This window comes from Salvelinus namaycush, chromosome 31, assembly GCF_016432855.1.
Source record: "Salvelinus namaycush isolate Seneca chromosome 31, SaNama_1.0, whole genome shotgun sequence".
In the NCBI taxonomy this organism is placed as follows: Eukaryota; Metazoa; Chordata; class Actinopteri; order Salmoniformes; family Salmonidae; genus Salvelinus; species Salvelinus namaycush.
Window position 1 is genome coordinate 28,123,432 of NC_052337.1, and position 72,089 is coordinate 28,195,520.

General features: G+C 42.4%; 2 protein-coding genes across 2 annotated transcripts in view; both read right to left on the bottom strand.

The window, feature by feature from the left end:
- Positions 1-2,634: 2,634 nt before the first annotated feature.
- On the bottom strand, positions 2,635-60,059 carry LOC120026282 (endoglin-like). The gene is made up of 14 exons (XM_038971109.1): positions 59,956-60,059; positions 57,799-58,028; positions 30,336-30,484; positions 19,796-19,915; positions 13,673-13,841; positions 13,349-13,532; positions 13,113-13,218; positions 12,672-12,873; positions 9,886-10,034; positions 9,207-9,437; positions 8,644-8,710; positions 4,011-4,118; positions 3,831-3,878; positions 2,635-3,553 (listed from the first exon to the last, which is right to left on the bottom strand). Exons 2-14 carry the CDS (start codon positions 57,860-57,862, stop codon positions 3,429-3,431), a joined length of 1,722 nt encoding a protein of 573 aa, XP_038827037.1. The 5' UTR covers positions 57,863-58,028; positions 59,956-60,059; the 3' UTR covers positions 2,635-3,428.
- A 6,782-nt stretch (positions 60,060-66,841) lies between these two features.
- Positions 66,842-72,089, bottom strand: part of LOC120026281 (adenylate kinase isoenzyme 1-like) — a 13,859-nt gene continuing 8,611 nt past the window's right edge. The window contains exons 6-7 of the mRNA XM_038971108.1: positions 67,588-67,779; positions 66,842-67,321 (exon numbers count right to left, since the gene is read on the bottom strand). Coding sequence (XP_038827036.1) covers positions 67,253-67,321; positions 67,588-67,779 — 261 coding nt within the window. The 3' untranslated portion in view covers positions 66,842-67,252. The remainder of the gene's footprint in view (positions 67,322-67,587; positions 67,780-72,089) is intronic.

Below are 72,089 nucleotides of genomic sequence, written 5' to 3' on the forward strand. Positions count from 1 at the left end.
GCTGTCTTAAACACACATACACCATCTGTCTATCATTGTGAGAACAGGGAAACGGGCAGAGTGTGGAAGATTGCTTGGTGCGTGTGCATCTCTGAGCAGAGGAAGTCAGAGCCAGAGGTCGTGCAGGAATCTGCTGGGTTAATGACTGGATTAACTGACGGCCCATCTGATTTACCCTGTGTTCTGTCAGTATTCACAAAGAGCCTAGCTGTCACTGACTGTCTGATACTACAACTCTCCCTCAATCCACTGTTGCTTGCCTGTTTGGAGGTTCAGCTCAAGGGGATGCCACTCATACACTGACTGTCATGAGTTAAAGGTGTTGGCACACAATGGCTGCTGTGCATCAGGTGGGTGCTGCATATTGGTGGTGGATGAGGTTAGTTTCTGTACACCCCAAAATATTAAGTGCTGCTGGGACCTAGTCCACAGTATTACAAATGGAATGCATCAGCCTATCACACCAGTACAGAGTATCTCGAATCAGAGAAGATTAGCTTTGTTATTGTATGGTAGGGGGCTTAGGGTGAGGGTAAAGTTGAACGGAATAAGTTAGAGCAACAATAACTGTTTACATAACACCAGTAATGTGGGCTCTGGAGTTTGGCTTTAGCGACTTGATGGTAGTTTTAATGATGTTTATAGAAATTAATAACAAAACAAATCATACAATTTAAACTGGAATATAGAAAGTATAAATCAATGGCCATCTGGTTACAAATGAATACAAGTTTAAAAAACTGCATTTAGTAATAGGGAATAGTCCTAGTTCTTTGGAACATATGGAGAATAACACAGAAGCTATGGAATTTATAAAATAAGAATATAAGAAACAACTCTCCTACAAAATAAACTGCATTGACATTACATATAGAATTAACTCCTCATATTACACAAATACTCAAGTGGCAATTTCTAATGTTTTCCTCTGAGTGTACACATCTTAGAGTACATTCACACACACACACATGCTTGTATGCACAAACACACACACACATATGCACACTTGCATGCATGCACTCACTCGTGCATATGCACAGAAACACACACACAACGCATTACTAGCTACATAATTTTAAAAATAAAATGTAAAAAAGACGTTGGGGCATTAAAAACACAGTGTTGGGTTGAGGAAGCTCACTTGGTTTTAAGATCGCTGCTTTTGGTGATGGTATCAAAACAAATTAATTACGAATGAATTATTAACTGCTTAACAAATATAGATTAGACTCTGTGTTGCTGTACATTGGCATACTGAACTATAAAATAACTAGTACAATCATTACAATAACATTTTAAATGATATACTGTATACTTATGGTACAGTATTGCTGTCTCTTTAGGAGATACGGCTGAATGGAATGTTTGAAGGGAATGTCTTTATACCCAGCAGGTCATAACCACAAGGCTTTACTTTGTATTGTGAGAGCAATTTCAAAGAGGTAAAAACAAGGCAATACAATCAAAATACATTTACATTTGTACACTTACACATAGAACGGGTTTGCACTTACGATTCAATCTATCTGATTTCCATTTTCCTTGGCACTTGACATAAATAATTTCACCCTAAATTACAATAATGCCTCAGTTTTTCCTGAGTTCAATCATTTTGATTTTCAAACTTCATCTTTAAAAATGTAGCGCAATTTCTTTGGTAACAACTTTTGCTTTAGTGTTGACTTTGGTTTGCATTGCGAAAAGTGAAATGTGTATCTAGACATAATACAATTTGAGATAAATATTATATATTTTTTTAATTACTATAAAACCAGCTCATTTGCTAAGGCTCAAGTACACTACATGACCAAAAGTATGTGGACACCTGCTCGTTTAACATCTCCTTCCAAATTTATGGGCATTAATATGGAGTTGGTCCCCCCTTTGCTGCTATAACATAATCCACTCTTCTGTGAAGGCTTTCCACTAGATGCTGGAACATTGCTGCAGGGACTTACTTCCATTCAGCCACAAAAGCATTCGTGAGGTCGGACACTGATGTTGGGCGATTTAGGCCTGGCTCGCAATCGGTGTGACAATTGATCGTTTCCACTGAGCATATCCACTGCTCCGGAGTCCAATGGCGGCGATCTTTACAACACTCCATCCGACGCTTGACATGGCGCATGGTGAGTTTAGGATTGTGTGCAGCTGCTCGGCCATTTCATGAAGCTCCCAACAAACTATTCATGAAGCTCCAGACAAACAGTTATTGTGCTGACGTTACTTCCAGAGGAGGTTTGGAATTCTGTGTGAGTGTTGCAACCTAGGACAGACGATTTTAACGTGCTACGCGCTTCAGCACTCGGCGATCCCGTTCTGTGAGCTTGTGTGGTCTACTACTTCGCGGCTGAGCCGTTGTTGATCCTAGACGTTTTCACTTCACAATAACAGCACTTATTCTACTGCCAATTTTTGTCTATGGAGATTGCATGGCTGTGTGCTCAAATGTATACACCTGTCAGCAACGGTGTGGCTGAAATGGCCGAATCCACTAATTTGAAAGGGTGTCCACATACTTTTGTATACATAGTGAAACATTTGACTTGCAAGAAATGTTTTGTTATAAATTCTGCTTGTATGTAAGAGATGGCTCTGAGCAAAACAATATGATGTAACTCAAGTGAAATGGAATGAAAGAGAAAATTGTTTTTATTTATCTCACTAGCTCACCAGAAGAAGCCATTGTCAAGCTTATGCTTAACAATCCGATATCTACATAAATTAAGAGGTAGCCTTTTCCCAATCTTTCCTAAATCCCATGAATACAGATTCCCCTTGGTGTTGGAAGAGAACATGGGATATTCTAGCTTTTTACTGTCTGAAATCTTTAAATCTGACATGGTGTCTTCCAGCCACCCATATACAGTAATACAAATTTTAATGCAAACTACAGTCAACGTCAAAGAACGGATGTCAGTCCAGAATATATCTCTAAATTGCCTGGAAAAAGGGGCCTTGACATTTCCTATCACAACAATTGTGGATGTTGAGAGCCAAAAAAGTTTATCTAATAATGTTTTTAAAGTAAATCTTTTGTCTTTTTTCCCCCCCTGACTCACTCTTATTGTGCCGCCATCAGAGAGGCACAATTCATTGAAAAGAATGCAGTGAATTTCCTGTTAGTTCTTGGGGATATGCTTTGTTTTTCCTGTTGCTGGGAGCCAGGGCATTTTTTCCCCCACCCTCTCTGACTTCCGGTCTGGAACGTTTGCTGGGAGGCCGGAGAGGAGGGTGTTAGGAGCCTGGACTAGACTACAGCTGTCCCTCCCCGACCTAACCCCCCCTCAGGTTGGTGAGGAAGGGTGCGTGATGTGGTGTGACTAAAGAGAGGGGGGTAATGCTTTCTTAAGCATTGTGAAAGAGCAACCAAATAGCATGGAGCCCCCTCAGTGTGACGGAGAGGGGAGACGGTGTTGGTGATGGTGTCATGCCATGCTGCTTGTTGGCGTGCTCTGAGTGCTGCCAATGCTGGCATTGGCACTACTGTTCTCAGAGGGGGAGGGGTTGTTGGAGACAGGTTGCCGTTTGCTGGTCAGAGAGCAAGGACATCCTGGAGAGAAAGGACAATTTTTTGATTTATGTTAACCAATTTGTCAAACTCAATTTCAGCTTGCAAACCAACTGCTTCTGGGATAATAAAGACTGATTGACTGGTTGGTTGGTTGTTTGAGGGATAGTGATCATGAGAAAGATCAGAAAAGGAGGAGGAGACAGGTTTACCTCATCCACATGGTTTGCCTACTTTACTATTCCCCCTTCAAGGAAAATAGAACTCTATACATTTAACTGGGACTGGCATCAACCAGAAACAGTGACTAGCATCTTACTCGAGAGGTTTGCAGTAGTCGACCCTACATCCAGTCCGGTGGGGTATCCTAGATCCCATAAAACAAAATAATACTGTTTTAAAATTAAGTTTGAATGAAAAGGGAAATAGACCTCGAAAAACCCTTTTGTATGGTATGTAAATGTAACACCACAAAAGAGATAGTGGGACTCCGACTCACCTGTGCGGATCTTGATGAACCACAGAGCTCCGATGAGCAGAACTCCGATCAGGAAGCCTCCAAAGGCGATGCCCAGCACGGCTGACAGACCAAAGTCAATACACGCCACTAGAACACACAGGAGAAACACATGAATGCATGTCTCATATTGAGGTGTTTAGTAGAATTGTTGGATATCCATGGATATCAGTGGAATCACTGAGAGATTATTCCTCCTATGATATCCTCATTTCCAGCACACAACCAGTTAACATTACAAGTTCATGAATTTTTCTTTGTCTCAAGCACATTGCACAATTGAGGCCAAATCTGTTTGTGGAAACAAATGGTTATCACTGTTGTGATGAAGTTCTGGCTCTCTCATCATGTGAATTTAAGTTTGTGGTCACACTGCTTGGCCCTGGCAGTGCCCCCTGGGCAGCCTGTGTGTGGCATTGTCCCACACAAGCTGTTCCAGCATTTACAGACGTAGGAGCAAACAAAACAACTCTTAAGCCAACGGCTGAGGCAAAATTGCTCTCCATCGACGGAACTCTCAAATCAGCTTTGCTGAAAACAGGCTCTGGCCATGTGCTGCTAGCTCTGGCACTGACACAGGCCTCTGACACACACACACACACACACACACACACACACACACACACACACACACACACACACACACACACACACACACACACACACACACACACACACACACACACACACACACACACACACACACACACACACACACACAAAAACACGTGTGCATCCAAGCACGCGAGCATACGTGCACAAATGTATGCACACGAAGACACACACACACAAGTTCCCCAGCTTCTGCTACTTCCCTAATGGAAATCTCCAACATGGATCCTGAGAATTTGGGAGGAAGCTAATCATCAGTCCTCTGGGCAGGAGCCATCCTGTGTCTTAACAATGACTGAATATATGAATGGACAAAGCCATCAATCACGTGACACCATACATTCCTATGTAAAGACTCAATAGCTAATTGAAGCCAAATTAAGTCAAATTAAATGTTCACATAACATGTACAGTTTGAGCTACTCCAATCCAGTATCCTTGGGATGTCCTTAACCCATTGAAGTTTTAAAATGGTTAAGGGTTAAGGTTAAGTTATAGTTAAGGTTAGTGTAAGAGTTAGAAGGGTAGGGATGTCACAAGGATCCCCAATAGCACTGACCCTCCAGGAAGTGACTTTGCAGGCTGGCTCAGTGCTGGCCCCTCTCATTGAGTAACTCAAGTTGAATGCCGACCGGGGGTACTGCAGGCTGCCATTAGCAACTCAATTATCCTTACGTTCTTCTGCGTGCGGACATACATTTGGTGTATTTGCGGATATATATTTGGTGTATTTGAGCAATTATTGGTTGTCTCCAATTTCTATTTTATTTACAAGAAGATTGACCAGATTGCCATTTTTCCATTCACTATAGTGGGGGATCCTGTTTTCTAACAATGCCTGCAGTACCGCGGTCAGCCTTGAACTTCCATGGCTTCAATGACAGTCATTCTCCCCTGTGCTTTACACTAGGCCCAGCACTACACTAGGCTCTCTCTTTTCTTGAAGGACAGGAAAGACAGGATGCAGGAAGGATGAGGGCCTGCATTCTGTTTGTTTGGCTGCACCGCTTGCCTGTTAATATTGCTATTGATGGTTTCCATGGATTAAGCCAACGGCTGAGGCAAAATTGCTCTCCATCGACGGAACTCTCAAATCAGCTTTGCTGAAAACAGGCTCTGGCCATGTGCTGCTAGCTCTGGCACTGACACAGGCCTCTGACACACACACACACACACACACACACACACACACACACACACACACACACACACACACACACACACACACACACACACACACACAAAAACACGTGTGCATCCAAGCACGCGAGCATACGTGCACAAATGTATGCACACGAAGACACACACACACAAGTTCCCCAGCTTCTGCTACTTCCCTAATGGAAATCTCCAACATGGATCCTGAGAATTTGGGAGGAAGCTAATCATCAGTCCTCTGGGCAGGAGCCATCCTGTGTCTTAACAATGACTGAATATATGAATGGACAAAGCCATCAATCACGTGACACCATACATTCCTATGTAAAGACTCAATAGCTAATTGAAGCCAAATTAAGTCAAATTAAATGTTCACATAACATGTACAGTTTGAGCTACTCCAATCCAGTATCCTTGGGATGTCCTTAACCCATTGAAGTTTTAAAATGGTTAAGGGTTAAGGTTAAGTTATAGTTAAGGTTAGTGTAAGAGTTAGAAGGGTAGGGATGTCACAAGGATCCCCAATAGCACTGACCCTCCAGGAAGTGACTTTGCAGGCTGGCTCAGTGCTGGCCCCTCTCATTGAGTAACTCAAGTTGAATGCCGACCGGGGGTACTGCAGGCTGCCATTAGCAACTCAATTATCCTTACGTTCTTCTGCGTGCGGACATACATTTGGTGTATTTGCGGATATATATTTGGTGTATTTGAGCAATTATTGGTTGTCTCCAATTTCTATTTTATTTACAAGAAGATTGACCAGATTGCCATTTTTCCATTCACTATAGTGGGGGATCCTGTTTTCTAACAATGCCTGCAGTACCGCGGTCAGCCTTGAACTTCCATGGCTTCAATGACAGTCATTCTCCCCTGTGCTTTACACTAGGCCCAGCACTACACTAGGCTCTCTCTTTTCTTGAAGGACAGGAAAGACAGGATGCAGGAAGGATGAGGGCCTGCATTCTGTTTGTTTGGCTGCACCGCTTGCCTGTTAATATTGCTATTGATGGTTTCCATGGATTAATCTATAAGAATAATAAAGATAATTCATCCCCTCACCCTATTAAAATACATCACTGCTCTGCTGTCACAACATAATGAAATGCTCGTGTACCATCATAATGAATCTAATGTGGGCTACATCCTTCGATTAAATCTCATGAATTAGATTGTAAGTGATTAAAGTAATCTTTATAGGAGGGGAATTATCTACTACCAGCATTACCGACTCAACGGCCCTGTCCCAGTCCATGTCTAAACAGAAGCCTGTTTTAAAGTATTTTTTACATTTGTTTTCCAGAATGGGCCGAAAAGCAAACAGGGACAGGAAGTAGAAGCTGCGTCGCAGGTGGGGTGGAGGGGACGGACAGCAGCAGGCCTGCACTACGACACTACGACTCCCAAGAGTCCTCTGGGGGACAGCTACCAAACAGGAAGGACAGCCGAGGGGAAGCCATATCCTGGCCAATCAAAACAGGCGAGGCCCCTAGCAGCAGCTAGCAGCAGTCAGCCGGCCTCAACTGAGCTCCAATTCTCTGGCCAGAATTCTGAAGAAGAAGTGAGTGGAACTGACTACATGACCAATTCAGAGAGCCCATAGAGTTGGTTGGTTCCAGTTGTTTGGTGTGTGCACTGTGTGGGCAGGCATGGATGAAAGTAGCGCTGAGGTCAATGAGGAGTTGCCTGAAGTTTAATGGGAGAAAACGTTGATCCCTTGCCACGGATTCCCTTTCATCTGCCATCACAGCAAGTCCCTGAGTCCCTCCACGCACTCACATGACCTTTCCTTGACATGGGGACCATAATGGGTTGGCTGACAAAACAGGGACACAATAACAAAAATGAGCAGTGAGGGCCTGGCAGCATCAGCCTAAAACACCAACATCAGCTGATGATCCAACCTGTATCCTCTTCTACTGTGTGAGGAAATTGCACGAAAAAATAAGTTGTTGGCCAAATTTGGGGAGCTGTGTGGTAATCCAAAACATGAACCTGAAGTTTGTCGTCTTTTCTTTTCCTTTTTGCAAAAAAATTATGGGCTTCCCTTCTGGGCTTACAGCGGTTGAGGAATGCGATATTTGTTCCTGACTCATCTGCCCGGAGATTGTCCTCCCCTTTGAAGAGTAACACCTTCCCCCTTTTGTGTTCAGGGCCTCTGTCTCTGACAATAGCGCCAGCCCCGGGGCCCGTGTTTGGACAGACGGCCCAGCAGCCAGACCTCGGACACAATGGATCCCCCCCGAGGGTCATTACTGGCTGATTGTGGCCACAAGGTCAGGCTGCAGGCCTTCCTAAGGAGGAGGCCCCACCTCACATCCCCTCCACGACCTGTCTCTCTCTGTATATCCTGACCTCATCATCGGCATGATGATGGGCCCAACGTTGGAGTGGAGCTCGATGGTAGGCAGTACAACCGAGATGGACAGACAAGCCAGCCAGCCTCTGCTGTGGCCAGAATGAAATGGATGATGGAATGTTCCGATAGAGGAATTCTTGAGGGTTGAGGAGGACAATGCGGTGTCTCTCCTACTGTTGCATTTGACAGCAGTGTTATTGGTGATTTCATTTGACAATCTTTATTTTTTTAAGGAAAAACGATTGCGCAGCATAGGGGAAGTTAGGGATATCTCAACGACAGAGAAGAGTCGTGTTTTAAAATACACCCAAATATGAATTTATGAATCTTGTTTAGGGCTAACAATGGGATTATCATGTGTACTGTAAATGTTACCTGATGCCAAAACTGATAAGAGAAAAATGAAGGACGGGGTTGCCAGAAGGACAAACTACAGTACAACAACAGAGCTGGAAGGCTTTAAAACTTTGCAGTTAAAACTGAACTCACTTGGTGGTGGGATGTATGTCTGGGTGACCTCCAAGTTCCTCTTCACTCTTCCTCCATCTCCACATTTCTACAAGACATTACCAAAAGAGAGAGTGATACAAACCGATCATTAAGTGTACTTTGTTGGCAAAGATACAAATAATTACTAAAGTAAACTCGAAACACCAAAAATGCCTTGATGATGAAGTGAAAGTTCACTGGAGATTTGGTTTGTTGACTAATCTACAGCTTAGAATTAACATAGTTTAGTTAAACATGCTGGCACACACTATTACTTTAAGAATCTACTCTGCTTATGATATTTCACATTCAGTCTAACTCTAAAAGTACACGTACTAGAAGCATAGCTACTGTTATGATGTTGAAACAAATGTGTCAGAGAAAAACTTAAGATTTAATGAATAAATGCTCAATGGAAACATCTATTTGGATGTTTCGGCCCACCATTGTTATTATTAAAGAAAAGATACAAAAATAAATGACAGCAAAATATTGTGTCCTATAAGTCAATAAAGCAATACCCCTCTTTCCCCCCGCCACCCATATCTCCTCCACCTACATACCTCGCTGAAGCAGAGTTTGACGGAGCACTCCAGGTCCCAGCTAGTGGAGGCCAGGTCTTGGAGCAGCTCTAAGGAGAAGCTAACCCTGGTACTGTTGGGGCACACGGTGGAAGAGCATTCCTCTGGCCTGAAGGGCATGTCCCTCACCACCGGGCAAGAGCCCTTGGAGCGCACCGAGCAGTTGATCACCTTGATGGTCAGGACAATCTCCCCCAGTGTCCGCCCTGAGATCTGGAGAGGAGAGGGATGTAAGTGAGGATAGGAATGATTGGAGTCCTGGAAATGTTTGCATACACTACAGTATGGGTGTTGTTTTGTAGCGTAGAGCAGGCCTGGTGGAAGATGTTGGTGGATGTATTTGCTGGTGGATGTATTTGTTGGTGGTTGTATTTGCTCCCATATCTGTATATGGTCACGCTCTATCATGCATGTTGTTATATACTGTACATAAATGGTACGATACTATCAAAATTATTCTCTAACAGGTTCTGTCTCAAACATGAATACCTGTCTAGCTTGCCATACTATGGAAGAGATGTTTGCTCTCTGTGTTAGGAGTCGTGCAGTTGTGAAGATGTGCAGGGCTTAGGGGGTGAGAATGTGGGCACGGCGGAGGAACTGGGAGTGGATTACTGAGAGCGGGAGGGTGCTAGAGTGAAATAAATAAAAGGGCTCTCACCTCTGCGTAGATCCTCTTGTCGCTCTGCACCTTGGTGTTGGGGTCCAGAGGGGAGCGATAGTCTGGAGAGGTGTACAGTTGCATGAGCAGAGGCATCTGAGGGGGGCTAGGGGGCGATGGGGTTGTCTCGGTTGGTGCAGCCTCTTTGACTGAGACAGAAAGACACAAAAATCACCCGACAGTAAGAATCCATTTGTACAGGATACTACAGGATTGGTGCACCATATAGATTATTTGAACTGATTAGTTAATAAACACCCTAACCCTAAATAATAATAATGTTGGCTAAGCAAGCCAGTCTAGTACAGGGCTAGTCTAGTACAGGAGCCAGTCTAGTACAGGAGCTAGTCTAGTACAGGGCTAGTCTAGTAGAGAGCTAGTCTAGTACAGGTCTAGTCTAGTACAGAGCTAGTCTAATACAGGAGCTAGTCTAGTACAGAGCTAGTCTAGTACAGGAGCTAGTCTACTACAGGAGCCAGTCTAGTACAGGAGCTAGTCTAGTACAGGAGCCAGTCTAGTACAGGAGCTAGTCTAGTACAGGAGCCAGTCTAGTACAGAGCTAGTCTAGTACAGGAGCCAGTCTACTACAGGAGCTAGTCTAGTACAGAGCTAGTCTAGTACAGAGCTAGTCTACTACAGGAGCTAGTCTAGTACAGAAGCTAGTCTACTGCAGGAGCTAGTCTAGTACAGGAGCCAGTCTAGTAGAGAGCTAGTCTAGTACAGGAGCCAGTCTACTACAGGAGCTAGTCTAGTACAGAGCTAGTCTAGTACAGAGCTAGTCTACTACAGGAGCTAGTCTAGTACAGGAGCCAGTCTACTACAGAAGCTAGTCTAGTACAGAGCTAGTCTAGTACAGAGCTAGTCTACTACAGGAGCTAGTCTAGTACAGCAGCTAGTCTACTACAGGAGCTAGTCTACTACAGGAGCTAGTCTAGTACAGGAGCTAATCTAGTATAGGCGCTAGTCTACTACAGGAGCTAGTCTAGAACAGGAGCTAGTCTACTACAGGAGATAGTCTAGTACAGGAGCTAGTCTAGTACAGGAGCCAGTCTAGTACAGGAGCTAGTCTAGTACAGGAGCTAGTCTAGTACAGCAGCTAGTCTACTACAGGAGCTAGTCTACTACAGGAGCTAGTCTAGTACAGGAGCTAATCTAGTATAGGCGCTAGTCTACTACAGGAGCTAGTCTAGAACAGGAGCTAGTCTACTACAGGAGATAGTCTAGTACAGGAGCTAGTCTAGTACAGGAGCCAGTCTAGTACAGGAGCTAGTCTAGTACAGGAGCTAGTCTAGTACAGGAGCTAGTCTAGTACAGGAGCCAGTCTAGTACAGGAGCTAGTCTACTACAGGAGCCAGACTAGTACAGAGCTAGTCTAGTACAGGAGCTAGTCTACTACAGGAGCTAGCTGGCAACAATGTCATACTGTTAGCTACCAATTACTGAGAGAGCTTACTAAAGCATATTTTTATTGCAGTTTTGCACCATTATACCAAACAACAATATGAGCAGTTATGTTCTTGTAGAACTGGTCACTCTAGCAATCTTTAAATCATACCACAGATTTTCAATTGGATTGAGGTCTGAGCTTTGACTAGACCATTCCAAGACATTTAAATGTTTCCCCTTAAACCACTCGAGTGTACGCGTAGGGTCATTGTCCTGCTGGAAGGTGAACCTCTTTCCCAGTCTCAAATCTCTGGAAGACTGAAACAGGTTTCCATCAAGAATTTCCCTGTCATTAGCGCCATCCATCATTCCTTCAATTCTGACCAGTTTCCTAGTCCCTACAGATGAAAAACATCCCCACAGCATGATGCTGCCACCACTATGCTTCACTGTGGGGATGGTATTCTCGGGGTGATGGGAGGTGTTGGGTTTGCGCCAGACATAGAGTTTTCTTTGATGGCCAAAAAGCTACATTTTACCTTCTTCCATATGTTTGGGAGTCTCCCATATGCCTTTTGGCGAGTGTTTGCTTGTTTTTTTCTTTAAGCAATGGCTTTTTTCTGGACACTCTTCTGTAAAGCCCAGCTCTGTGGAGTGTACGGCTTAAAGTGGTCCCATGGACAGACACTCAAATCTCTGCTATGGAGCTTTGCAGCTCCTTCAGGGTTATCTTTGGTCTCTTTGTTGCCTCTGATTAATGCCCTCCTTGCCTGGTCCGTGAGTTTTGGTGGGCAGTCCTCTCTTGGCAGGTTTGTTGTAGTGCCATATTCTTTCAATTTTTTAAATAATGAATTTAATGGTGCTCCATGGGATGTTCAAAGTTTCTGATAATTTTTTATAACCCAACCCTGATCTGTACTTCTCCACAACTTTGTCCCTGACCTGTTTGGAGAGTGCCTTGGTCTTCATGGTGCCGCTTGCTTTGATAGTGCCCCTTACTTAGTGGTGTTGCAGACTCTGGGGCCTTTCAGAACAGGTGTACACACTGACATCATGGGACAGATCATGTGACACTTAGATTGCACACAAGTGGACTTTATTTAACTAATTATGTGACTTCTGAAGGTAATTGGTTGCACCAGATCTTATTTAGGGGGCTTCATAGCAAAGGGGGTGAATACTGTACATATGCACGCACCCCTTTTCCGTTTTTTTTAAACAAGCCCTTTTTCATTTCACTTCACCAATTTGGACGATTTTGTGTATGTCCATTACATGAAATCCAACTAAAAATCGATTTAAATTACAGGTTGTGATGCAACAAAATAGGAAAAATGCCAAAGTGGATGAATGCTTTTGCAAGGCACTGTATGCTCACTGTGTCTCTAGCTGTATCTTACCTGAAGTGTGGTCCTTATTCCCTAGGACCAGTGTGATCATGGTGCCATTGGTTCGGATCTCAGAGTAGCTGGTGATGGTACTGGCTCTGAAATGGTCCAAGGCCTTCTTCTGTACAGCATCAGCACTGTCTGTGGAGATGTTGATAGTGGGAGGGATCTGATGCATCATGCTGGTGGCAGCAAGCATGATCACGTTGTTGGACTGAGCGAGAAAGAGAGAGAGGGAAAGAGAGATCAAATGAACCATATATAGTAGAGAGTATTTTTCCATTTCTATAGGACAACTTTGTCAGTCACAGAGAATAATTCAAGTTATGCATGCATAACTGGGCATGAAATGAACACCAGAAAAATGCAGGTAACATATCTGAGTCATTGGTGATTCAGTTTCAGACATTGATACTACAATTTAGCCAGCAGTAGATGTTGTCCAGTGCTTACACTGAAGCTGGTGTGCTTTGGGTCATGGATGCTCCACATGGTACCCTGAGGTCCTCTTAGGAACAGACTGATCTGCCTCTCACTGATGACGTGCACAGAGACATGGCTGGAAGAACAAAATAGTATGTTACTTTACAGTTCAAGAGCACCAACACACATTACAATCACCTATATAATGCCACTTTCATGGAATGTGTTGCTAATGTTTTCAGCCAAGAGACTCTTCGGTGTCGTACCGAATGCTGACATCCTCAGGGATGTTGACGATGTACAGTTCTTTCTCAGTGTGGCTGTGGGGAAGCTGGTTCGAACAGGATTTGAGCAAACGCATGTTTGATTCTAACTTCAGATAGTGCTTGAGCGCATGCCATTCGTTTTCAAGAGTACAGTTGTTGGAGCCAGTTGGAAGGAGTCTTGTTCCTGTAAAATCATTAATATTTATTATTCAGATGTGTTACATTATCTGCCAATCTTCCGCCACAGTTTATCTTAACAAACTCAGCAAAAAACGGACTTGAGAATTGTGTAAGTTTGAGGTACGTTGTATGTATCTGTCTCACCCTCTCTCCCTGTGGAAGCGATGCTCATTGGGTTCTGGATGGTGGTGAAGGACGTCACCCCACCAAACTTCTCGGCGGCCCACCTCACTATAGCTTCATTGTCTGTGGGAAAGGCTTTTTTCTGGACGTTCACTGTACCCATGAATTGCATATTGGAGTCATTTGCCACCTGGTGAGTAAAGGAAAATACATTAGACATTTAATTTCAAGACTTTGACCATCTATCTATTATTGCATGTCAAGTTATGATTCTATAGGTTCAAATCAATTGAACCTGTATTGCAATAATGATACCCAGTAGCTCTTTGACCCCTGGTCAAACTAAATCATAGAAGAGTATTAGGGAGGCTGCTATAAAAATGTACAAACTACTCATTTCCTACTATTCTCAGGTTATTCTCACAAGTAGATTTTTCCAGTTTTCTTCGAGAAGACGTGTGTGCCTAGGCAGTAGTTTATAAACAAATACACTACATGTACAAGGCAATTGAAAATGATTGAATATGTCTGTTAACATTTTTTTTTGTTTCCTTTATATACATGGAGGGATTCTTTTTTATATACAGCCCTAAGTCATTAAGACACTACCTCTAGGAGGGCCAGACAGCTCTGTTTGTCTGCTCATTGTTACCGTAGCATCGGGTATGTCAGCGCCTTATTTAGAACCATTCTAACTCATATTTGCCAAATGTGTCTGACAACAGCCACATTAAAGCATGCCCCCCCCTCTTCCTCACCCTCCTCCCTCTCTCCCTCTTTCTGTCTGTCTATTGATCTCTCTCCTTCCCACTCTCTTTTTCTCTCTCTCTCTTTATTTTCTGAGCAGAGCAGGGCCATTTGAAAAGGAATGTTTATTATGGTAAAGTGTCCACGAGCCTGTTTGCACAACCCAGTTGGAGCCAAGGTCTTTCCTTTGCTTCCTGAGTGGGGCTGGGAAATGGGACCTTTTTAACTCTGTGCGTCAGTGGAGTCGGCTGGAATATGGCTCCATACGGGTATACATATATACATCCAGCCTAGCGCATACACACCACAGCACACCTTCCCCTGTTCCCCCGCCAGGCTAGAGGAATGATGGATTGTAGATGAATCACTCAAGTAGGGGTCTACTGTAATGGGGCGGTTAAGTGACGTTTCAGTGTAACCTAAGAGTCGTGCCAGGGTTAGGATCAATTCGGAATTTCTTAATTCAATTCAACCCATTCATTGAAATGTACATTTTAATTGGACACACCCCACAGGAAGCAGAATTTGAATGAAAAGAAGTATAATTTATTTTAAAACAATTCCAAGAAATTCAACTGAGACATTAAGCATGAAAGTCTTATTCCTTTGACAAATCTTTTACCAAAAACATCTTCCACTTATTACTGCAAAGAATACAGATACCATTTCAAATATTATTGTCAGTCTTTTTTTGTATTTTTCTCATTAGATTAGGTCGATCCCTTCCATTCTGTAGTTTTTTTTGCATTCTGTGAATATTTTATAAGATGTAAGTGAATTATGAATTATTATAAACCTACAAAAGGATCTTAGAATATTTCCAGACTACTGTAATTCTTTCAAATACATGTAAGGAGAAGGAGTCTTAAACAATCTGTTCCATCCATATGTTTTAGATAGTATTGGTCTCCATATGTCAAAATAAACATATGTATAGTGATAAATTAGCCATTTGAATTTCATTGAATTAAATTATACTTCCTTTAATTCCCATTCAATTCAAATGCTACTTCCTGTGGGGTGTGGCCAATTCAAATTCAATTCAAATTCAAGAATTTAATTGTAATTAAAAAAAGACATTCGGAACTCATAGCTGTAAAAGACAGCCATACTTCTAAAAGCATATAAAAAAAAACATTAGATCATTAGTCCAAGAGGTTTAGACTAGTCAATGTATATACTATACAGAGCAGATGGATGGCATTCAGCAGATATCTATTTCCCTTTGGATCCTGTCTCAACAATGGCTTCATTCTCTCCCCAATCAATGTTCTCATAGCTATTACCGTTGCATTCCAGCTACTGTAGCACACAGATGGACATCTTGTTCTGGAATGGGGGAACTTAAATAGGTCTGCTGTGTTAGTACAATTCATTTCATTATAATGGATATCATGAAAACAACAACAAACACAATTAGCTATGCTGCATTGCACAAACTCACAGGAGGTATGTGCTCAGTGTTTTGCCAGGGAAGGGGGAGAGAGCAGCAGTCCTTGTGTTTGGAGTTGGAGGAACAAAGTCCATGTATTTCCTGGTGATCTAGATGTTAGGCTGAAAACTGAGGTCTGGAAAAAAGACCACTGATTGTTTCCTTTCTGGACCTTCATGTTAGCGGTCTGTGTGTGTGTGTGTGTGTGTGTGTGTGTGTGTGTGTGTGTGTGTGTGTGTGTGTGTGTGTGTGTGTGTGTGTGTGTGTGTTTGTGTGTGTGTGTGTGTGTGTGTGTGTGTGTGTGTGTGTGTGTGTGTGTGTGTGTGTGTGTGTGTGTGTGTGTGTGTGTGTGTGAGTGAAGGCCTGCTGGCTGCAGCCAGACCCCACACAGCCAGAAGGCTCTGCTGAAAGCCAAGAAAACCTGTGTGATTGATTGATCCTTCTCATGCGTGTATATTTGGTTTAGATTGGATCGAAATAGAAAGACAAGAAATTACGAGGACAAAAAAATAAAACACATCACAATGGAGGGAGAGGAGGAGGGGCGGAGAAAGGAGTAAGTCAGGAAGAGAGAAAAAGAGTGAGAGGGATCGATGAATGAGAGAAGGAACAATATAGACAGGAATTTGTCTCCTTGGGGTCAGAGTTCGACATGGCACAGCCCGGGGATATATTGCATGACAGGAAGAAGTCCGAGCAAGGAGTGGCGCTTCCAAAAACTTTTCAGATTAGACTTCCCTTTGCCTGATCCAGAGGGGCTGAATGAGCCTGGAGTCGGGGGGATATAAGTCTCTGTCAGAGAGAGCTATCTGATGGGCTGTTTAGAACAGGCACCCATCCAACAGAGATTAGGTTCGGGACAAGGCCACTCGCCTGTCTATCCGTCTGTCTGTCTCTGTCCCTTTGGCTCCGAAGACACATCCTGAACTGTCTTCACGAGGGCGTTCGGATGACAATTCCAGAGGGGTCATTAACTCTTACGTAACATAGTAGGGAGAGAGACCACTGTGTATTATCACTTGGTGTAATGATAAACTACCCCATATTAGATGGGGAACTAACATCAACTTCTAAAACAGTGAGGATTTGAGGGACAATTGAGGTTGAGAGACCTTGAACCTTGATGTTGAACCAACAGGTTGGTGGATTTTTGTGAATGTAAGCAAATGTACTCAGTCCCATCTGAGTGTGCGGTGACTTATCCCTGCTTCAGTCACAGCTGGATAGAACACAAGCAAGTACCCAGCAGATCTGTCAGCTACGTGACACACTTCCTCAGACACACACCAGATGCTGTTTTCTTCTTCCTTAAAATGGTAACACTCCCCAGTGATCCGCTACACACTATCCCGTCCTTCCATCCCACAAAAACATCCCCTCTTCATGTGCAATGTTCCCCCTATCTGCAGGACATTAAAGGCTATACCACAGACTGCTGACAGTGTTGTAAACACTGAATAGTCCTATTTATCGTGGAAGGTTATTGAGAAGTTGGTATGGTCAACTTAAACAGAGACTAGAGGGTCGAAATAGATAAAAGATAAAGTTAGTTATTTTACCCCTTGTGTGAGAAGCAGAGCTCAAGAGGAGGATGTGCTGTGCTGTGGACTTTGTCTGAACTCTCAGCTTTCATTGTGATGAAAAGCAAGAGTTCTGTATGCCTGCAGACAAGGGCTGGTTAAATTCCCAGGCAGGGATCCCAAATCACTAACACTATCATTTTCTCAAACTTCCAAACAAAACATCCTATCAGTCCTAGAGATGCACACTTTCCCTTCTGCTTCATTTCCAAAATTCTATTGACAAGACGAAACCCTTTGAGATGCACAATCTCTCTTCTGGAGTCGTCTCTTTCTGGGTTGATTGAACAACACAATACTCAAGTTAATGTCTCCACTATAACACTATACATCCACAGTGTGACTGAGACTACCCACTGGGCACACTACGTCACATTAACGTGGAAATGTGAGTAATATGTTGTTGAGATATTTATTCACCTAGTCAAAATGACAGGTTGTTGAATTCCCAATGTGTTATCACTATGCTTTCAACCATTTAAAAGAACAACAAACTTCAAATGGGTATACAATGTCCAATATTTTGTATTTATACAATTGAATGTGTTATCACTGTTATCATTGAATGTGTTATCATCTAATGACCAGATGACCTGGATTGCAGTTGAGATTATATTAAAAGTACATAGTGCAAGTGGTCAATGCTGTTCGAGATTCTGCACAGATTATTACAGCAATTGTGAAGATCTCCACAGACTTGCAACCTTTGCATGCTATCATCTTGAACATGCACACTTTCTATAATTACATAAGAAGACATTTAAAGTTACAGTAGGCTAACCTCAAAATGTGGCCATGGATGTGTTACTGATTTTAAGGTTGAATAAATACTCTTACATTCGATTCTAAGATAGCCTCAGCTTCAGGCTATTTACTATACTACAAAAGTATTATTGAATTGTGTTTGGTTGACAACGCAACAATATATCAACATTTGAATGAGATGTATATTTAGTCTGGTTTTAATTCCAGTTTGACCACAAATTAATAATTGATATGTTGGATTCACGTCTACATCTCAACCAAACATTGAAGTTAAAGAATATATTATTTAAAGTGTATTTAAAGTTTGATTTGACTTAGTCATATTCTTTAACTTATATTTTTGGTTGAGATGGAGACTTGAATCCAACATATCAGATTATTAATTTGTTGAACCCTGGATTAAATTGAAACAATAGCTGTTGTTGACTTTGCAAATGCTATATAGACCTAAATAGCATCATTGAGGACATATGACTTATAAAGTATGGTCACATTTAATTTGTTCTGTTAAACCTACCCTTTGGAATGTCTTTTGATAGCAACAGTGAATATATATAGTTATTAAGAGATCTATCAATAATCATTCTCCGTATAGCACATTGGTAGGAGTCAGTGACAATGTTTGGTCGAAGCTAAGGACGGCTGAGCTAAAACCTTGGATGAGAGACCAAATGAATAGTTGTAGATAGACTCCAGTAGAAGGTGCTGCCCATCTTATTGTTTTTATATGATAGTGGATGCAACGTTGAAGATCTGACATTGTTTCAAAGGTACAAATTCAACATATTTTACACAAGGTTTGTCTATGTTGAAAGTGTGTTACCATGGTGACAGAATCCTGTCATTTCACCTCAAAACAACAATTTACCTTGATTACTTTTTTCAAATCCAATGAATTTTCCACATAGATTCCATGTCCCAATACATTGACAAATTATTTTGAAACAACATTTGTTCCCAGTGGATATTAGCTTGTTCTGATCGCTCCCTACTCCAACACACTCTGAGACCCTTTTTAGGATGTTAAACATGTATAAAATACACACAGGTCCTTAGGGACCACAAAACTAAACTAACAAGGGTAATTGCTTCTCCAAACTGGCCCGGGGGTTGCACAGCTGTGGCTGGTTCCATGTCATACAGCTGGCCCATCTGTCCCTGCAGGAAAGCATTTCTCTCCTGGTTAACGATGGAAGTAGGGAGGCCTGGCAGTGAGGCTCTACCCCCCCCCCCCCCCCCCCCCCCCCTCCAGGCTCCAAACACTAGCGCTAAACAGAGCAGAGCAGCTCAGCTGGCAGGAACAGGAGAAATGCCAGGCAAGACTTCCAGCCCTCGCCGAGCTCCCATTAGCCAGCTATCAGTTTCAATGCAGTCATACCTCCCGAGATCCTTCTCTATTGCAACAGAGGCTATTGGGCATTTAGGTGTACGTCTAATAGCCTAAGACGTTGAAGTTAGCACCTACTTTCCTCCCAGCTAGTGTAATATTTCTGGAATAATAATTTGCATAGATACTCTTCATACACTGACTTAATGTGATGCTGTTATACCAACAGATGCAAACCCCTAAGGAAACAAGTAGGAAAAGGCAACACTTACATAAGCAGAGGTGGTACTTACGTAAAAGCTGACATCCGCGTTAGCATGGGCCTCAGTGTATATGATCTGCTTTGAGTCTGTGGTGATGATGAGGTGCATTGGCTGGGCAGCGGTCATATTCAGTGTAAACATGTTGGGAGCCTAGAGAGAAGGACAGAAGAAGCAAGTTAAACTTCAGGAAAAATGTGGTGATGACTGTAACACTATTTTTTTTAATGTCATAATTCACAATTTGAGTTTGTTAGCTTCAGAAAAATACATTTGACCCCCTCCACCATCTGAATGTACAGTACACATCAATATCATCACCACATCAACAAAGGCTGTACATTCAAAACAGTGGCATGTATAATATGTACAGTTGCTATAGCATAAACAACATGTATGGTTGCCAGGGGACTTGGTGGTGGTGGTGTAAATTCCCACAGGAACTTTGCTGTGATCAGGAAGAAATTAAATAAAGCGGCATAAACATTTGTTTTGTCCTCCGCCGCTTTCGGACAGGGTCAAACTGGGGTGGGTGAAACAGAGGGCAATGTTTACTGTAGGATTCTGAGACCTAATCTGTTCTCATTTCGGTAACCCTACAAACCTTCCATAAGGGGCACTTTGCAATATTTTTGTTCATGACTGTCTCTTGATAAGTGGTATCAAAATGTACTATGACAGATAAGATAAGGCTTACTGGAATGCTACCATGTTTTTCTGACTCACTAGAATATACTACACACAGACACACACACACAAGCACACAAAACCTGGTTCCCAATGTATTCCCCTCACTCGTATATGGACTCCAAACCTCCATGTTAAAAAATCTACTTCCCTTCAACAGTGTTATTCCATTTCACAGAGTCAGTGCGAGGCATCATTCAAAATACAATGACTCCACACTACAATGTAATGATCATATGGTGGGGTAACACATGTTGTTCTCGAGACACAAATTTAATCCAACACAACACCTTAATTTATTTTGAAAGGACCGAGCTTGGGATTGGAATGTTGTCTGACAGCTCAACACAAGGGTTTCTACTGTGTTTTCTCTCCCACACAGAAAGTCATTGAGAGATTCCCATTTCTGTTCCCTTCCAGAGGCATCACATCAGGACAGTACATGTGAAAAGTACAAGGACGACTCGCATGCTAAATTATGTACCGCTTTCTTCACTTCTTCAATTCCAGAGAAGACAAGATGAGAAAGATTCCGTTGATGGTAGATGTAATTTGTGTGATTTGATAGCGTCAGCTGATATGAGAAACAAGACATCATGTAGTCTCTCTAGTAATGGCAAAGTTAGCTACTATAAATCACTGTGTAATGTGGAAATATGACATTCATCCCCAGTGGCAGGTGTTGGCTGACTGTTTTAATGGCTAGGGCTGAGGAACAAGCTACAGCAGAGTAACAGGCTACAGCAAAACCTGTCCAACGCTACAGTCAAACCAGCACAACACTAGCAGGACCAGCTCATTAATCCAATCCAACAGCAGTGATCCAAGTCCAGCACCAGTTCCTGCTGTGAGGCTTGGGGTACCAGGAGGAGGTGGGGGGAGAGGCTTGGGGTACCAGGAGGAGGTGGGGTGAGAGGCTTGGGGTACCAGGAGGAGGTGGGCTGAGAGGCTTGGGGTACCAGGAGGAGGTGGGCTGAGAGGCTTGGGGTACCAGGAGGAGGTGGGGTGAGAGGCTTGGGGTACCTGGAGGGGGTGGGCTGAGAGGCTTGGGGTACCAGGAGGAGGTGGGCTGAGAGGCTTGGGGTACCAGGAGGAGGTGGGCTGAGAGGCTTGGGGTACCAGGAGGAGGTGGGGTGAGAGGCTTGGGGTACCAGGGGGGGGTGGGGTGAGAGGCTTGGGGTACCAGGAGGGGGTGGGGTGAGAGGCTTGGGGTACCAGGAGGATGTGGGCTGAGAGGCTTGGGGTACCTGGAGGGGGTGGGGTGAGAGGCTTGGGGTACCAGGAGGAGGTGGGCTGAGAGGCTTGGGGTACCAGGAGGAGGTGGGGTGAGAGGCTTGGGGTACCAGGAGGAGGTGGGCTGAGAGGCTTGGGGTACCTGGATGAGGTGGAGTGAGAGGCTTGGGGTACCAGGAGGAGGTGGGCTGAGAGGCTTGGGGTACCAGGAGGAGGTGGGGTGAGAGGCTTGGGGTACCTGGAGGGGGTGGGGTGAGAGGCTTGGGGTACCAGGAGGAGGTGGGCTGAGAGGCTTGGGGTACCTGGATGAGGTGGAGTGAGAGGCTTGCGGTACCAGGAGGAGGTGGGCTGAGAGGCTTGGGGTACCAGGAGGAGGTGGGGTGAGAGGCTTGGGGTACCTGGATGAGGTGGGGTGAGAGGCTTGGGGTACCAGGAGGAGGTGGACTGAGAGGCTTGGGGTACCAGGAGGATGTGGGCTGAGAGGCTTGGGGTACCAGGAGGAGGTGGGGTGAGAGGCTTGGGGTACCAGGAGGAGGTGGGTGAGAGGCTTGGGGTACCAGGAGGAGGTGGGCTGAGAGGCTTGGGATACCAGGAGAAGGTGGGCTGAGAGGCTTGGGGTACCAGGAGGAGGTGGGCTGAGAGGCTTGGGGTACCAGGAGGAGGTGGGCTGAGAGGCTTGGGGTACCAGGAGGAGGTGGGGTGAGAGGCTTGGGGTACCAGGAGGAGGTGGGGTGAGAGGCTTGGGGTACCAGGAGGAGGTGGGCTGAGAGGCTTGGGGTACCAGGAGGAGGTGGGCTGAGAGGCTTGGGGTACCAGGAGGAGGTGGGGTGAGAGGCTTGGGGTACCAGGAGGAGGTGGGTGAGAGGCTTGGGGTACCAGGAGGAGGTGGGGTGAGAGGCTTGGGGTACCAGGAGGAGGTGGGGTGAGAGGCTTGGGGTACCAGCACAGGCGCCTGAGCAATGGAGCAAATGGAGCTGCTGCATCCCCAATTTCAAAATAGAGGTGCAAACGTTTGTTTTTGTATTAAAATAGATATGTCCATTTTATATATTATATTTATTATTTTATTTTTATTTCACCTTTATTTAACCAGGTAGGCCAGTTGAGAACAAGTTCTAATTTACAACTACGACCTGGCAAAGATAGAGCAAAGCAGTGCGACACAAACAACACAGAGTTACACATGGGATAAACAAACGTACAGTCAATAACAAAATAGAAAAGTCTATATACAGTGTGTGCAAATGTAGTAAGATTAGGGAGGTAAGACAATAAATAGGCCATAGTGGTGAAATAATTACAATTTAGTGATAGAGTGATAGATGTGCAGAAGATGAATGTGCAAGTAGAGATACTGGGGTGCACAGGAAAATAAAAATAAATAACAATATGGGGATGAGGTAGTTTGGTGGGCTATTTACAGATGGGCTATGTACAGGTGCAATGATCGGTAAGCTGCTCTGACAGCTGATGCTTAAAGTTAGTGAGGGAGATATAAGTCTCCAGCTTCAGTGATTTTTGCAATTCTTTCCAGTCATTGGCAGCAGAGAACTGGAAGGAAAGGCGGCCAAAGAAGGAGTCGGCTTTGGGGGTGACCAGTGAAATATACCTGCTGGAGCGTGTGTAACGGGTGGGTGCTGATATGGTGACCAGTGAGCTGAGATAAGGCGGGGCTTTACCTAGAAAAGACTTAGATGACCTGGAGCCAGTGGGTTTGGCGACGAATATGAAGCGAGGGCCAGCCAACGAGAGCATACAGGTCGCAGTGGTGGGTAGTATATGGGGCTTTGGTGACAAAACGGAGGGCACTGTGATAGACTGCATCTAGTTTGCTGAGTAGAGTGTTGGAGGCTATTTCGTAAATGACATCGCCGAAGTCAAGGATCGGTAGGATAGTCAGTTTTATGAGGGTATGTTTGGCAGCTTGAGTGAAGGATGCTTTGTTGTGAAATAGGAAGTCGATTCTAGATTTCATTTTGGATTGGAGATGCTTAATGTGAGTCTGGAAGGAGAGTTTACAGTCTAACCAGACACCTAGGTATTTGTAGTTGTCCACTGTTCTGCCTGCGGCTATGGAACACTGACCTGTTCACCGGACGTGCTACCTGTCCCAGACCTGCTGTTTTCAACTCTCTAGAAACAGCAGGAGCGGTAGAGATACTCTCAATGATTGGCTATGAAAGGCCAACTGACATTTACTCCTAAGGTGCTGACTTGTTGCACCCTCGACAACTACTGTGATTATTATTATTTGACCATGCTGGTCATTTATGAACATTTGAACATCTTGGCCATGTTCTGTTATAATCTCCACCCGGCACAGCAAGAAGAGGACTGGCCACCCCTCATAGCCTGGTTCCTCTCTAGGTTTCTTCCTAGGTTTTGGCCTTTCTAGGGAGTTTTTCCTAGCCACCGTGCTTCTACACCTGCATTGCTTGCTGTTTGGGGTTTTAGGCTGGGTTTCTGTACAGCACTTTGAGATATCAGCTGATGTAAGAAGGGCTATATAAATACATTTGATTTGATATTCTAAGTCGGAACCGTCCAGTGTAGTGATGCTAGATGGGCGGGTGCGGGCAGCGATCGGTTGAAGAGCATGCATTTAGTTTTGCTTGCATTAAAGAGCAGTTGGAGGCCACGGAAGGAGTGTTGTATGGCATTGAAGCTCGTCTGGAGGTTTGTTAACACAGTGTCCAAAGAAGGGCCAGAAGTATACAGAATGGTGTCCTCTGCGTAGAGGTGGATCAGAGAATCACCTGCAGAAAGAGCGACATCATTGAAGTATACAGAGAAAAGAGTTGGCCCGATAATTGAACCCTGTGGCACCCCCATAGAGACTTCCAGAGGTCCAGACAACAGGCCCTCCGATTTGACACACTGAACTATCTGAGAAGTAGTTGGTGAACCAGGCGAGGCAGTCATTTGAGAAACCAAGGCTGTTGAGTCTGCCGATAAGAATGCAGTGATTGATAGAGTCGAAAGCCTTGGCCAGGTCGATGAATACAGCTGCACAGTATTGTCTTTTATCAATGGCAGTTATGATATCGTTTAGGACCTTGAGTGTGGCTGAGGTGCACCCATGACCAGCTCGGAAACCAGATTGCATAGCGGAGAAGGTACGGTGGGATTCGAAATGGTTGGTGATCTGTTTGTTAACTTGGTTTTCGAAGACTTTAGAAAGGCAGGGTAGGATAGATATAGGTCTGTAACAGTTTGGGTCTAGAGTGTCACCCCCTTTGAAGAGGGGGATGACCGTGGCAGCTTTCCAATCTTTAGGGATCTCAGACGATACGAAAGAGAGGTTGAATAGGCTATATAATAATAATTTGCACCCCGTCGCCTCAAGATGAATGGTTTTGATCACTCCAAAGTATTTATTCGCTCCTGCGCGCCACTGTTTTGGTTCATTGGCGTTAGAAAGCACTAGTTGCACCACTGGTGTTTAAAGTGAAAAGGCACCTGCAAAATAAAATTGTTTATCTACATTTGTATTGTTGTTTCATGTCCAATGGTGTTGGTCCAATGGCTCTGAGTAGCCTTCCATCAGCCTACCAAAGGTTGCACCTTAGCAGAAAACTGCAGGTCCAGTAGGTCCTACTGCAGGTCCTACTGTCAATGAGCAAGTAGATACCCACTGGGCATACACTGGTATGCCTAATATTACATGATTACATTTCTGACATCATTTTCCTCACCAAGGCATTTATCGGCATTCTGCATTCTTGGAGTGGAGGTGAGAGGCTTGGAGTACCAGTAGGAACAAAGGTGAGAGGCTTGGAGTACCAGTAGGAACAGAGGTGAGAGGCTTGGAGTACCAGTAGGAACAGAGGTGAGAGGCTTGGAGTACCAGTAGGAACAGAGGTGAGAGGCTTGGAGTACCAGTAGGAACAGAGGTGAGAGGCTTGGAATACCAGTAGGAACAGAGGTGAGAGGCTTAGCCATATCCTCTCCACTAATCTCTTCTCCCCTCTCCAGTGACAGCAGAGTCAACCAGTCCACCTTGCCAGCCCCCTGCAGTTGACTTCCAGCCCTGACAGAGAGAGGACTGGATGTGCATCAATGCCCTCCTGTACACTATCTGCCTCAGTGGTCCTGGAGGAGATTAGACAGCCTCTATCTGAGTGGCAGTGGCCCCGACACATGCTTAGCTCACAAAGCACAGCTCCACTAGGCTGCATCAGGATTCAGCAGGCTGGTAGCAAAATGTACAGAGGGTCAGAGAAGCATATTCTAGTTCACAGTTCATACCACAGTGGACAACAGGTGAACAGTGTTGGGCTTCAGCTTTAGGTAAGTCAAATATGTTCTTACAATATATACCTGGTAAGTCAAGAATGCGTTGTAAGATAGTGAAGTTTACAAAGAGCAAAAAAAAAGAGGAAGAAAGGATTTTTATATTCTGTTTTGAACTTGCCAATGAATTACCTTAAATTAATCAATTTTGTTGTTAAAATACTGAAGTGGACGACAGTACTTAAATACCTCCAAAATACAGTTCTGAAGAGGAGCTTTTGGGGAATTAACTATTAACATTAACAAAAAGCCACTTTTATCCAGACTTAAAGCCTCTAAACTCTTGCTTGTTTTGGAGCTGGATTCTCTTGGCTGCTGGCCTTTGTATGGAGAGTACTGTGCGAGGGGGTTGAGGAACACGGTGTCTTTCTGTCCGTCTATGCTCGCTCTTATTAAATTGATCGTCTGCTGCCTGCTGTTGACAGCGTGCATTCTGAGAGGGCCACGCTGAGCTGAGGCGAGGGGCCAAAGTGGAAAATTTGGACCCCTAATGTTTGACGCTGGTGGGAGGAGACCCCCAATGTATTGTCTGAGGCCTACTGCAGGGCTAATACACAAGGCCTCTGCAAGGGCCATGTTCAACACACACACAAACAGACAGACAACACACCACGATAGCTGCTGTCTACAGGCCAGTGTGTTGTGGATGTAAGAGAGCAACAGATGCTGTGTCCATGTACACACACACTCATTTAGTGTGCCCAATAGGCAGTTTGATATCATCTCCCCTCTGTCCACCTTAATTGAATCACTCCTCTTTTCTATCAGTCATCTCCACAGAACACACCCGTGATCGGCTCCAATCCACAGACAAACCTTCGTCAAAGATTATGGATATACTTTTTTCTCAAAGTTGCCGGGATGTCAGTCACATGTCCTACTTATATCAGTACACTCGTTAAAACCTAAGCATTACGAAACTTATATTTGCTCAAATAGACCTCACGTAGCAAATAAGCCATTCATTTTTATGTTGACCAAATTCAACACTCATTAAACTCCATACAAAATCTCCTTGCTTGGTGAGCAAAACAATTTTAAAAAACGCCACCTGCTGGAGGGAGACAAATTTTCAGCGGAGTTGGGCCTCTCTCTTTCTCTTCCTCTCTGCCTTCGTCTAATGAGTCTCGCAGGATGGAAGTTGTCAGGGCCCATTGGCAGGAAGTCCAAAATAAAAGGCATCCCTGTTGTGTCCCGGAGTTCATTTTTCTCGCAGACTTAAGAACATTTTCAGAGGTGAGCAGTCTGGGGCATGTGGATTAGTGAACAAAGAGAATACTTAAGTGCTGTGTATGTTTGCAAGGATTGTGTGTGTGTGTGTGTGTGTGCGTGTGTGTGTGTGTGTGTGTGTGTGTGTGTGTGTGTGTGTGTGTGTGTGTGTGTGTGTGTGTGTGTGTGTGTGTGTGTGTGTGTGTGTGTGTGTGTGTGTGTGTGTGTGTGTGTGTGTAAGGATGGTGGGGGAGTGTGTGTGTTCGTGTGCGCGAATTACAGACAAGGAGTCAGAACGAGCTGCAGGCAAACAGTCTAACTGATTACATTATCCGTGTCCCTTGCCACTGTCTATCAGCACAGAGCATTAAAGTACGTCGCTTGCCTAGTCTTTTAAGTAGTGTCAGTATATGTTTATCATCGAAACTCAGAGAATGCCTCCTGAAATACCCCGAAGGAGCAGGATTACTCAATAACCAGTCAGCTGAGAGATGCATGTTTTCTTCTTCTGCCGTTCATGATATAAATTGTCCTCAACAAGTGAAGGGGCCATAGTTTAGACTTTGTACTTTGCTGACAACTAGACTTTACACTTCCCTTTCAATGAAACATATTAGGGTCTTAGATGAGTTGTTACCCTGGTTGGAAATAGTTTTGGGTTGAGAATCCTATTGTTATTCCACGAGTGTTCTAGCAAATCACACAGTATACAGTAAATGTATGACTCATTTTTCCTGTTATCTGACAGTGTACCAGTCTGGTATGGACAACTGATTCACTATTCACTCAGTTTGAGTCAATAGAGTCAAGGATGTGTCTGTGACTAATATACTGTACGAGTCGAAAGGATTTACGCATGCAAATCAGTTGGGAAATAACAATACTTTCACATTTAACCAAAACTCAAAGGTCTTTATAAAAGAACTGTCCTTATTTCTTCTTCTTACTTTCTCCATCACTATCTCCAGCTTACTCTATAAGTTGGAACAATGCACATTGCCGTCCCTGGTCGCTCGCCCTTGCTATTTTTGTTCCTGTGCTTTCAAGATACAATTGTTTTCCTCCTCAAACTTTTTTTTCTCTAGGGCTTTTGCTGGTGCATAACAGCTTCCCGTTATTCTTTGTCTCTCTCCCCTAACCAAAGCTGGCTCCGACGGTCCAGTCTCGGCTGTGAGCCAAGTCCAGTGCCAGAATGTGACATCATTGGGGTCTGGACAAGCCCCTCCCCTTCTGCCTTCTCTCCTCCCTTCTCTCCCTCCATCCCCCTGCCATATTGAACCCATACACAGACCGCCAGGCAGCCACACTTCCCATATGACAGACAGACAGACAGACAGACAGACAGACAGACAGACAGACAGACAGACAGACAGACAGACAGACAGACAGACAGACAGACAGACAGACAGACAGACAGACAGACAGACAGACAGACAGACAGACAGACAGACAGACAGACAGACAGACAGACAGACAGACATTTTGCCTTCAGCCAAGGACATACCGCTGCTTTGTGTCTGAGGATAAGCAAAGCCTCCAAGCCTTCCAAATCGTACATTTTCAACACTGCCCCAATCTGATGCAGTAAAGGGAGTGATAAGGCTGTGTGTGTTGAGAAATAGCATGAACCCTCACTCTCCAAATCCAAACATTTAGCCTGGTCCCACAGGAGAACAGGATACGCTTGCTCTGTGGAATGTCCACGGGATCACACGGCTGGCTCCAGTTCCAGACAAACTACAGCCTTTGTGTTCCTCCTCCTCTTCAACCTTTCGTGTTTCATAAAACCTGGCAGTAAAGAGCTAACATTTCTTCTACACCACATTTCTCTTTCTTGGACCACTCTAGGACCATTCTTGGAAGAAATCTGTCTTTGTTTAGCTGTGTACATAAAAACATGAGTTAAGAACAATTTAACATGCTATAGTTGTTTTCTAAGACGCCAGAGGGAGAAGCAGAGGAAGACAGGAAGAGAGTTCCAGTATTTTCCATTTAGTGCAGGCAGGCCGAGGGCCTCCTTTAGCCTTCATTAAGGTGAGGAATCCAGGCAGCCATCCTCAGATACTGTATCATCCTGTGATGGCATCTCATCCGATGCACAACCACACACTAATGGGTACCACACAGACCCACTCCTGGGTGAGCCCCCTTTAATTAATATTAAAGAGGGAATGAGAGAGATAAAGTCAGTGTGTGTGTGTGCCTTTGCGTGCGTGTGTCAGAGAGAGAGAGAGAAACAGAGAGTGAAGGACGAGGGAGAGAGAGAGCACTGATAAAGAAATTACTAATATGTGCTGACCAGACACTGTCAGAAAATGAAAAAGGAAGTCTGCGTAGGAAATAGCAGTGTAGGATTACATTCGTCCTCCTAAGCACTGATCTAGGGTCAATTTCCTCAATTGATTTCCAATTGGTCCTACTGCAATTTACGGTACACCTTTTTGACATCCACACACACAGTCCCATTCCCCATGCAGGCTGTTGGATGCGGTAGTGTGTTTTCACACTACTGTGTATGTAGTGTAAGCCTGTAAGGAACCCCATTCACCTCAGGGGTGACCCCAGCTCCATGTTATGTTTGGCATGTGTTTGCACTTATCAGGCTAACCAGAGGAGGTGTCCCTAATGTTGACTCTCAGCCACATGGGAAAGCTAGCTAACCTAGCACGCTAACACTCATCTGGCATCAAACTCATGAGAAAGCTAGCCTAGTGTGCTAACTCTCATCTGGCATCAATCTCATGAGAAAGCTAGCCTGGTGTGCTGACGCTCATCTGGTATCAATCTCACACAGACACTCTCCCAGAACATCATTTTCCCCCGGGAACGGGACAAATATTCCAGCTATATGGAGCTACCGTAGCTATCTACTATATGTACTCCAGATATGATGTGTGCTATACAAACTGAATTTAATCTAACAATGCAGAACATTTTGAAAAAAGAATGCTATTATTTGAAAAACGACAGTCATTTGAACAAATATGACTACAGTAAAATCATATTACCTCACATATCAGTGTACTGCATATTGGAACCTGTGTCTTAATCTTGGACATCTTTACACTGGACATACTGGTCGATTGAAATGCAGTGGAAGCCTTCCACAGTAGTTTAGAACAGGCGAACCGTATACAGTAGATTGTCTTACCTCAGGTGTGTAGTGCAGGCTGAGGATGTGAACTTCTTTTCCGTCCTGAGTGGTGTAGTTGGTCCAGCAGCCTGGAAGCATCTCTCTCAACCTGATCCAGGCATTCTGGTTTTCAGGGACCGCCACTGGCTCACAGGTCTGCTGGGATGCTGGGGGAAAGACAGGGGGAAACCTGGTTAAACAGAGTAGACAGTTCACATTTTCTCGGACCATACATTTTATTGAACCTTTATTTAACGAGTCTAGAACAAATTCTTTATTACAATGATGGCCAATAATGTGGAAAGTGTTCTGCATGGAACCGAAAAGGGTTCTACCTGAAACCAAAAATAGTTATTCAAAGGGTTCTCCTATGGGGACAGCAGAAGAACCCATTTTAGGTTCTAGATAGCACCTTTTTTTCTAAGAGTGTACAAGAGGAGACATACAATAAAAAGAGAAAACCAAGGAGAGCTGATAGAGCTAACACCCTCTATTATGACCATATGAATAATGCATTATGCATTTCCTCGTAATGTTTTATGCATAAACCATAAATACAGTAAAACCCAAGATGCAGTATCATTAGCGAGATATATGAATAGATATGTTAGGCAACATGCAAAGCGCTCGGTAGACTAGCACTATAATACATGATCTGAAACACATATTCAATCACCCTCTTGGTTACAGATTAACCTAGCCTATGGAGGGTGTTGTTTTCCTGTTCTATTCATCTCTGATTCCTCCACATGCACTCCATCACTCGTGACTCAGTGACTGTCTATGGAAGGGAAGGAGGGGACAAGGGTTGCATGGCGGGTCATTAGGAAGCAGCACTGCCGTGTGTTGTAATCAGGAGATAAAGTAAGGAGTATGGATGCTAAATGTGTGGGAGGGGCTGCCGGTCTGACTGGCACGGCTGATAGGTCGAGTTTATCTGGGACCTCACGGCCATATGGGTAACATTGAATCAAGTCCATTCCTCTGCTATTCCTCACTCCCTGACTGCACCATGCCACACCACAGGGAGTTTCCTCCCCAACCTCTGCTCTCTGTCACAGACACAGGGCAGCTGATTTCCTTGTGTGTGTGTGTGTGTGTGTGTGTGTGTGTGTGTGTGTGTGTGTGTGTGTGTGTGTGTGTGTGTGTGTGTGTGTGTGTGTGTGTGTGTGTGTGTGTGTGTGTGTGTGTGTGTGTGTGTGTGTGTGTGTGTGTGTGTGTGTGTGTGTGTGTCTGTGTGTGTGTGTGTGTGTGTGTGATTGTAGGGAGAGAGTCAGAGAGGCTGGCATTGTGTGGAGACCTCAGAGGGAACAGTTAAAAAAGTATGTATTTGCATTATCTGTTCCTAATACTTTGTCCCCTGGTTGGAGTGTCCTTTTGGTGCTTTATAAATATTCCCCACCATTAAACCGCCTCCTTCCTCGGGAAGAGCAGGGTCAGGTGTCGCTTCCAACCCAATCAACAGTCAGCACTAGGACCAAGTCCCGCCCATCACAGTGAGATCTGATTAGGGCTCTATCTGCACCTTGCGGGGTCACTGGGTGGCAGGCGTCATGGTTGCGGCACGTTCAGATCTGGATTGGCTGTGCTGGGGGCTGGGCTGTGCCCTGATGCCCCACAGCTCAGACTGTCTGTCTCCTGACCCAGATATGATCACAGGACAAATACAACAGAGACGACCCTGGTCTGAGTCTCTGAGTCCCAATCAGTAGCCACACATCTAAACAGGATACCACTGACACCCATTATGGAAAGGGCTGATATTATAGAGCACAGAGGACAATGCTCCATCCATTGAAAAATTTACGAGGATTTTCAGCTCGTTCTATGTGATGGATCTTTTTTTTAAATTGGAATGAGTCGGTGGTAAGATGAATCGAAAACCTCGCCATTTTCTAGAAAGATCAGTTATCATTCAGCTGATATGTTTCACAGTGGCAGAATTAAATGATCGGATTTAGACACGTATAATGGTTTATTCTGATAAATTATTACGAGAGTTCAAAACTGTTATGAACATCTAAGAGACAATCATAGCTTTTCAGTTTCTTGGCCTGTTCATATTCACAAAGAATATCAGAGTACCGGTGCTGATCTAGGATCAGGTCACCCTGTCCATATAACCTTATTCATTATGATCTAAAAGGCTAAACTGATCCTATATCAGCGCTCCTGCAGACCAAGGCTTTCCTTACTATAACTAGGTGCAAGGCCTATGGGGGAGGGGGTTTATGGTTGATCAGCGCCATGGAATGATGGAGGGAGAGAGAGGGGGGTTGAATAGGAAACAACAATATTCGTGAGGGCAACAGGAAATGCCCGGTTTAGACGTCTGGCCTGATGATGACAGAGAGCCCGGGCAGAGGACATTTTCATCACTACGGGGGGAGGGATGGAGGGAGAGAAGGGAGAGAGAGAAGGGGCATGAGTAAAGTCAAGCCAATGCCCACCACACAAACAGCTCTTTCTTTCCAGCCTCTCATCTTTTCGTTTATGAACTGTGGCTTTCTTTCCCCACTGCTCCACAAGCGAGCTCCTCCCTCTCTTTTCTCATCATCCCTCTTCTTCTGCCCTAGTCAAGGCCTGGCTTCCTGTTATTCTGCCCCTGTGCCTTCATAATGTCCACTTAACAGCCAGATTACCTGCCATAAAGAAACGCTGTCTCATGTGACAGAGTCAACAGCCTGTGACTGCGCCGGACTGCTTTAGGTAAATCACCCCCTGGTGTCTGCCACCACCGGGCAAAGCACACACACACCACACATACACATATACACACACACACACAGAGATCCTCTCCTTATCCTATTTACCAGTCACTAAAAATATAAACCATAGTCACACTGATCCCTCTGCCTGACCCGGAAATGCCAATGGCCTCACTAAGCGGTTTGCTGGTAAATGAGCTATAGAGAAGTGCTGTTCCATTCCTCCTCTGTCTTTATCTATTTTTATCAGCAGCGCCTTACATTTTATTTTCCATTGGAAGAAGAGATGTTTAGGAATGATGGTGGTGATTCCCATTTAGATGTGAGTTAGATGTGAGGCAGAGTCAGGGTTGAATGAATGCATCATGATTTTAGATGCCAGAGGATGTAGCCTACAGTATATGAGATGTATGATATGATATAGGATGATAGGATAATAGAGGATGTTTAGGAAATGATGATGTGTCACAGTGTTCATCTGAGTATTTAGGTCTTTGGCTTGAATCGCGTCTGGCCATCTTGCTGAATCTGCCATTTATACCTCTCCTCCTCCCTTATCTTTTCTGCCTGTTTGTATCTGTCTCTTGACTGCCCCTTCTAGTCTCATTGTTCTGGTCAACTCCCAGACCTGATGCTGAGCCAAAGGAAATGCCAAAATAGGCATGTGACTCCTGTCTGAGGGGCGGACTACAATGGGGCTCGAGGTATGGGGAGGGGGGATTTCTCAATACTGTAAAGTACACAAAGTTAGCCCTCTGACACAGCCTGGTACATTCCAAGTCCACTATCTGTGCCTTCTTGTTTTTTTGTACATAATATTAATATTATTAATATTAATATTAATATTAATGTTTATACCTAACATTGTGGGAAATGTTTAATATCTACAGATGTCCCTGACGTATTACACAACTAAACAGCAAAAATTATTGTAATTATTATTTCCAATCTTGTAATCGTTTTTTGCAACTTGCCCAACTCTTCAAGGCATACTGTACAGATCTTAATTTGATCATCCTATTGCAGGATAAATGTTTAACTTGTAGTATATTTGAGGTTTAAAAAGGCTTCTGAACTTCGTACTTAGAAATGTCAGACTTTGATCAACTCCTACAAAAATGTACATAAATTATAATCGTAAAAGAACAGAAAGGCCCGCATTCTGTTTATGCTCCCAATTCACAACTTTAATGACAACGCTTCAACCTGAAACAGATCTTCATCAGGTCAAACAGTCTGAGTGCTTAAATCCCAAAATATACACATTTCGCTTCATATGTCCACTAGGCACATGACGCATGGTGGATGTGGAAGCAATTAGATTAACTTAAGTGCATAGTCAATCATAATTAATCACAGAGGCTATATACTACCATTCAAAAGTTTGGGGTCACTTAGAAATACATGAAATTAGTTGCAAAATGAATAGGAGACATAGTCAAGACGTTGACAAGGTTATATATAATGATTTTTAATTGAAATAATTGTGTCCTTCAAACTTTGCTTTCGTCAAAGAATCCTCCATTTGCAGCAATTACAGCCTTGCAGACCTTTGGCATTCTAGTTGTCAATTTGTTGAGGTAATCTGAAGAGATTTCACCCCATGCTTCCTGAAGCACCTCCCATAAATTGAATTGGCTTGATGGGCACTTCTTACGTACCATACGGTCGAGCTGTTCTCACAATAGCTCATTAGGGTTGAGATCCGGTGACTGTGCTGGCCACTCCATTATAGACAGAATACCAGCTGACTGCTTCTTCCCTAAATAGTTCTTGCATAGTTTGGAGCTGTGCTTTGGGTCATTGTCCTGTTGTAGGAGGAAATTGGCTCCAATTAAGCACCGTCCACAGGGTATGGCATGGCATTGCAAAACGGAGTGATAGCCTTCCTTCTTCAAGATCCCTTTTACCCTGTACAAATCTCCCACTTTACCACCACCAAAGCACTCCCAGACCATCACATTGCCTCCACCATGCTTGACAGATGGCTTCAAGCACTCCTCTAGCATTTTTTAAACTTTTTCTGTCAAGCCCTGATCTGTTTCACCTGTCCTTGTGATTCTGTCCACCCCCTCTAGGTGTCGCTGATTTTCCCCAGTGTATTTATCCCTGTGTTTCCTGTCTCGCTGTGCCAGTTCGTCTTGTATGTTTCCAAGTCAACCAGCGGTTTTCCCGTTCTCCTGCTTTATGCATTCTCTTTTTTCTAGTCCTCACGATTTTGACCCTTGCCTGTTTCTGGACTTTGTACCCACCTGCCTGTCCATTCTGCCTGCCTTGACCACGAGCCTGTCTGCCACTTGACCACGAGCCTGTACCTCCTGGACTGTGATCTGGTTTTGACCTTTTTGCCTGTCCACGACCATTCTCTTGCCTACACCTTTGGATTAATAAACATTTTAAGACTCCAACCATCTGCCTCCTGTGTCTGCATCTGGGTCTCGCCTTGTGTCATGATATTTTCTGCATCTCACGAATGTTCTTTGTGATCCGAACACCTCAACTTAGATTTGTCTGTCCATAACACTTTTTTCCAATCTTCCTCTGTCCAGTGTCTGTGTTCTTTTGCCCATTTTAATCTTTTATTTTTATTGGCCAGTCTGAGATATTACTTTTTCTTTGCAACTCTGCCTAGATGTCCAGCATCCCGGAGTTGCCTCTTCACTGTTGACGTTGAGACTGGTGTTTTGCGGGTACTAGTTAATGAAGCTGCCAGTTGAGGACTTGTGAGGCATCTGTTTCTCAAACTAGACACTCTAATGTACTTGTCCTCTTGCTCAGTTGTGCACCGGGGCCTTCCACTCCTCTTTCTATTCTGGTTAGAGCCGGTTTGCGCTATTCTGTGAAGGGAGTAGTACACAGCGTTGTTCGAGATCTTCCGTTTCTTAGCAATTTCTCGCATAGAATAGCCTTCATTTCTCAGAACAAGAATAGACTGAGTTTCAGAAGAAAGTTCTTTGTTTCTGGACATTTTGAGCCTGTAATAGAACCCACAAATGCTGAAGCTCCAGATACACAACTAGTCTAAAGAAGGCCAGTTGAATTGCTTCTTTAATCAGGACAACAGTTTTCAGCTGTGCTAACATAATTTCAAAAGGGTTTTCTAATGATCAATTAGTCTTTTAAAATGATAAACTTGGATTGTGCAGTTGGAACACAGGAGTGATGGTTGCTGATAATGGGCCTCTGTACGCCTATGTAGATATTTCATCAAAAATCTGCGTTTTCCAGCTACAATAGTCATTTACAACATTAACAATGTCTGCACTGTATTTCTGATCAATTTGATGTTATTTTAATGGACAAAAAAAATCACTTTTCGTTCAAAAACAAGGAGATTTCGAAGTGACCCCAAACTTTTGAACGGTAGTGTACATATGGTCATAAAGGATTACATGCATACAAATCGGTTCTAGTTAAAACCTAAGCAACACCAAAAATAGATTACATTGGAAACTGTTGAAATACCCACCCATATGACCATTGGCAGTGGCCATAGATATAATTACAGTGGCCTATTTCAAAAACAGCTTGTGTACCTCTAATAATTGTATATCAATGAGATGGGCACATGTAATAATTACATAAAATCTAATATACTGTATACTGTATGTACAAAATGACCAAGTGGAGACCTGGATGGCAGGACAAATCAATGTGACATATTCATGTAAGAAATGGTCTGATATCAAACTCTTGGTTAAGACCTTTTGGAGACATGACAGACAAACGGTGAATCCAATACAATTCTCTTCTCAGTAATATATTATCAGTATCTCCAAGGACTCTTAACATGTCCGATACCAATGTATCTCGGAGAGCTGATATTGTGACGAGCCTCCATGAAATGTGCAGCCACAGGGCTTCTCTGGTCAAGAGTACTGATATTACTCATGTGTTCTGCTATCCTTGTTTTCAGAGCTCGTTTTGTTTTTACTACATAGCATAGACCACAAATACACTTGATCAGATATACCACATTTTTGGTGGAACACATAATGATGCCATTAATCTTAATGGCCTTGCCCGTAATAGGGTGATTGAACAGTGTGCATTTGTTCGTAAAGTTACTTAATTATTAATATTTCTTGTTGTTGCTGTAGCAAACTGGCTCAAATTAAGATCCTAGGTAGGTGTATTGAAAACAATGACATGACGTAGCGGATAAAGCCAGTGTGGTTCTTTCCTCTAAAAAACTGTCAAAAAACAGAAATATTAAACCGATTACTTTATCATCAGCCTCATCTGACTTGGATCAGACTATCAGTTCTTGTTTGAAAGGTGAAAGGTCCAACGTCAGTATTCTGTGGAATGGATCTCCCGACTCAGCAGAAAGAGGACCTTGGCTTGAAATAAAAACCCACACAACTCTGACATTAAGGGTAATATATTCAAGAGAGGCATTGTGACCCTGCCAGCAACAAGAATCAGTGACAATTTATTGAGTCTCTTCACAGAGTCAAAGGATCAAACCACTATTCACTTTGACAGAGAGGAAGAGCAAAATGCAGACGAGGCAGTTTTGACTTGTACTATCCTACATTCACCTTTATTTGAGATAGGATATTCGTTATTGGACATCAAGACCTAAGAATTTTATTTAAAAATATAGTCTGGGGCCTCCCGGGTGTCGGAGTGGTCTAGGGCACTGCATCGCAGCGCTAGCTGCGCCACCAGAGACTCTGGGTTCGCGCCCAGGCTCTGTCGCAGCCGGCCGCGACCGGGAGGTCCGTGGGGCGACGCACAATTGGCCTAGCGTCGTCCGGGTTAGGGAGGGCTTGGCCGGTAGGGATATCCTTGTCTCATCGCGCTCCAGCGACTCCTGTGGCGGGCCGGGCGCAGTGCACGCTAACCAAGGGAGCCGGGTGCACGGTGTTTCCTCCGACACATTGGTGCGGCTGGCTTCCAGGTTGGAGGCGCGCTGTGTTAAGAAGCAGTGCGGCTTGGTTGGGTTGTGTTTCGGAGGACGCATGGCTTTCGACCTTCGTCTCTCCCGAGGCCGTACGGGAGTTGTAGCGATGAGACAAGATAGTAATTACTAGCAATTGGATACCACGAAAATTGGGGAGAAAAGGGGGTAAAAAAAAAAAAAAATCAATATACACTGCTCAAAAAAATAAAGGGAACACTTAAACAACACAATGTAACTCCAAGTCAATCACACTTCTGTGAAATCAAACTGTCCACTTAGGAAGCAACACTGATTGACAATAAATTTCACATGCTGTTGTGCAAATGGAATAGACAAAAGGTGGAAATTATAGGCAATTAGCAAGACACCCCCAAAAAAGGAGTGATTCTGCAGGTGGTGACCACAGACCACTTCTCAGTTCCTATGCTTCCTGGCTGATGTTTTGGTCACTTTTGAATGCTGGCGGTGCTCTCACTCTAGTGGTAGCATGAGACGGAGTCTACAACCCACACAAGTGGCTCAGGTAGTGCAGTTCATCCAGGATGGCACATCAATGCGAGCTGTGGCAAAAAGGTTTGCTGTGTCTGTCAGCGTAGTGTCCAGAGCATGGAGGCGCTACCAGGAGACAGGCCAGTACATCAGGAGACGTGGAGGAGGCCGTAGGAGGGCAACAACCCAGCAGCAGGACCGCTACCTCCGCCTTTGTGCAAGGAGGTGCACTGCCAGCGCCCTGCAAAATGACCTCCAGCAGGCCACAAATGTGCATGTGTCTGCTCAAACGGTCAGAAACAGACTCCATGAGGGTGGTATGAGGGCCCGACGTCCACAGGTGGGGGTTGTGCTTACAGCCCAACACCGTGCAGGACGTTTGGCATTTGCCAGAGAACACCAAGATTGGCAAATTCGCCACTGGCGCCCTGTGCTCTTCACAGATGAAAGCAGGTTCACACTGAGCACATGAGCACATGTGACAGACGTGACAGAGTCTGGAGACGCCGTGGAGAACGTTCTGCTGCTTGCAACATCCTCCAGCATGACCGGTTTGGCGATGGGTCAGTCATGGTGTGGGGTGGCATTTCTTTGTGGGGCCGCACAGCCCTCCATGTGCTCGCCAGAGGTAGCCTGACTGCCAATAGGTACCGAGATGAGATCCTCAGACCCCTTGTGAGACCATATGCTGACACATGCACATTTGTGGCCTGCTGGAGGTCATTTTGCAGGGCTCTGGCAGTGCACCTCCTTGCACAAAGGCGGAGGTAGCGGTCCTTCTGCTGGGTTGTTGCCCTCCTACGGCCTCCTCCACGTCTCCTGATGTACTGGCCTGTCTCCTGGTAGCGCCTCCATGCTCTGGACACTACGCTGACAGACACAGCAAACCTTTTTGCCACAGCTCGCATTGATGTGCCATCCTGGATGAACTGCACTACCTGAGCCACTTGTGTGGGTTGTAGACTCCGTCTCATGCTACCACTAGAGTGAGAGCACCGCCAGCATTCAAAAGTGACCAAAACATCAGCCAGGAAGCATAGGAACTGAGAAGTGGTCTGTGGTCACCACCTGCAGAATCACTCCTTTTTTGGGGGTGTCTTGCTAATTGCCTATAATTTCCACCTTTTGTCTATTCCATTTGCACAACAGCATGTGAAATTTATTGTCAATCAGTGTTGCTTCCTAAGTGGACAGTTTGATTTCACAGAAGTGTGATTGACTTGGAGTTACATTGTGTTGTTTAAGTGTTCCCTTTATTTTTTTGAGCAGTGTATATATATAGTCTGGGGAAGAGTATTTTTTGTTCTTTTTTGTTATTCATGAATACAGTAGTCTGCCAAATGACACAGACTTGTAGCCCCCTTACTACAGGACCCGAACAATAAATCTTACACATTGATGAAAACGTATCTATTTTAGTCTAGCAGTAGTATTCCACTACTACGTTAAAAAGTAAAAAATAATAATCAGTAATTTTGCTGTATAAAATGTATTTCAGGCATGGGCAGTATTTATGTTACATGTACTTGAAATATGTATTTAAAGTACTTTTGAGTATTTTGTCATTTGCATTACACTAGGCTGAACGACAATCAAATGTATTTTGTAACAACATACTTTGGAGAGCTGTAATTTGTATTTTCTACATACAAAATACTTTTATAGTGGTTTACCATTTTGTGCCCCCCTTTCACCATGCATTGGTATCAAAAGTCTGATGACACTATGGTGTGAGCATATGCTAAATTAACAAAATAAAAATGGCCTGCTTCCGCATCTCCAACTCTACACACCTATTGTCCCGCTGTTTCCGCGGCTGCAGACTGAGGCCTGACCATCCACAGGAAAGTAAACAAGTTCTTATCCGCGCTCTGCAGGGGCCCACAGTGTCCCCAGGCCTCTCACCCCTATACTGCACTGCACAGTGCCTTAACTCTCTCCTTATATCCTATATCCCTGATTATCACTGTCACTTTCACTGATACTGTGTATGTACAATTGAAGTCGGAAGTTTAAATACACTTAGGTTGGAGTCATTAAAACTAGTTTTTCAACCACTCCACAAATGTCTTGTTAACAAACTACAGTTTTGGCAAGTCGGTTAGGACATCTACTTTGTGCATGACACAAGGAATTTTTCCAACAATTGTTTACAGACAGATTATTTCACTTATAATTCACTGTATCACAATTTCAGTGGATCAGAAGTTTACATACACTAAATTGACTGTGCCTTTAAACAGCTTGGAAAATTCCAGAAAAGTATGTAATGGCTTTAGAAGCTTCTGATAGGCTAATTGACATCATTAGAGTCAATTGGAGGTGTACCTGTGGATGTATTTTAAGGCCTACCTTCAAACTCAGTGCCTCTTTGCTTGACAGCTTGACATCATAGAAAAATCAAAACAAATCAGTCAAGACCTCAGAAAAAAAATTGTAGACCTCCACAAGTCTGGTTCATCCTTGGGAGCAATTTCCAAACGCCTGAAGGTACCACGTTCATCTGTACAAACAATAGCACGCAAGTACAAACACCATGGGACCACGCAGTCGTCATACCGCTCAGGAATGAGATGCATTCTGTCTCCTAGAGATGAATGTACTTTGGTGCGAAAAGTGCAAATCAATCCCAGAACAACAGCAAAGGACCTTGTGAAGATGCTGGAGGAAACAGGTACAAAAGTATCTATATCCACAGTAAAACAAGTCCTATATCGACATAACCTGAAAGGCCGCTCAGCAAGGAAGAAGCCACTGCTCCAAAACCGCCATAAAAAAAGCCAGACTACAGTTTGCAACTGCACATGATGACAAAGATCGTACTTTTTTTGAGAAATATCCTCTGGTCTGATGAAATAAAAATAGAACTGTTTGGCCATAATGATCATCGTTATGTTTGGAGGAAAAAGGGGGAGGCTTGCAAGCCGAAGAACACCATCCCAACCATGAAGCACTGGAGTGGCAGCATCATGTTGTGGGGGTGCTTTGCTGCAGAAGGGACTGGTGCACTTCACAAAATAGATTTCTTATTGAGGAAGGAAAATTATGAGGATATATTGAAGCAACATCTCAAGACATCAGTCAGGAAGTTAAAGCTTGGTCGCAAATGGGTCTTCCAAATGGACAATGACCCCAAGCATACTTCCAAAGTAGTGCCAAAATTGCTTAAGGACAACAAAGTCAAGGTATTGGAGTGGCCATCACAAAGCCCGGACCTCAATCCAATAAAATATTTGTGGGCAGAACTGAAAAAGCGTGTGCGAGCAAGGAGGCCAACAAACCTGACTCAGTTACACCAGCTCTGTCAGGAGGAATGGGCCAAAATTCACCCAACTTACTGTGGGAAGCTTGTGGAAGGCTACCCAAAACGTTTGACCCAAGTTAAACAATTTAAAGGCATTGCTACCAAATACTAATTGAGTGTATGTAAACTTCTGACCCACTGGAAATGTGATGAAAGAAATAAAAGCTGAAATAAATCATTCTTTCTACTATTTTTCCGATATTTCACATTCTTAAAATAAAGTGGTGATCCTAACTGACCTAAGACAGGGAATTTTTACTAGGATTAAATGTCAGGAATTGTGAAAAACTGAGTTTAAATGTATTTGGCTAAGGTGTATGTAAACTTCCAACTTCAACTGTATGTGGTAGTAAGGGGGAGGGGTATTTTGTGTGTGGTGTGTGTGTGTGCGCGGTTATTTGGGGATGTTATGTGGCACTGACATTGGGGATGTGAAAGCTGGTCTGGAGACAGCTTTTCTTCATATAGAGTACCTCTGTTTATACCTCTGGGAGCCGTTTGTCAGATGTCTCCTTTTGTCGGAAGTACAGTAGACGCAACAAAAAATCCAATGACGCATGGAGGGCCTATGGCTCACTCACACACACAACACACGCCTATCTCTTAGAGGCTTGAGAGTTGTCTCCCAATTAGTCTTCATGGCCTGTCTGTGTTCTGCTGTTCCTAAAGCAATATGACACTTTGATGTAGACAAACTGTGTGTGCTGTTGTCATTCACTACACTAGCAGTTCTTTCCTAGAACGGTAATGCAAGAAACTTTCGATATGGTGAATGTTAAATACATTGCCGTTCCTTGTTGATATATGCTCTCCCACTTTCTCCATATCTCTCTCTGTTTCTCCCTTTCACACACATACAGAAACATCTATCTGTAATATTCGAGGCAGCATCAGAGAGGGAGATGTTTTTGTTTTGTTGGTTCAGTTGCCTCTTCTGTCAAATTGACAAGGTGTTCCATAAACACTTTATTAGCTCTCAGTCCTCAGGTTGGTCCCAGTGTGAAGAAATTAATTCATTGCAAAACGACGAGACATTTTGAATTTACACTATAGCGATAGCCTATTAATCTTCCAGGCGTTAATTAGCAAACGTGGCTTTTGGAGGGAAAGACTAATTTAGCGGTTGCTGTGCTTACACTGTTCCGCCGAGCAGATGGAAGCAGCAGCGACGCATTGCATACTGGGTGCTTCCAATCATTCAAGATTGATATCGCTTTGCGCAGCATATGTTTCTCATAGACCAACAGACATTAACCCGTTTTTCTCCACTGATTTCCCAGAAAATATTAGCGAGCCCACTTTTGGTTGGTCACATCGGGGATAGCATAGCAATTAAGATTTTGATACTTTTGACACGTTTGAGAAGTTGAAGAAGTGGAGTCGGAACCAAAGATGAACCAAAGATGAAGAGATTTTGCAGATTTGCAGTGTTGAGCTTTATTTTTATTTATTTTTTTAATATTTTCATTTCACCTTTATTTAACCAGGTAGGCTAGGTGAGAACAAGTTCTCATTTACAACTGCGACATGGCCAAGATAAAGCAAAGCAGTGCGACACAAACAACAACACAGAGTTACACATGGAATAAACAAACATACAGTCAATAATACAATTATTTATCTTCCTCTAAGAGTAATGACATTGTCTGAGTGTGGAGAGTTGTCAACCATCTAGACTATATTCCTTTAGAAAGGGAAGTACAGACTATTAACCTGGTAAATGTAATGTCGATGTAGATTTCCGCCTAAATAGACATACCCAAAAGTAATTATTTATCATGAGAGGGCCATTAACAATACCTAGTATTGTTAATAACTAATGATTATACTGACAGAAATATTAAAATCTCGCCATCCTGGTAAAAATAGCTATACAATTCTGAGGTGTAATCACTTTTGAGGACACAAGCTCAAGCACACAGTGAGAATATAATTAAAATTAAAATTAAAATATGAAAAACCATAGATTATTTTTTTCCTATTCAACAAAAGTGGGGGAATAAGGCTTGAAATGATTGAAATGCTCTCTAAATATAGCAACAATCTAATTATAAATACTTATGATAAGATTTCACCTTTCTTATAACTGTAAAATAAATATGATCATACTTAGTGACAGTACAAAATTGGCACCAATTTTTTTATTAGCTAAATGTTCTGCCCAGCATCCTCTGAGCGACACAGAGACACCATTAAATACCTGCTACCTGACTCATTACATCTTACAACGTCGTCCCTCTGTGTTTAAATGTGTCTTTTTCATGTTGAGAAATCAAACCTTTGTCTGGATAGGCCAGGAAATGCAAAGGAGGTGTCAGATTTCACAATCCTGCAGGTGCGTTTCACAGCTAAGGCGAGGCGACAACCAATGGATGTGTGCCATGTCATAGACTGTGTCATCGACTGACAAATTGCTATTACATATGATATGGTTAGCTGATACTTAAAACACTTATCCAGGCATTGTAAGATCTGTCAGGTGTCAGCAACGTCTAAGCATAAGAAACTCACCCTGCATCATAGCGGAGAGCGGCATGTGAAGCAGGACAACCAGATTTTTTCCAGGGTGCACAGTAATTCAGATTTAGATTAAAGGGAATACCAATAGAGGGAGTAGAAGGGGGGGGGGGGCAGCAGGAGAAATAATGTCCAAAGGGGAAGTAGCAGGTAAGGTAAGTGAGAGTTGAGGATGTGTGGGGGGAATGTCCATGGGGGGGAGTACCAGGGGGGAAGGGGAGCCAGTAGCTGACTAGTGGTGGATATTCAGCAGCCTGTCTCTCAGTTTTTACCATGATGCTCCTGTACTGCCCGCGTCTGAGTGATTGAAGCAGGGAGAACAGAGCATGGCTTGGGTGGCTGGGGTCACTGATGATCTTCTTGGCCTTTCTGCGACATCTGGTGTTGCAGGTGTCCTGTAGGGCAGGCAGTGTACACCGAAAGGCTCTGAAGAGCCTTGCGGCCCGTGGCGGTGGAGTTGCCATAGCAGGCTGGGATGCAGCCCGACAGTATGCTGTCAATGGTGCTCCTGTAGAACACTGTGAGAGCCCTCGGAGACAGGGCAAATTTTTCAGCATCCTGAGGTTGAAGAGTTGCTGTCGTACCTTCTCCACTATGGTGTCTGTGTGGTTAGACCATTTCAGCTTCTCTGAGATGTGTACGCCAAGGAGTTTGAAGTTATTTACCATCTCCACAGCGACCCCATTGACGAGGTTGGGGGCGTATCCAGCCTGGTTCCTCCTGAAGTCCACAATCAGCTCCTTTGTTTTGTTAACGCTGAGGGAGAGGTTGTTTACCCGGAACCATGCCGTCAGAGTGCCTAGCTCCTCCCTGTAGGCCGTCTCGTCGTTACTGGTGATCAGGCCTACTACTGTTGTGTCGTCAACAAAATTGATGATGGAGTTGGAACTGTGTGAGGCCATGCAGTCATGGGTATACAGAGAATACAGGAGGGACTGAGGACGCACTCTTGTGAGGCCGCCGTGTTGAGGATCAGTGTCGAGGAGGTAATGTTGCCTACCTTCACCACCTAGGGGCGGCCCGTCAGGAAGTCCAGGACCCAATTGCATAGGGAGGAGTTCTGACCCAGGGCTGTGAGCTTTGTAATGAGATTATAGGGAGGGCACTATGGTACTGAAGGCCGCGCAATAGTCAATGAACAGCATCCTCATATATGCATTCCTTTTGTTCCTGGAGGGTAAGGGCAGTGTGCAGTGCAATGGCGATTGCATCGTCTGTGGATCTGTCAGGGCGGTTGGGGAAAGGAGAGGGTTGAGTGTGTCGGAGAGGGAGGAGGTAATATAGTCTTTGACTAGCCTCTCCAAACACTTCATGATGACGGAAGGAAGTGAGTGCTACTGGTCGGTAGTCATTCAGTTCAGTTACTTTCCCTTTCTTGGGCACGGCGATGATAGTGGACATCTTGAAGCAGGAGGGTATAGAGGCCTGAGCTAGGGAGAGATTGAAAATGTCAAAGAACACAACAGCCAGCTGGTCTGCACGTGCTCTGAGGGACGGCTAGAAATGCCATCTGGGCCGGCAGCCTTGCGAGGGTTAACACATTTGAATGACTTACATACGTCCTCAGTGGAGACTGTGAGTGTGTAGCCCACATTGTCATCGGGGGCTCTTCTCGGCAGCTCATGGTCATTATGCTCTGGGGTGGTTGGCTTTCTTTTTGTAATCTGTGATCGTTAGGAGCCCCTGCCACATATACCTTCGTCAGACCTGCTGAATTGCTCCTCCACTTTGTCTCTATACCTGTGTAATTGATGTTGCGCCATTCACAAAGCGTTCTGTACACAGAAATGTTGGTCGGAACCAGTCCAGAACCGCTAAAAGTCCCCTAAATAGGCCTATCCCTGGATTACATTCTGTTTTTCAATTAATTCATAATGGGAGTGTAATGGGGTAATATTTATCATGTATGTACAGTGCCAGTCTAAAGTTTGGTCACACCTACTCATTCCAGGGTTTTTCTTAATTTGTACTATTTTCTACATTGTAAAATAATAGTGAAGACATCAAAACTATGCAATAACACATATGGAATCATGTAATAACCAAATTCTTTTTAACAAATCAAAATATATTTTATATTTGAGATTCTTCAAAGTAGCCACACTTTACCTTGATGACAGCTTTGCACACTCTTGGCATTCTCACAACCAGCTTCATGAGGTAATCACCTAGAATGCATTTCATCATAGTGCTTGATGGTTGTTGCGACTGCACTTGAAGAAACTTTCAAAGATCTTGAAATTTTCCATATTGACTGACCTTCATGTCTTAACCTGTTAGTGTGTAGGGGGCGCTATTTTCACTTTGGGAAAAAATCGTGCCCAAATGAAACGGCCTTGTACTCTATTCTAGATCGTACAATATGCATATTATTATTACTATTGGATAGAAAACACTCTCAAGTTTCTAAAACAGTTTGCTGCAAAATGAGTTCTGTTTTACTCACAGTTATATCTGTGAGTAAAACAGAACTCCTTTTGCAGCAAACTTCCAGACAGGAAGTGAAAAATCTGAAATCGAGGCTCTGTTCCAGGGCCTGCCTATTCAACTGGCTTATATCTATCGATATACATGCACTTCATACGCCTTCCACTAGATGTCAACAGGCAGTGGGAGGTGAAATGGGGTGTCTAGCTTGATCTGAGGTCGAACAAGAGCTTTTGGAGTGACAGGTCTGGAAATGTCATTGTCTTCGAAGGCGCGAGAAGGAACCCCAGATTGCCTTCTGAAAAGCGTTCGGTATACACGGCTAATATCTCCGGCTCTGATTTTATTTGATACATGTGATAATATCATCGTAAAGTATGTTTTTTCAACCGAGTTTTATCAGATTATTCAACGTTTATCGGGACTTTTGGAGTTTTTCGTTGTTTGCGTCGAGAGAAGATGGACATGTTCGCGCCACTTGGCTAGCTAAGGTTGCTAATTCGACAGGAGAAAAGGACATTCTAAAACCAAACAACGATTTATTCTAGACCAAGGACTCCTTGTACAAGATTCTGATGAAAGCTCAACAAAAGTAAGAACAATTTATGATGTTATTTCGTATTTTTGTGTGAAATGTTTAGTCCTATTCTCCGCCCTTTTAGCGGGCGCTGTCTCGCAATAACGCAAGCTGTATGTTGTACTAAAGTTATTTTTAAAAATCTAACACAGCGGTTGCATTAAGAACCAGTGTATCTTTCATTTGCCATACAACAAGTATTTTTATGTAAAGTTTATGATGAGTTATTTGGTCAGATTAGGTGAGTGTCAGAAATATATCCGGACATTCTGGGAAAAAGTTGCTACATTTTCACAATGTATAACCACGGTTTTCAGCTCTAAATATGCACATTTTCGAACAAAACATAAATGTTTTGTGTAACATGATGTTATAAGACTGTCATCTGATGAAGTTGTCCAAAGGTTAGTGATTTATTTTATATTTATTGCTGGTTTTTGCTAAAGCTATCTTTGCGGTGAATAAATGCGGTTGTGTGTTTGGCTATTGTGGTAAGCTAATATATTTCTATATTGTGTTTTCGCTGTAAAATACTTAAAAAATCGGAAATATTGGCTGGATTCACAAGATGTTTATCTTTCATTTGCTGTACACCATGTATTTTTCATAAATGTTTTATGATGAGTATTTATGTATTTCACGTTGCTCTCTGTAATTATTATGGCTGCTTCGGTGCTATTTGTGATTGTAGCTGCAATGTAAAACTATGATTTATACCTCAAATATGCACATTTTTCGAACAAAAGATAAATGTATTGTGTAACATGTTATAAGACTGTCATCTGATGAAGTTGTTTCTTGGTTAGTGACTAATTATATCTATATTTTGTCGGTTTTTTGAAAGCTACCTATGCGGTGGATAAATAGCGTTGTGTGTTTGGCTATTGTGGTGAGCTAACATAAATATATATTGTGTTTTCGCTGTAAAACATTTTAAAAATCGGACATGTTGGCTGGATTCACAAGATGTTTATCTTTCATTTGCTGTATTGGACTTGTTAATGTGTGGAAGTTAAATATTTCTAAAAAATATTTTTTGAATTTCGCGCTCTGCGAAGGCAGCGGAATGTTGTGGGTGTTCCGCTAGCGGAACCCCGGGGCGAGAAAGGTTAAAGTAATGATGGACTGTCATTTCTCTTTGCTAATTTGATCTGTTCTTGACATAATATGGACTTGGTCTTTTACCAAATAGGGCTTTCTTCTGTATGCCACCCTTACCTTGTCACAATATAACTGATTGGCTCAAACACATTAAGAAGGAAAGAAATTCAACAAATGAACAAGGCACACCTGTTAATTGAAATGCATTCTGATTCCAAGATGGCGTAGCAGTCGGATGTGTGTTTTGTCTTGTTCAAATCAGATCAAATCAAATCAAATGTTATTTGTCACATACAAGTGTAGCGAGTGTAGCGAAATGCTTGTGCTTCTAGTTCCGACAATGCAGTAATAACCAACAAGTAATCTAACCTAACAATTCCACAACTACTACCTTATACACACAAGTGTAAAGGGATAAAGAATATGTACATAAAGATATATGAATGAGGGATGGTACAGAACGGCATAGGCAAGATGCAGTAGATGGTATAGTGTACAGTCTATACATATGAGATGAGTAATGTAGGGTATGTAAACATAAAGTGGCATAGTTTAAAGTGGCTAGTGATACATGTAATACATAAAGATGGCAAGATGCAGTGGATGATATACAGTACAGTATATACATATACATATGAGATGAGTAATGTAGGGTATGTAAACATTATATTAAGTGGCATTGTTTAAAGTGGCTAGTGATACATTTTTACATAATTTCCAAAATCTGGATCCCTACAAATCAGCTGGGCAAGACAATCTGGACCCTCTCTTTCTAAAATGATCCGCCAAAATTGTTGCAACCCCTATTACTAGCCTGGTCAACTTCTCTTTCGTATCGTCTGAGATCCCTAAAGATTGGAAAGCTGCAGCGGTCATCCCCCTCTTCAAAGGGGGTGACACTCTAGACCTATATCCATCCTGCCCTGCCTTTCTAAAATCTTCGAAAGCCAAGTTAATAAACAGATCACCGACCATTTCGAATCCCACCGTACCTTCTCCGCTATGCAATCTGTTTAACATTTTTGGGGGTTACTACATGATTCCATATATGTTATTTCATAGTTTTGATGTCTTCACTATTATTCTAATACACTACGGGTCAAAAGTTTTCTTTATTTTTACTATTTTCTACATTTTTGAAAATTAGTGAAGACATCAAAACTAGGGAAAAAAACATTATTAATGAATTATTCACATACAAGGCATAAAGGTTAAGTTACAAGACAATACTAACATTAACAAAACATGAAGTATCTAAGCATGATCAGAGAGCGAGCGAGAGAGACAAAGAAACCATGGGGGAGAGAGAAAGAGAGTAGTTTTGTCACAATAACAGAATTTTGACTTTGATACTGATACCAGGTTCAGTATCAAGATACTCAATACCAAAATGATACCACAGGGGGAAAAAAGGTGTATTAGCCAAAATCACAGCATGGCACTTGAGCCAGACATATAAGCTCAGCTATTGCTCTGTTCAGACATTGGGCATCTTTTGAGTTCAATATCATTACATTCTAAATTTGATGTCAACATTCTTCAGAGACAGCCATGTATGCATACATGAATCAATTATACAATCATACAATTAATTTGACATTATTTTTAGCAATCTAACTACAATACATAACAACATAAAGGTAATAATTTATTTGAATGGTAAATCTCTGTTGATAAACTGGGTAAATCAAGATGTAGCCTAGGCCTATCCACAATACAGGTGAATTCATATTCAATATGAGTGTGCGCATACATTGAGTTATTGAGCTTATTTTCGATGATTTCATGTGGCTACAGATGGCAAACAATCTGGGACTCATTTGGGACTTGTTTTATTATAGTGATCAATAACATTTGCATAGAAGTAGCAATCTCTTCTTTCATAAAATTGTGTGCTGTCTCTTTAAACATAGTAATGACGTCATTCATGACGAGGCACACGCCCACTTGTGGTGCACGACTCCAGGATTGTTGCTCGACTCCCAAAACACACTGAAACGGATACGCACACACGTACACAACATGTAATTATTGCAAAGTCCTACTAGGAAGACAACATTTGCATTCTAGAAGACTGACATGAGCATGATGCTGCCCATTTGCTCATCAACTTAGCCTATAAAAGGCCTATTTGGTTTGAATGTGGAAGGTGATGTGTAGGAACTAGAATATTTCAGTGATATTTCTGTGATGGGATGATGCAGCGCACTTTACTCTTTGCCATGTTATAGCCCTATTCTGATGGGTATCACTAGAGACGTTGGTTATGTAATTCTTTTAAGATTATTCTATTGATTTTTAAAGCAACCCACGATTGTGCACCCCAATACATGTCATAAATGCTTTTAAATTATGTACCCAGTAGGTCCCTTAGGTCCTCTGACACTGGCCTTTTAACTATCCCAAAGCCGAGGACCAAGAGGCATGGAGAGGCAGCCTTTAGATATTATACCCTCAGCCTCTGGAATAGCCTGTCAGAGAACCTGAGGGCGACTGAAACCGTGGACATATTTAAAAGAGATCTTAGAACACATATTTTTAGCTTTGCTTTTCCTTTTAAGTCATTCCGTTTAGTCATTCCGTCATTCCATTTTGTCATTCTTTAGTTTTTTTATCTTGTGTTTGTTGTGTAGTAAATATTTCAGCTTTTAGTTTCATTATTAAATTATTTTCCCTGTGAAGGACATTGCTTTGCATTCCATGACTGAAATGTGAAGTATAAATAAAGCTTAATTTGATTATTATCCAAGCATGTGCGTTATTCTAGAGCACGATTCACACAGGATTCGTTTTTCCAAATTGCACCCAGTAAATCTTAATTTTTTCACATTAAATGAACTCTTATGACGGAAGCCTGGAGGTTTTTATTCTAGGCATGAAGATATTTCAACATCATGTCTAGATGATAATAAGCTACACTGATAGTGGTGTATAGGTGTCCCCATAACATTTAAATTGATTCAGTGAGATCAGGTTAGTTACAACTAGGGTTGGAGTGAAAACCTACAGGAAGGTAGCTCTCCAGTAACATGGTTGGAGAGCCCTGACCTCGGTCATCAACAGCTCACCAGGGTTTCATTAAATAAACTATAGGCACAATACTTTTTATTGCACATCTAGGCCTAATTAAACTGATGCATTTGGCGATGTTCAACTTCAATTCACTGGCACTACACCTGTTGTATTCGGCGCATGTGACAAATAACATTTGATTTGATTTGTAGTGAATTGATGTAAGCTAGCAAGGAAAGTTAGACTACAAAATTGGAAGCTACCGGTATCTTCTTGCTCTAGCCTGTATTGACATTGTTTTGTGAACAGTAACTACGTTTGAACATTTCTACATGCCATGTTGCATTATTCAAGTGTGTAAACTTCTGTGCAGCATGAGTGGGGAGCAGTGGAGGCTGGTGGGATGAGCTATAGAAGGATGGCTCATTGTAATGACTGGAATGGAATCTATGGAACGGAGTCAAATAAGTGGTTTCCATATGTTTAATGTGTTTGATGCAGTTCCATTTATTCCATTCAAGCCATTACAATGAGCCCGTCCTCCTATAGCTCCTCCCACCAGCCTCCTCTGGTGGGGAGCTAACATGTTTGCAGCCCAGACTCCCAGTGCTCTAGCAATGAGTAAGTGGAGCAGGCAAGAGGCATGAACGGTGTGCTCACGCTATAAGGGGACATCGGCTGCGCTGATAAACAGACTTTATGACATGAGACACATTTAACAGAAGTACCTAAAATAACAACAATTCTAGTACCGAACCATTTTTCATGTTCAAGTAACAAAGAAGTTTCAGTGCACCATGCAACACAGAGAGTGTATCTCACCACGGCAGGTCAGGAAGAAAGAGCAAGAGACAATTCATCTAAGTCTATTTAATAACATCGGAGTTGTTGTCCAATCACATTACCGTTGAATTAACCTCCAATCAGATATGCAACCTACAGAATGTAAAGTCAACAGCACCTACTGCTTCACAGAGGTGTGACAGAATGGGGGATTTGGAGAGCAACACAGAGAAGGAGACAATAAAACCTTTTGCATGGAGTTGATAAGAGTCACTTCGGGGGCCGCCCGACTGGAGAACTAATCAAAAGCATACGATCATATTCAGAGGTACACTCTATAACTCTAAAAGTGGCCCCTACACAAACACAACAACAGGCACCCACACACTCACAAGCCCCCGAACACACCAAGTTTGTCATAAATCAAAGAGAAATTTCAGCGCTTTACCACATGAATCCAGAGAAAGCAGTATGATGCCTGAATCATCAGAAAGGTTCCACTTTATACACCCAGTCCATGAGACGCATTGCAACAAGCTTCAATTAAAACCTATGACACCCATCACAGCTTCAAAGCATTGACTGTTCAATAATAATTTCCTGTCTTTTAAATGTTTAGCTGACAACTCTTTATGCATACTGCTTTGATCAAAGCAGCACACCAACAGAGCATACTAAATACTTTATGAATTTGCATAGTGGGAAATGCAGAATAGGTACCAAACAACCAACCCAGTACTATTCTCTCTGGGATTTGGGGAAAATACAAAAAACTTACAGTCAAACAAGCACTTTGCCTGAGTTTTTTTTTTAAGGGACAGGTACAAGTCCCCCTTCAACACTTCTGATTGAGCAGACATTTGGCTGAGCAAGGGCAGACTGGCCAGAGATAAGAGCTGCACAATGCCATGCCTTATCTGTCCATAGTGTGCAGACGCCCGCTGCTGGCATCGGCACAAGGAGATCGCCATTTTGATGAAGAGTTTATATCAGCGTCCGCTACTAATGAGCCATTCAAGGCTCACACCACAGCCACTCGACCAGCCTGACCTGGGGGACCCAGGAGCACAGTAGCCAGTAGGTTACTGTAAATGTACAGTAGAATACTGTCAGCACAGAAGCCAGTAAATTACTGTAGATTTACTTGCATTTACTGAAACACAAATTGGCAGCATATTGCTGTAACACCTGACTACAGCAACATTCTGTATTTCTAAAATTTACAGTGCATTACTGGAAGCACAATGGTTAGAAAAGTGTTGCAGATTCACAGTGCCAGCTAGTGCCAACGATGGGCAGTATTTCTGTTACATGTACTTGATATAGATATTTCAATAGCTTCAATACCTATTTTGTAATTTATATTTCACTAGCCTGAAGTGCAATTTATGTATTTTGTAACAGTTTAATTAGAATACATGTATTTTTTATTTTCTAATACAAAAATAAACTTGCAAGTAGCCTGCTTAACTACACCAATATTCTGGGTAACGGTAACATAAACTTTTGACTTGCTATGACTGTGGTACGTTCTTGTTTGTCTACCTTACTTTAATGCACTCATTTTAAGTCGCTCTGGACAAGAGAGTCTGCTAAATGACCAAAATGTACATTTAAAATGAACACTGCACACAGATCTTATTAGAATAATACCCAGCAGTGTGCTTTGCAAGTTCATTTTACATGAACATTTTGGTCATTTAGCAGACGCTCTTGTCCAGAGCAACGTACAGTCATTGCATTAAACTAAGGTTGATTTAAAAAAACACATATCACAGTCATAGCAATTAAACCATTTCTGTAACCGTTACGGAGAATGTTGTTGTAGTTAACGATACATTGGTTTTCAAGATATTTTGTCATTGTAACAAGATACCTTTTGATGCTACTATAATGCTGAGTTTGTTACTATAATATTCATAGTAACTTGCCACCAGCTTCCTGTACGTTACTGTAATATCAGAGTAACGATACAGTACAATACTGTAAAATTAGCCTACTAGACTGTAAGAATGTAAATGCTACAGTAATTACATGGGATTGATGCAAGCAGGTTTGCTGTTAGGTATTTGTATATTACAGCATTTTTACTAATATTTGGTGTTTTATATCACTTGCTCTTCTAGAGGCCTAAACAAAGGCTTCCAAACTGTCTGTGATTACAAGGCAAAACAGAAAAAAAGTAATAGAGCCTCTTGAAGGCACGCCTCAAAATATGTTAATGAGCCAGAGACTCCTTCCCTGAGCACAACATTTTTCCACAATGCACCATAATTCACAATATGCTGCTGTAAATACACAGCCAAACTGATAACACAGTACTTTTATGTAACATTTTATTGTAAAATTACAGTAATCGCTGTAATTTCACAGCAGTGTAGCGGAATGCCATTGAGCCCTCATAATGCATTGCTCTTTACAGTACCATACTGTAATATAGAATTACAGTAGCTAACTGTAAATGTTTTGCTGTAAATTTACAGCAATGTGTTAGTGATATGCACCATATAAATGATTTGCACTGACTAACCACACATCCAACCCTTACACACACACACACACACACACACACACATACACATACACATACACACACATACACACACACAGGGCTACTGTTCTATGATATACTATTGATTCCAGTACCCATTTTATATTTGTAAATACAGTGTAAATACAGTCCATTACCTCTTCTATTACTTCTACTACTTGTTATTATTTACTCTACTCTTTTCATTGTTTTTATTGATTATTGATTATTGTACTGCATTGTTGAGGGAGCTAGCACATAAGCATTTGCTGCACCTTTTTGTACCTGCTGTAAACGGTGTATGTGATGAATACATTTGACGTGATTTGAAGCATCTCCTTGCAGATGAGAAACAAACTACTGTAAATATTAGCCGCAAAATATGTTTCCTAGATATTAAATATTAAATAGGTTTAAGTTAAATGGTTTCCTAGATGAAAGTGTGCCTACATCAACATTAGGTTATGCATAGCCTATATTAGAGTGAGTTAGATGTGTTTTACAGTGCATTGAAATGCTGTATGTCTTGTCGCATGAGGGGAGTGCCTTGTTAACAACTTACTTCAAGAACAACATAACTTGCAAGCTGGAAAGAATCCTTTGGCTCTCTAATAGTTTTACATGACACTGCTGCCATGATTTACTCCGGAGATTACTTCAAAATCTACAAACAGGAAAAGTTATCCAGCTGCAAACATTATCATAACCCATCAAACGCTTTCTCTTCCTTCCAGGGATGACGGGGAGAGAGAGAGAGAGAGAGAGCGAGAGAGTAGAGAAGAGCAAAATACTGTAGCATAGCTAGTCCCACTCAGCGCTGCTAGAGTCAAAGATAAGAAAAGAAAGGCAGTCAGAATTGAATTGCTAATTGCAACAGTGAGATAGAAATCGGTCTGGAGTCGCGTCACTACGTCTCCCTGGTCCTGCCACCCAGTCTGGCTGCAGTCTACAGGGCTGGCTCTGCTGCAGTGTGGGGAAGTGAGCTATTTAGACTCCCAGCGCCATTTTTAACCAAGGCAGCCGGGGCTTTCTTTCAGTTCGTAATTTCCCTCTATAAGGCCCTACTAAGGAGCTGTCTGTCATCTCTATCCATCTCTCCCTGTTTTTTCTCTCTCTCTGCATCTTGCCATATTGTATTTCTCTATCTCTCTCACTCTCTTTAGTCCCCTCCCTCTTTCTGTATCTCCCTCTCCTTTGCATCATCTCTTATCTCAGTCTCTCCATCTCTCTGCCTCATCCCTCAATGCATCCTCTATCTCTCTCTCTCCTTCCCTCTCCTTTCATCCCCCTCTCTTTCACTACACCCCTTTCCCGATTCGCCCCCCACTGTGCCACTGATATGCTCTTGGAGAGTTACATAACCCCCTCCCACCACCACCACCACCACCATCATCTGCACCCCTCCCCACCCTTCAGCCTCCAGCATGGCTTCCTGAGGATGTGGTCCCAGTGGCTCCCCTGCCTGCTGTTCTGCTACTCGCCCTCCCTCCCTTCCATCTCCCTCCATATGTCTGCTTCCCCCAAGGTCCCCTTCAGGCTCCCCTCCCTTTCAGGCGGTTGACTAATCACTTTTGTACTTTTCCTTCAGTCTGTGGAGAGGGACCCGGCTAGGAGGAAGTGCAGTGAGAAGCCTAAAGTCGACAACCGTCACGTCAGGCTCCCACAGCGAACTAATTGCAGCTGGGAGCCGATATAGTCACTACAGCCCCCCTGGAAGAAGGAAGGAGGAACTGTGGCAGGCTCCTATGGAGAACTACAGCAGAAGGGGACAATAATCAATACATTGCCGCTTTAGGGGAAGAATAATTAAGAGTCTCCTATGGAGCTACTGCAAAGAAGAAGGCAGAAGTCAACACAGCCCCCCGTTGGAAATGACTGGCCTGCAATGACGCCTACAGTCAACACAGCCCCCCGTTGAAAATGACTGGCCTGCAATGACGCCTACAGTCGACACAGCCCCCCGTTGGGACACCCCCAGAGAGAGACTGTAAAGCTGACAGCCCCCATGGAACTACAGAACAGAAGTCTGGAGCCCAACTACCGTCTGGACTGGAGCGCAAATGGAGGCCCATAGGGATTTAAACCAGTGAGACCCAGACAGGACACAGATCCCCAACCAGGATCCACTGCAGAGGGCTACACTGTCAACAGAGAGTTCAGTCACAACCTCAGCCTCTCACAAGTCATTGGAGTCAACAAAATGCTGTGTTCAGCAGCATTACTACATAGTATTCCCATGTTGAAGTCTTGAGGGGCTCATAAAATACTCCAATAAATGTTTTGGCATGAATAAAGTTTATTTTTCTAATGTCTTGGTTATGTTTTTGGCTGCTTTCTTTTTTCTTTGAGAGCCAAATACATCAAATGTGCATACTAAGTACAAAGTACCACTTGAGCACAGGGAGGATATAAGTGTATGAACCTGAGGGTCTTCTGGAATGGCCTGCACCACATCTGCTTCATCTGACTACATAACCAACTGACAATAAGCATCACCCAAAGGATCCACCACAACTGTTAGCAGCCTAAGCATAACACAAGACCTGTCAGAGCATTACTGAACATTGCAGATACTTTTCCATTCCCTACATAACACTCGAGCTAGCTGCCAACTAGCAACTACAGACATTTATCATACCTAAAAATATACATGCAACGCAAAAAAAGTATACCCTGCCTATAGCATATACCAGCACAATAATAAACGGATGCACACATGTATCATTTCGTCCTTATCCTTTACAAGTTTAAAATAAATGAGGCTTTAGGAATTATTGTCAGTCAGGCCCAAAATTAAACAAAATCTCTGTACCTAAACGATATCCTATTATACAGACTCATCCAATCAACTGGAAATCCTAATGGTTTACAGAGAGAAAATAAAGCTCTGGGTTGGTTTTTCAAAAAGAGTTTAGAATAACAAAGTCTTGACAGGTCAAATTGAAGATTAATGGCTTTTTTTTTTTTTACATTGCTTACTCTGAAGGAAAGACCCTCTAGGCTTCAATTCAATATCAGTCTCCAAGTCAAGTCTAGCACACTAGCTGTCAACCAAGCGCCTTTTCACTAACACAACCATATAAAAGAGATGGAAGTTGGAGGTTCAACCAAACATTGGTCTTACCTGAAGTGGCGATGGCAAGGCACAGTAGAAGTAGAGGTAAAAGCGACATGTTGCTGCTCTCCATCTCAAAGTCAGATATCTGCGGGAGTCTCAAAGAAGCACTGGCCGGTGTCTAGGTGCTTGAGCAGTGAGAGCAGTGTCCAATGGCAGCACGGCTGTGACTGTGGTGACAGTGGTTCCGCTCCAGAGGGGTGACCACACAAATCCAGCCTTGATAGGTCAAAGGTTAGCTAAGAGAAAAGAGGCAGGGCGTCAGTAGGAGATAGCCGACTGCCAAGCAAATTCATAGGGAGAATCTCAATTGCATACTCCTCGCATCCTTTCTCCACTCTCCTCCCGCCTCCTTCTCAAAACACATTGGATGAAAAAGCCAGAGGTCCCTCCCCTCTGACCTTCTCCTCCAATGGGTTTTGAGAAAGAGGAGAGAGGATGCGAGGAGTATGCAATTGAGATACTACCATAGATGAGGTGATTCAAATAATAGTGACACGTTACAACCAATAAGAAATAGTGTATACCTCTGATATAACTGATGTCGAACATTTATATCATCACATCACAGTAGAATATACAGTAACTGATGTTGAACATGTATATTACCACATCACAGTAGAATTAATATAATTTCAATGCACATACTTTTTCTTTGCCATAATTAAAAAATACTAATTAATCAATGTGATACTCATTCTCTACAGTCAATGCTGGCAAGCTTTACAAATCCCCTCAAGGAACCTTTGCCATTGAAAATGAAATGGTGAGATGGTGTTGCCAAGATTAACTGCATCACTTTATCTTTTATCTATTTTTCTGTTTTTTATCTAGGACAGTGCTATGCTATGTGAGCTTATTATAGGATTTAATTTTCTCTCCTGAGGGCCTGTTCCTAAACGGGAAGGATGAGATGCAGCACGCTGATTAACATCTTTAAAAGTGATGATTAACAAGGCCATTTCTAATAAATGTAATGCTCTCTACTGTGCTGCTCTCTACTCAGCTACCCCCCATTTTCTAGTAAAGTGCTTGATTACAACTGTTGCTATGATACCTAATCAAGATTCAAAATATGATAATCATTCAATTCTTGACAAATATGACCAACTACAGCACGTGCAACAAGCAGTGGGTGGTTTATCATTTTAAGGGTATGGAATAACTATATAATAAATCAGCATGTGGATACAGAGAATCCTGAGGGGAGAGACTGCTCTATTTATAAGGTTGTAGCACAAAATGAGTTGACATAACTTTTACTTTTACCGTTTCACACAACAAAAAGTATTGTTTCTCCACTATTATGTGTTGCCATTTGAAGTAAAACACAGGGAATATATTGTGTTAACAATGCATGCTAGAATAAGCTTCTACAATATCAAGCATGGAACTTCTTCATTGTTAATCATGTAAAAACCTTGTAATGATAGGTTACAAACGTATTAAGTTTATACTTCCAATGGGACTATCTTTTCTTGCAAAGCCCAGTTTTATTCACATTAGGGCGCAGAGCTCTATGGGTAATCCAGTTGTCAGTAACTGCTGGCCCAGTCTGTCAGGAAATGGTACGGCGTCGCTTTCTTTAAATAATATTACAATGCTGAGATCTGATAAACGGGAGAGACTGCTCTCTTGCTATTCATATACTGCGAGGGGAAAATACTTTCAACTGTTTATATGCAACCAAAGCAAAACAATTGTAACTTTGGATACTTCCTTAACCAGACAGACCCGAATTATTGATGCCTAATAACGCTGACATTGTGTTGAACATCAGACCCATAGTGGTACATACATTTTTTTAAATAAACAAATCACTATAATTATAGACAATGGACATTAGAAAGTAGTTGAATATTTCAGGCAATCTGAAGACAGGCTATTAAAGTGAAACAAAATAAAAAACGTTACTTTTTAATTTGACTGATATAAATAGGATGAATAAGTGAAACTCATCGTTAATATTTGGTTGCATATACAGCTACAGGCTAATATACGTTTTACCTGACAATAGCTCACAGTTGACAACTTTGTAATACTTGTTAACAAGTTATTTTACGTAATTGTCAACTACCATTGGCTTAAAATAAACAACACAACAAGGGAATACATTGTATCAGTGACAACAAGTAAAGCTGACAACAAATCATTGATACAACTCACATATCAACGGAGAATGGCCGGGTATAGGCTAATCCACGAGCGCGTGAGAAGCGGTCAGTCATGTAAACTTTCAGAAACGTTCTAGTGTGGCCAGGCGTGCGGGCACAGACGTACTTTAGGACCACTCCCATTGATCAGAGCCTCGCGTCCTGCTGCTAATGTGCTTCACTCACGTCAATGCCCGGACTTCTGGTCAGCACAGTACATTGTGAAAGACAGCACAGTACATTGTGAAAGACAACCCAGGGATTTCTTTGAGATTTTGCAACTCAGGTGAATCGACAGCAATCATGTATGGTCAACAGGTATCAACCCAATGAATGAAAAGAAAGTCTAAAAAAGACAAGTATGAATGAGTTTGTTCTTTCCATAATCCATTCACCAATATTACATCTTAATATCATTGTAGAAACCCACAATGTTACGTAGACATGTATCATAAATAAAGGGCTTGTGTCCTTATAATCTCAGATGGAATGATGATGATGATCCCTGGGTTTTGGAAGATTCTCACTTCAGTTATCACAACCAGCTGGGTATCACACCGCCCTCTTGAGGACAATATTGCTACAACAATCATTATTTATTCCTCTATTGTGGTGTCGTAACTTGTGTACTCTCTCGCAATACTCTAGACTGTTTTGTTTATAACACATTTAGATCTTGTGACCAGGGATGTAATTTCAGAGTTAAAATAAGACATTCTAATGAATAAACATATTACTAATATAGAATATTATGATGTTGTGATGATGATATCCGGCAATTGTCCTCTTGTTAAATCTCTTATTTGATAGACAAATTAATAAGTTGTATAGTTGGGAACAGAGAAACAGAGAGGGCATAACAGGTGACTGCAGTGAAGGATAAATTACACATTCATAATTTCATACTGTAACAATGGCTGCAGCCTTCATGGAGACACACGGCAGGCTTTTCATTTAAAATAACATATCATTGTCATGTGTTTGAGCTTTGAATATATATATTTTTCGCCGTATTCTGGTCAAAGAGTAGGCTAAGTCATTGGCGGTGCCACAATGTTTATAACCCTGTGCCGTATATGGAGCAAGGGCAGATATGTGAATGTTGTTGTTGCTAAGAACAGAACAGGAATAAGGTTTTAAATGTATGTGGTATTACATTGCCTACTGTTGGCCTACAAGCAGGTTAACATGTTTGTAAAAGTGTTGGAAGAAACCTTTTCAAATAGATTTTGGATATTCTTTATGAAAATCCACAAGAATAGAGGCAGTTTGTGTTTGTTTGGAATATATAATTATTGCTCAATGTGTTCTGTAAACCAGACATGTGGTATAGTACCAGTCCTGTGAAAGAACTTGACTATAGGATTTGGTGTATGCTATGAAGCCTACAAAAACACTTGACTCATGACTCCAGACTCATGTCCTGTATTAGGAAAATGTATACAATTTCAGCTTGTTGACACCAGACTTAGAGGGGAGATACCTTAGATAACATTCTTTCCTCCAGGACTCCATGGAAGAACAAACATAGGCCACTTGTAAGTATCACATAACTCAGATCCTGTTCAATAAAACATGCACAAACTCTCAGCTCGTTGTAGACACCCCTCTACATGTAAGTAGACACAGGAGGAGGACTACAGTACATTGGCCATTCATCAAAGACAGCTAGGTAGATAAACACCCACATGCCTAGCATAGCAGCGTCCCGGACGATACAGACAGACTGCACGTACACCTCGGCGTTCAAGGTGCGTCTCCTCTATGAGCTTGTGGGGGGGAGAATAACAGGAAACAATCCGGCGCTCTGTCGTCATCCTCTGCTATCGCCAGTTTCAGCGGGTTGACGCTTGTTTTCAGCACGGTGCCACTGGTTTCCATGTCGACAGTCAGCAGCACGTCAGTCGGAGGGGAAATTTGTGAAAGTCTCCATGCGCCAGCTCACATGTTTCCTTATGGATGCTGAGACAAGGCCGTGTGTTAGCAAATAGCTTTGGTGCATGACGTGGGAGATGGGCAAGACGGGATCTGGAGGTCATACCGTGCATTTGTTATATCGTGTTGGCCTAAGGTTGTAGGTGTACATGTTGGCCTATCAAGCGTTTGTCGATACTCCCCATTTCTCCCTCCACTAGCCTCCACGGAGTTGTATGATGGCTGGTGGATGGAATGCATTGTAAAGTCCCCATGTCAATAACGGCTCACATCAATCTGACATTTTTACTCTTAAATGTTTTATGTGATGTAGGCTACAATGTGAAAGGCTGATTGAACTGGCCCATTTTGGTATCCTAATACATGATGCTAAACACAAGTTGTTTCCCTTAATATTTGTCCTACCTTCAAGCTAGGTACGGTAGTGACATTCTTAAACATTTTAAGATCTCCTTTATTTAAGGTAAGGTTTCTCCCTTGTATGATCTCAATTGATATTGTTGTATGATGATACCATGTATTTTTTCATATTTGTGCAAATGGCTGTGAAGTTTCGAACTTTCTCCCTTTTAAAATGCGCCTCCCGGGTGGCGCAGTGGTCTAGGGCACCGCATCGCAGTGCTAGCTGCGCCACCAGAGTCTCTGGGTTCACGCCCAGGCTCTGTCGCAGCCGGCCGCAACCGGGAGGTCCGTGGGGCGACGCACAATTGGCATAGCGTCGTCCGGGTTAGGGAGGGTTTGGCCGGTAGGGATATCCTTGTCTCAGTATGTAAATGTAATAAAATGTATGCACTCTACTGTAAGTCGCTCTGGATAAGAGCGTCTGCTAAATGACTAAAATGTAAATGTAAAATTCTTTCTAAAACAGAAAATGTACACAATTCAGTGGATGTCAATCAACAAAGATATACAAATAATATGAAGGCGTTAGCTGAATTTGGCACAGATGACTGAACTGCCCACTTATTTGTGTGTCTCTGTGTCTGCAGGTATACTGACAGGGAGGCAAACAAGGTATGTACAATCAGTGGTGTAAAGTACTTAAGTAAAAATACTTTAAACTACTACAGTAGCTTTTGGGGGTATCTGTACTTTACTTGAATATTTATATTTTTGACAACTTTTACTTATATCCCTAAAGAAAATATTGTATTTCTTACTCCATACATTTTCCCTGACAACCAAAAGTACTCGTTACATTTTGAATGCATAGCAGGACAGGAAAATAGCCAAATTCACCACTTATCAAGAGAACACGTCATCATTCCTACTGCCTCTGTTCTGGCAGACTCACTAAACACAAATTCATCTTTTGTAAATAATGTCTGAGTGTGACACTGGCTATCCGAAAAATGTAAAAACAGGAAAATGGTGCCACCTGCTTTGCTTAATATAAGGAATTCTAAATTATTTATATGTTTACTTTTGATACTTAAGTATATTTTAGCAATTACATTTACTTTTGATACTTAAGTATATTTAAAACCAAATACTTTTAGACTTTTACTCAAGTAGTATTTTACTGGCTGACTTTCACTTTTACTTGAGTAAATTTATATTAAGGTGTCACGGATCCCTCCGGAACTTTCATCACGCGCACCTGTCCCCAATTCCCACTGATTAGTATTTGTATATAGAGTGGGGAGAACAAGTATTTGATACACTGCCGATTTTGCAGGTTTTACTACTTACAAAGCATGTAGAGGTCTGTAATTTTTATCATAGGTTCACTTCAACTGTGAGAGACGGAATCTAAAAAACAAAAATCCAGAAAATCACATTGTATGATTTTTAAGTAATTAATTTGCATTTTATTGCATGACATAATTATTTGATACATCAGAAAAGCAGAACTTAATATTTGGTACAGAAACCTTTGTTTGCAACTACAGAGATCATACGTTTCCTGTAGTTCTTGACCAGGTTTGCACACACTGCAGCAGGGATTTTGGCCCACTCCTCCATACAGACCTTCTCCAGATCCTTCAGGTTTCGGGGCTGTCGCTGGGCAATACGGACTTTCAGCTCCCTCCAAAGATTTTCTATTGGGTTCAGGTCTGGAGACTGGCTAGGCCACTCCAGGACCTTGAGATGCTTCTTACGGAGCCACTCCTTAGTTGCCCTGGCTGTGTGTTTCGGGTTGTTGTCATGCTGGAAGACCCAGCCACGACCCATCTTCAATGCTCTTACTGAGGGAAGGAGGTTGTTGGCCAAGATCTCGTGATACATGGCCCCATCCATCCTCCCCTCAATACGGTGCAGTCGTCCTGTCCCCTTTGCAGAAAAGCATCCCCAAAGAATGATGTTTCCACCTCCATGCTTCACGGTTGGGATGGTGTTCTTGGGGTTGTACTCATCCTTCTTCTTCCTCCAAACACAGCGAGTGGAGTTTAGACCAAAAATATCTATTTTTGTCTCATCAGACCACATGACCTTCTCCCATTCCTCCTCTGGATCATCCAGACGGTCATTGGCAAACTTCAGACGGGCCTGGACATGCGCTGGCTTGAGCAGGGGGACCTTGCGTGCGCTGCAGGATTTTAATCCATGACGGCGTAGTGTGTTACTAATGGTTTTCTTTGAGACTGTGGTCCCAGCTCTCTTCAGGTCATTGACCTGGTCCTGCCGTGTAGTTCTGGGCTGATCCCTCACCTTCCTCATGATCATTGATGCCCCACGAGGTGAGATCTTGCATGGAGCCCCAGACCGAGGGTGATTGACCGTCATCTTCAACTTCTTCCATTTTCTAATAATTGCGCCAACAGTTGTTGCCTTCTCACCAAGCTGCTTGCCTATTGTCCTGTAGCTCATCCCAGCCTTGTGCAGGTCTACAATTTTATCCCTGATGTCCTTACACTGGTCTTGGCCATTGTGGAGAGGTTGGAGTCTGTTTGATTGAGTGTGTGGACAGGTGTCTTTTATACAGGTAACGAGTTCAAACAGGTGCAGTTAATACAGGTAATCAGTGGAGAACAGGAGGGCTTCTTAAAGAAAAACTAACAGGTCTGTGAGAGCCGGAATTCTTACTGGTTGGTAGGTGATCAAATACTTATGTCATGCAATAAAATGCAAATTAATTACTTAAAAATCATACAATGTGATTTTCTGAATTTTTGTTTTAGATTCCGTCTCTCACAGTTGAAGTGTACCTATGATAAAAAATTACAGACCTCTACATGCTTTGTAAGTAGGAAAACCTGCAAAATCGGCAGTGTATCAAATACTTGTTCTGTTTTGGGCTTTCGTGCCCTTGTGGATTGATCAGATTACAGGTTCCGTCCCGTGTGTTAATCATTGTGCGCGTGTGTATTTATTCAAGGTACTCCTCGCTCCTTTTTGGGGTTTCAATCCTGTGTGTTGTGTACGTGTTTGTTTGGTCTTCGTCCCCGTGCCCTTTTTACGGCACGCCGTAATTTGGGGTGTAACAAAAAAACCTATTACGCATTCCTGCGCCTGTCTCCCGAATCATTGTTACCAACGTGACATAAGGTACTGTATCTAAACTTTTACTCAAGTATGACAGTTGGATACTTTTTCCACCATTGTGTGCAATTGGTATTGGTTTGTCATATAATGTTATACAGGTCACATGTAGGCTATCATCTAATTTGTATTAATGGTTTCTCTAAAACCTTATAGGACTCAGTCACAACATATTAACACGCCAGAGGATATATTGACTGAACTTGGAGCTCTGCTGGGAGTTTACCTAATATTTAGATTTTTGAATTCTGCTTTGCCACTAAAATCATAATAAACATTGACTCCTAAACTATTGTGTTGTTATTGTTATGCTGATTAATAATACAAATAATGGGGGGAAACCCCAAAAGGTTATTCAAGGAACCATTAAAGTTTTAAGAATTTATATTATTTTTAAGAATTTATAGAGGTTCCCCCCCAGTTTCAATTTGAAGAACCTCTAAAAGATCTTCCAGGAACCTTTTGTTTTTAGAGTGTAATACTTCTGACAGCCAACTTTATAACTCTGCCCATAGCTTCTGGACTTTATAGCATTCCCAGAAGGCATGGATTATTGAGTCGTTGTTAGTTTTACACTTAAGACATGCCTCTGCCGTTGTGCTGTAGAATTTGTGAATTTTGTGTTGTATAATATATTCTGTACATTTGTTTATACTGGATTAAATGTACAATGTTGTTAACTGTAAATGTGTTATGTTCCAACATTCCTCCATCTTGTGCTGATATCAGTTCTTTTTAAGTCTTGATTCCAATAGTTTATATTTTTTCTAAAAGATTGTCTGTTGGATAGGCTCTCTGCAAGGTTTTGTATATCTTACCTATTATATGAATATCCTTTTCGGACTCAAATAGGATTCCCTCAAAATACAGTAGATCTGTTATGTGATGTAATGAGACATATCATGAGGTGTTAGAGAGTGGAATAAAATATGAACATACTCTATTTTCTTTTACAAATATTGGTTACTATTGTACTTTATTGCTGCTGTGGGAGAACTATACTATATCCTGAATGTCTGAATGATGGATATGGCCTGCTGCTGCTGCCATGTCTGTCAATGCATGGCATTTAGCACCAAGCATAAAGGAGTCTAATCTCCATGCTTTCCCATATACTCCAGTGCCCATATGGCGACACATGAGCATAGAAGGTGCAGCCGAGCCCAACCCAGGATGGCATTGTACATGTAAGGTCAGGCGAAGTGTTGACAGCCCCCTCTTTTAATTACATAGAGCTGAGATCAGCACAAATTGTGTGTGTGTGTGTGTGTGTGTGTGTGTGTGTGTGTGTGTGTGTGTGTGTGTGTGTGTGTGTGTGTGTGTGTGTGTGTGTGTGTGTGTGTGTGTGTGTGTGTGTGTGTGTGTGTGTGTGTGTGTGTGTGCTATTCTGTGAGATTGTATCAACCTATTATTTATCCAATTGAGAAGGTCTCTTCTGTCAGATATTAAATACATATGCAGTTGTTTGGTTAGGGTTTGAAGGTTATGTTTTAATGAGACAGAGGAACAGGTATGGTTTTTAGAAAACCACACACACACACACACACACACACACACATACATACCTACACACAAACACACACACATAGACTTACTGTACTGTAAGTGTGGACAAGGCATGGCAGGCAAACAGGAAGTGAACAGTAGACTCTTAGGAAGTTATGACATTCTTGTAAATATGACCGTATATGGGTGTCGGTTGTGTTTGGTGAACTGTAACAAGAGATTATTGCTGGAGGAGAAGTACAGTGTTGAATTAAGGCATCGCTGTTCTTTAATGGCCTTTCATTATAACCAAGGTGGCTCAGCAGATTGTTGCTTTTTTTCGGCATAAGATGAACATTTAGAAAAAAATAACAAAAAATTAATTTAGATCCAGTCATGTTTGCTTTTTACTTCAGGCCATCGATAGCTTTGGCAACGTGTCCGAAGACTTCATCCACAGGCAGTTCGGAGTCGATCTGAGGAGAACGAGAGAAAGAAAGGCATGAAATTAGATTACAAAGGGGATGGCATCATCATTGTAAAGTGAAGAGTATTTTCTGAGCGAGAGAGTGTTAGAGTTTTCAGAGAGATGTGAGATGAGACACTTGGGTGTATTGTCACATTGTATAATAAAATGGAAATGTTTTTATTCCACTGTGCTATGACATACTGTCATACATAACAAACTTCCTCTATCTTTTATCTCATGACAGTAGCCTATAGCTATTAGTTCCAGTCTCACCTTCCTGACGATGCCGCGGCTGGAGTAGAAGGCGATGACTGGCTCGGTGGCTTTGTAGTACAGGTCCAGGCGCTTCTTAATGGTCTCCTCATTGTCGTCAGCTCGGCCGCTGGTCTCACCGCGCTTCATCAGCCTCTTGACCATGGTCTCACCCTTGGCGTCAATGTACAGCAGCAGGCAGGGGGCTCCTATCTGTGAGAAGATGAACATAATGGTGGACACAAAGGTTTTTGAAATTATAAAGTCCTCTTAAGTGGGAGGTGATGGGGAAAATCTAAATATTTATTGAGAGAAGGTCTATGGAAAATATAGGAATATTGAGATATTGGTGATTTTTGAATGGACAAGACACCTCATAAGTTTATGTATGGATCGTTCTACAGAAGTGGTGTAAAAATGTCAATTTAAATCCTATTTCTCCAAACTTTTAGCACACATGTCAGGTAGACATACTCACACACTTTGTTTGTATTGCATATCTGAAATATTTACCTGAATTCCTTACCACCCCACTAAATGTGTCACTGCTGAAACATAGTGGGAAATGTTGCTATAAAGGGAGAACCATGCACACTAGTGATCATTTTGATTAACCTTCTATTACAGATTCGTTTTCGATTCGCATACTAAATTAACAAAATAGTAAAAACATGATTTTTAGCCTGATTTTCAAAACCTTTACATTTTATTTAGAGAAATATCATCTCTATTGTTCTCTATAAAATGTTCAATGTTGATTGAATTACTTATGCATAAAACATTTTTATGTTGTTAGATCTTTAAATGATCACTTTATCTTTATTTTGGTCAAATACCAGGCATTTCAGTGTCAAGTGTTTATTATTACTTTATTGAATGTTGAATATTGAACATTTAAAACATACGATATACTTGCAATGAAGCCGCTCAACAACTACATCACATTAGTCATCTAACAGTCTCCCATCCAGTGTGACACACAGAAGCAACCCGGGTCAACGACCTGCTCAAGGGCACGTCGACAGATCTCCCACCAGCCCTCCAAGATCCCCCCCCCCACAGTTCCCCAAGAGCGGACCCTCAACCATCCATTCCCCACCCCCAAGACCCCCCCTCATAATGCACCAACAAATAACAAAATGAACAAAAGAGAAAAAAGACAAAGGAAAACAGAAAACAATGCAAAAAACAAAAGACCATAACAGCAAGGCCAATCAAAAATGTTTGGCACTATTTACATGTGTGTGTCCATGTATGTGCACATGTGTGCATTTGAATGAGAGTGTGTGTATATTGCATGTGTACAAACACCTGCATGGCATCAGCCTCAGGCAAACCGGCATTAACTGTAACAACACTGCCCCTCAGTGTCATTCAAACTTACTTTTTGTTATGTTTTATTTTGACTTTATTGTTTTTACTTTTACTGTCAAGTGTTAGTCATAGAGGTAGGTCTGTATGTGGTCTTTAGACCACTAGATCAAGAGTCCAAGGGCCCTTTCTTCAATTGTTAGAAACTCAAGTAAAGTAAACTTAAGTAGGGTACAGTACAGCAGGGTACATTACAGTATAGCAGAGCACAGTACAGTACAGTAGAGTAGGTTACAGTACAGCACAGTATAATAGAGCACAGAGTACAGTTTAGTACAGTAAAGTAAAGCACATTACAGACGTCTATGTTTTGGCCAAATAGATGTCAATGTTTGGGATCTTGGAGGATTGGAGCCCCCCCTGCTGGCTATGCATTTCAATACTCTACACTTTTTCCTGAAGTTTGCACTTGTCCACCACCCACATGGTGGTCCACTGTAGCTCAGTTGGTAGAGCATGGTGCATGGAACTTTAGATTGGAGATAGCCTTAATGGTGCTGCTGGTGCTGTCACAGACTCCATGCTGGCACAGATGAGACCTCTATATATCTCTATTGTGTCAATTGTTTCGGTTGTGACCATTTCGGTTTAGACAATTTTGACAAATTTGTTCTTTAAAAAATCACCATTGCTTACATATGGCGGGCTGTCTTTCATGTGGGCATCCCAGCAAACATATATTTTAGTCCCAAAACCATAAGTTGACATATTTCTTGATGTATTCGGATGTTCGGTAGTGACACTTCTCCAAAATATATTAAGATTTGCAGACAGACTACTCAAAATGTGGCCATAGTGGAGAGGGGTGCAATCCCATCACCTAGTGATATTTGTAGGGGTGGGGCTTAAGGCACATTCATTCTACAGTCTTTTAAAGTGTGTGGTTTAGTAGTTTGTTTATTTGGATCCCCATTAACTTTTGCAGAAGCAGCAGCTACTCTTCCTGGGGTCCACAAAAAAAACACAAAACATGACAAATAACAAAACACACATTTAAAATACAACAACAAAAATTATACAAACATTACAACTAAAAAATTATGTGTGTGTTAGTGTGTGTCTGTGTGTGGGTGTGTTTGTGTGTCCCCCCCTTACAGTCCCCACCATTCCATGAGTTGTCTTTTAATCCGTTTTTTAAAGGTCATTTTGCTGTTTGCCTGAGTGATTGGAGCTGGAAGGGAGTTCCATGAGATCAAGGCTCTATATAAAACTGTGCGTTGGTGTGAATTCGTTTTGGACTTGGGGACTGTGAAGAGACCCCCGTTGGGATGTCTTGGGGGGTATGTATGGGTGTCTGAGCTGAAAGTTATTTGATTCTGCAGACAATCTAGATTTTTCATCACAGTAATACTTCTCATAAAAACTAGAAGAGAAGCAGTTCATATTTCGTCAATCCTCAACTAGGAAATACTGGCATGCATGTTGTTGATGTTAGTTCTGTATGTGCAGTTAAGGTCAAGGCGTGTTGCTCTGTTTTGAGCCAGCTGCAGCTTTGCTAGGTCTTTCTTTGCTGCACTTGACCGTATTACCGGACAGTAATTAAGATGGGACAAGACCAGAGCCTGAACAACTAGTACAGTTGATGTTTGTGTCAAAAACGCAGAGCATCTTTTCATAACAGACATACCTCTCTACATCTTCACAACAACTTTGTCAATATGACTTGACCATGATAACTGACCATCCAATGTTATACCTAGCAGTTTAACTTTTTCAACTCTCTCAATGGTCACACCCTTTATGTACAACTCCAGTTAAGGTCAAAAGTGGGGACAGCATTTTTCAGAGAAAGATATTTAAAAAATAAACACAACTAATAATTAGATGAGTATCTTTGAATGTAATAATAGAACAACTCAATATGTTCTATTTAAATAGGTGTAAAAAAAATACACAAATCATGAATTGCTTTATTTTCAAACATGAAGTTTAGGAATCAGGGTTTGGGACAGCCACCTCCAAATAGAAATAGGTGTTTAAACAATGACTTTGTATATATTAATTTAAAAATACAGTGGCAAAGAAAAGTATGTGAACCCTTTGGAAATACCTGGATTTCTGCATAAATTGGTCATAAAATTTGATCTGATATTCATCTAGGTCACAACAATAGACAAACACAGTCTGCTTAAACTAAAAACACAAACAATTATACATTTTCATGTCTTTATTGAACACACCATGTACACATTCACAGTGCAGGGAGGAAAAAGTATGTCAACCCTTGGATTTAATAACTGGTTGACCCTCCTTTGGCAGCAATAACCTCAACCAAACGTTTTCTGTAGTTGCGGATCAGACCTGCGGTCAGGAGGAATTTCGGACCATTCCTCTTTACAAAACTGTTTCAGTTCAGCAATATTCTTGGGATGTCTGGTGTGAACTGCCCTCTTGAGGTCATGCCACAGCATCTCAAATCAGGTTGAGGTCAGGACTGACTGGGCCACTCCAGAAGGTGTATTTTCTTCTGTTGAAGCCATTCTTTTGTTGATTTACTTCTGTGTTTTGGGTCTTTGTCCTGTTGCATCACCCAACCTCTGTTGAGCTTCAATTGGCGGACAGATAGCTTAACATTCTCCTGCAAAATGTCTTGATAAACTTGGGAATTCATTTTTACGTCGATGACAGAAAGCTGTCCAGGCCCTGAGGCAGCACGCAGCCCCAAACCATGATGCTCCCTCCACCATACTTTACAGTTGGAATGAGGTTTTGATATTGGTGTGCTGTGCCTTTTTTTCTCCACACATAGTGTTGTGTGTTCCTAATAAACAACTCAACTGTAGTTTAATCTGTTCACAGAATATTTTTCCAGTAGCGCTGTGGAACATCCAGGTGCAGCAATGTTTTTTTTGGACAGCAGTGGCTTCTTCCGTGGTGTCCTCCCATGAACACAATTATTGTTTAATGTTTTACGTATCATAGACTCTTCAACAGAGATGGTAGCATGTTCCAGAGATTTCTGTAAGTCTTTAGCTGACACTCTAGGATTCTTCTTAACCTCATTGAGCCACTCCTAGGGAGAGTAGCAACAGTGCTGAACTTTCTCCATTTATAGACAATTTGTCGTACAGTGGACTGATGAACATCAATGTCACGGCCATCGAATGAAGTAGACCAAGGTGCAGCGTTGTGAGCGTACATTTTCCTTTTAT

Excerpts from the sequence above, each read along its gene's own strand:
- LOC120026282 (XM_038971109.1), bottom strand. The coding sequence starts at position 57,862 with ATGGAGAGCAGCAACATGTCGCTTTTACCTCTACTTCTACTGTGCCTT. Across the intron at positions 13,842-19,795 it reads ACGCGGATGTCAGCTTTTAC|GTGGCAAATGACTCCAATAT; the intron begins GTAAGTACCACC and ends TTTACTCACCAG. Across the intron at positions 12,874-13,112 it reads CAAAGCACACCAGCTTCAGT|TCCAACAACGTGATCATGCT; the intron begins GTAAGCACTGGA and ends TTTCTCGCTCAG.